This window comes from Coregonus clupeaformis, unplaced genomic scaffold (genome assembly GCF_020615455.1).
Source record: "Coregonus clupeaformis isolate EN_2021a unplaced genomic scaffold, ASM2061545v1 scaf2052, whole genome shotgun sequence".
NCBI lineage: Eukaryota > Metazoa > Chordata > Actinopteri > Salmoniformes > Salmonidae > Coregonus > Coregonus clupeaformis.
This window is the reverse complement of record NW_025535506.1, coordinates 12,197-84,285: the sequence shown is the minus strand read 5'-3', so window position 1 is coordinate 84,285 and position 72,089 is coordinate 12,197. Positions and strand designations below refer to the sequence as shown.

General features: G+C 45.8%; 2 protein-coding genes and 1 long non-coding RNA gene across 3 annotated transcripts; 2 read left to right on the top strand and 1 right to left on the bottom strand.

Annotated features, from left to right (window-relative positions):
- The first annotated feature begins 362 nt into the window (after window positions 1-362).
- On the top strand, window positions 363-17,940 carry LOC121567979 (pre-rRNA-processing protein TSR1 homolog). The gene is made up of 15 exons (XM_041878410.2): window positions 363-535; window positions 1,501-1,604; window positions 1,903-2,131; window positions 2,536-2,670; window positions 3,000-3,454; window positions 5,173-5,320; window positions 5,515-5,696; window positions 7,585-7,793; window positions 8,702-8,861; window positions 8,946-9,056; window positions 15,796-15,928; window positions 16,155-16,271; window positions 17,074-17,214; window positions 17,449-17,523; window positions 17,637-17,940. Exons 1-15 carry the CDS (start codon window positions 418-420, stop codon window positions 17,813-17,815), a joined length of 2,496 nt encoding a protein of 831 aa, XP_041734344.2. The 5' UTR covers window positions 363-417; the 3' UTR covers window positions 17,816-17,940.
- An 11,480-nt stretch (window positions 17,941-29,420) lies between these two features.
- On the top strand, window positions 29,421-38,658 carry LOC121567976 (hypermethylated in cancer 1 protein). Its single transcript, XM_041878406.2, is given in 3 exon segments — window positions 29,421-29,588; window positions 35,285-36,036; window positions 36,038-38,658. Coding segments are annotated over 3 exon segments (2,265 nt in total). The 5' UTR covers window positions 29,421-29,536; the 3' UTR covers window positions 37,499-38,658.
- Window positions 38,659-44,001: 5,343 nt separating this feature from the next.
- LOC121567978 lies at window positions 44,002-48,441 on the bottom strand. The gene is made up of 2 exons (XR_006001182.1): window positions 48,268-48,441; window positions 44,002-44,635 (listed from the first exon to the last, which is right to left on the bottom strand). It is a non-coding gene; the product is annotated as an uncharacterized LOC121567978 (long non-coding RNA).
- Window positions 48,442-72,089: the final 23,648 nt, after the last annotated feature.

The following is a 72,089-nucleotide window of genomic DNA, read 5'->3' as shown; positions in this document are numbered from 1 at the left end:
ACTTCTTTAATATTAGACATTAATATTTTGCACAGAATTCCATAGGTAACCTGATAATGATGTTGTGACATAGCTAGAGAATGTGAAATGTTTCATCATTGTAACATCCACACTGATATCTATCCAAAATGTACATCTTAGCACTATTGATAAAACAATCCTACAGTGTTAGAACAATGGTATTGTCCCTTGGAGGTTATTGGTAAAATGACCAGACAATTTATAAAGAGATAGATAGCGCAGGACCTGAATCCACATTTACTTCAGTAATGACAGCAGTCATTTTTGCGAAAAACAGTAGATGGCACAAGCACCCCTATTTGACCAAAGCACATTGACATTGCGCAAGAAGAAGTCCAAATGCGGAAGTAGACTACGTCATCAAAGTTGGCATGCCGTCGTACGCGCGTGGCGAAAATGGTGTCTGGTGCTGAACAACAACAGGGCCACAGAGCAGGGGTTTATAAACAGAAAAATAAAGGACATAAACATGGCAAACATCGGACGAAAGGAGAAATCGAACGGGAGAACAAGGGTACGTTTTTGAATGAGGAATGTGGCCCTTTCTGTCGCTGGTTGTAGCAATGGACATGCTGCTGCTGTCGAACACGTGCTTCAAGTTATGTTTCGGAAGTAGCTTTAGCTGTGTATGTGGGAACTCCATACTTTCGATGTCATATCGTGAAATGAGCGTTTAATCTCACTGTCATGTAACAGTTTAGCGTTCAAGCCTTGACACATGGTAGCTGATGAAATCAAACGACGATCGTCATTAGCTTGCGATAAGAAAGCATTACACATCACAATTCTGTAGCTAGACACATGGATGTGTCAAGGCTAGTAACTTAACAGTTCGTGGTAGTGTCTGTCAGTAATCACATCAACAGGACCATTCTCAAAACGCTCCCCTTACATTAGCGGACTAAACTCCACTCCATGGTGAAGGACATTTCTGATAACTCCACCAATGGAGTGGAACAGAAACCAGGCTTTATGGAATCTAGCTCCGACTAAATCGATTCGTCCAAGGTCAATACTTAAAAAAATGAACATTACGAAACGCCTACCTTGTACCCATGTTTGTCTTCTGTAGATACGTGCCTTTCTTTATTTGCAGAAATCCATATATTTTCAATAAACATTAATCAAATACAACCACTGACTGTTTCCTTGTTGAGATTCAATTGGCATTTGCGATGTGTTGCCATCTTAGAGCAACAGCAATGAGCAAACAGTGGTTGTATTTGATTAACGTTTATTGAAAATGTATAGATTTCATAATTAACGTTTTTTGAAGTATTGAGGTTGGGCGAATCAATGTAGTCAGAGCTAGATTCCACAAAGCCTGGTCTCTGCTCCACTCTGTTGGTGGAGTCATCAGAAACTTCCTTAACCGTGGAGTTTAGTCCGCTACCCTTACATCAACTGTAATTGTCTGTTAGTGCACATGTTGGTAGCCGATCTCTGTCATGTACCTTTGAATGATGTCATCCCCAACAGGTAGAGTGTCGGTGACTGCTCTTACCAAGAAACAGAGGAAAGAGGCGAGAAAGATGGACAAAAGACACAAAGCCAACCAGCTGCGGCAAAATAAGAAGGACCTGGTAAGATGCTCTTGCATTTGACACAATGTCACTTTGGAACCACAGTGGTATGAATCGGACAAGTTAAAGGTAGCGTTATGAAATTCCAACAAGGAGCACCGCAGATATTGAGATGAACGTGATGCAAGACTTTGCATTCACACAGAGTATCTGCTACAACGTGGTAGCTACAGGACCAAAACAGAGGAGAAGTTTAACATCGATGCGTTCTTAATTGTTGTGGAAATCGTCCCGATATTGCTATTACTTCATGCATTGCTGAGTCTACCTTTTAATGCTACGTGTTTGTCCTGTCCAGGTCCTGGCAGAGAAACGTCGTCTGGGCAGCAGGGATGGCCCACCCCACCTGGTGGCTGTGGTTGCCCTCCATGCAGGTGTGGATGCTGAGGCTGTGACCAGGCTGCTGCGGTGTGAGGAGGCTGGCGGGCTGGTGCGTGAGGAGAACAGTGTGTGCGGGGTCAGTGACAGCTTTGGCCTGGTCATGCCCCGCTTCAAACAGAGGTTCACCTTCCTCCGCCCAGACACAGGTAACTCACCGACTTGGCTACTACAATGTGATTGTGTTGTCAACACTAAAGTTATATAGATAATGACCTGATACTGATTTATAGTTTATGTAAGTATAATCCATGTCTGGCTGTACCGAACATTTATATGGGGCATTCTGAGTAATTCATTTACATTTTAATAATTTAGCAGACGCTCTTATCCATTGCGACTTACAGGAGCAATTAGGGTTAAGTGCCTTGCTCAAGGGCACATCAACATATTTTCCACCTAGTCAGCTCGGGGATTCGAACCAGTGACCTTTCGGTTACTGGCCTAATGCTCTTAACCGCTAGGCTACCTGCCATCATTCGATGCTAACACTAGTTCTGATCCGGTAACATTACCTCTGACTCTATGTCCTCCCTCTCCCTTCTCTCTCTAGCTGACATGCACTCTCTACTGGACGTGGTGAAGGTAGCAGACAGTCTGGTGTTTGTGCTGGACTCTACAGAAGGCTGGGACAGCTATGGAGACCACTGCCTCTCCTGTCTCTTTTCACAGGGGCTGCCCGCCCATGGTGAGCTTCCATACAAGCTATCCCAAATAGATGCTCACAGTACACTGGATTTTGTTCAACTTTTCCTCTCCCCTTGCTGATTAGCTAAATGTTTAGCAGATTACATACTGTAGATATTATACTGATTATTTTACTCAAAATCAACTACCCAACCCATTTTCTCTGCATACACTGTCATCTCTATTCTATATAACCTCCACTTCTCTCTCCTGTCATCTCTATCCTATATAACCTCCACTTCTCTCTCCTGTCATCTCTATCCTATATAACCTCCACTTCTCTCTCCTGTCATCTCTATCCTATATAACCTCCACTTCTCTCTCCCCCAGCTCTGGTGTGTCAGGGTGTTTCAGACCTGGCAGTGAAGAAGCGTGTGGACTCACGGCGGGCGCTGGCCAAGATATCCGAAATCCGCTTCCCTGGGGCGCGCCTCTTCCCCCTGGACTCAGACCAGGACGCCATACTGATGCTCAGACACCTGGGAGCACAGAGGCAGAGGAGGCTGGGCTTCCGCTCCCGTCGACCTCACCTCCTGGCCCAGCAGGTCTCCTACACCCCCAACAGCTCTGAGGAGGGGAGCGGGGGAGCCCCCACGGGCCTGGGGACCCTGCGTGTGTCTGGGTATGTCCGAGGCTGCCCTCTGCAGGTGGACAGGCTGGTGCACATCTCTGGATTTGGAGACTTCCAGCTCAGTCAGATCGATGCGCCCATAGACCCTCTTCCCCTCAACTCTATGACCCCTCGCCCTGCCAAGCCAGGGAAGGAAGGAGACGTAGACATGCAGGTGGGTCTCTCAAAATCAAACCAAATGTATTTATAAAGCCCTTTTACATCAGCAGATATCGCAAAGTGCTTATACAGAAACCCAGCCTAAAACCCCAAAGAGCAAGCGATGCAGATGGAGAAGCACAGTGGTTAGGAAAAACTCCCTAGGAAGAAACCTAGAGAGGAGCCAGTCTCTGAGGGGTGGCCAGTCCTCTTCTGGCTGAGATTTAGAAGAGTACATGGCCATTAAGGCCAGATCGTTCTTCAAGATGTTCAAATGTTCATAGATGACCAGCAGAGTCAAATAATAATCACAATGGTTGTAGAGGTTGCAACAGGTCAGTACATTAGGAGTAAATGTCAGTTGGCTTTTCATAGCCGAGCATTCAGAGGTTGAGGCTGCAGGTGCGGTAGAGAGAGGAAAACAGCACGTCCGGTGAGAGGTAGCACGTCCGGTGAACCGGTCAGGGTTCCATAGGCAGAACAGTTAACTGGAGCAGCAGCACCACCTGGGTTACAGGGACAGCCAGGAGTCATCAGGCCAGGTAGGCCTGAGGCATTGTCCTAGGGCTCAGGTTGTCCGGGAGGGGAGGGAGAGAGAATTAGAGGGTGCATACTTAAATTCACACGGGACACCAGATAAGACAGGATAATTTCACCAGATAGGACAGACTGACCCTAGCCCCCCCGGCACATAGACTACTGTAGCATAGATAATGGAGGCTGAGACGGTGATTCGAGGGACACTGTGGGCCTGTCTGCCGATACCCCCGGACAGGGCCAACCAGGCAGGATATAACCCCACCCACTTTGCCAAAGCACAGCCCCCACCCCACTGGAGGGATATCAACAGACCACCAATTTACTGAGTATAGCCCACGAAGATCTCCTCCACTGCACGTGCCCGAGGGGGCGCAAAACCGGACAGGAAGATCACGTCAGTGACTCAACCCCCGGTCAGAGGCAGAGAATCCTAGTGGAGAGAGGGGAGCCGGCCAGGTAGAGACGGCAAGGGTGGTTTGTCACTCCATTGCCTTGCCCTTCACCTTAGCACCCCTGGGTCAGACTACACTCAATCATAGGACCTACTGAAGAGATGTCTTCAGTAAGACTTAAGGGTCGAGACGGAGTCGGAGTCTCTCTCAAGGATCAGCAGACCATTCCGTAAAAATGTTGCTCTATAGGAGAAAGCCCTGCCTCCAGCTGTTTGCTTAGAAATTCGAGGGACAATGAGGACTGCGTCTTGTGACCGTAGCGTACGTGTAGGTATGTACGGCAGGACCAAGTCGGAGAGATGGGTAGGAGTAAGTCCAGGTAATGCTTTGTAGGTTAGTAGTAAAACCTTGAAATCAGCCCTAGCCTTAACAGGAAGCCAGTGTAGAGAGGCTAGAACAGGAGTAATATGATCAATTTATTTAGGTTCTAGTCAAGATTCTAGCAGCCGTGTTTAGCACTAACTGAAGTTTATTTAGTGCTTTATCCGGGTAGCCGGAGAGTAGAGCATTGCAGTACTCTAATCTAGAATGGCATGGATTAGCTTTTCTGCATCATTTCTGGACAAAAGGTTACTGATTTTTGCAATGTTACGAAGATGGTCACAGCTTATCACGGGCTGATATCATTACATTGAAAATTGACAGTGATTTAATTAATCATTTACAAACACTAGTAAAGACATTTATCAGCGCTGCTTCTGCTCGTTGACAGTAGGTGCTAACTGCTCTCTATGCGTTTCAGGATGGTGGTGTTGATGAGGTGGCATCAGTGCGGGTGCTGATGAAGGCAGACCCAGCTCGCAGGGAGAGTCTGCAGGCCGAGGCAGAGGTAGACCCCATGGATGGAGAGCAGACCTGGCCCACTGATACTGAACTGCTGGAGGCTGAAGGTAAAGGGAGAGAGTGGGCAGAGTTGTAGAGGGTCGCTACATTGAATTACATGATAGATCTATGGTCGCAGTGCTCTTGTTGGCATGGGTACTTTGAACCGGTTCATGTCAACACATTGAGTTTACTATTCTCTCTGGGTTGACAATGTAATGAACGTATCTCTAATAAATGTTTCTCCTCGTCCTTCCCTCAGAGGCCAGAAAGAGCAAGCGTGTTATGAAGGTGCCTAAGGGGACATCAGACTACCAGGCCACGTGGATTGTGGATGAGGAGGATGAGAATTGCGAGGAGGATGAAGAGAGCACTGACGATGAGGATGATGAGGATTTGATGATGGACGAGTCCATAGATGGAGAGGACCTTGACTCTCAGGTGGTGAGTACACTCCACAGCCTGGGAAACTGAAAAGGCTGCACAGAAGAATGCTTATGTATGTATTTCCGGCACGTATAGCATTAGTTTCAAGTTTTAATGTCACGTGCACAAGTACAGTGAAATGCCTTTCTTGCAAGCACTAAACCCAACAATGCAGTAATCCATATCAATGAAATACTAAAAAATAACAAGGTAGAACAAAAACACGTGAGAAATAGAAATTAGAACACGAGAAAGTAAGAAGCTATATACAGGGTCAGTTTCAATACCATATTTACAATGTGCAGGAATACTGGGGTGATAGAGGATGATATGTATAGGGGTAAGATGACTAGGCATCAGGATGTAAGACAGAGTAGCAGCAGCGTAAATGAAGATTGTATGTGAGTGTGTGTCGAGTCAGTATGAATGTGTGCATGTTATCTGTTAGTTTGTTGTGGTGTCAGTGTGCGTGAATGTGTAGAGTCCTATGAGTGTTCATAGAGACGGTGGAAAAAGAAATACAAGGGTTAACTCAGTCCGCGTAGCCATTTAATACAGAAGAAAGAGCGACAACCGTTGTGCTGACCACATCCTGTCCCAGGGCATTGGGTGCACTGCTAAGGTGTTTGTTTACCCTCTGCCTGTTGCCATGGTAATAGTGAAACCACTAAAGGAAAGCATAAGCAGAAGAGGTAGTGCAAGGAGAAGAGGGTGATCCGTTGGTAGTCTGAGTTGATTGTTGAGATGTCTGAACTGATGTGGGGTGATGCGGAAGACGTCAGGGGGAAGCAGCTCGGACAGGACAATGATTGGTGGAGAAAAAAAGTGGCGGACGCCGAACAGTTCAGTGTGTGGTTGGGGGTGGAAGAGTGTATACGTGACCCGTGGTTAGTGCGCAGTGCGGCACAGCACCACTGTTTGTTTTCTCAGTGTCTGCCTCTGGGCTGTAGTGCCAGGCTGCTCACCTTGGCAACAATAGTGTTTGGAGCAGGGGTCCCGAGAGAAGCCTCCTGACTTCCTGCTCCGTGGACACAACTTCCTGTCTGGACCAGGGGAGGGGCCGGCCATTTATTTATAACAGCCCTGCTTGAAAGAAGGGGGGAAAATCTTCAATGGTCGAAAAGGTTCAGCTCCAGTTATTAGCATGTGTTTGATGTCGGGGTTAGACAGGATTTAACATCTAGGAGATGTTAACAATGGATGAAATGGTGCTGATCATTATTATTATTGCAGCTGGGATTGTTCTAAAGGTTGTGAATCTACCCCATGCAGTGTGGATTCCCCCCTCATGTATCTCTCGCTTACTGTAGTGCCACTTCCGTGAGAACCACTTGTACACTTCTTCTAACTTCATTACTGGAAATTAGGTTTATAACTAGTATAAAGGCCTTGTCTTTAACCTAATTTAAGACCAGTTGTTCACATTACATATATGATGTAGTAGTATACAGCTCTGCAGTAGAAACTTGTGATGGGGGAAAAAATCGATAGTTACATGTCGGGATATAATTTGACGATATATCGTATTGTTTTGACAATATCACAATATTATTTTTGCGCTAGTTGGCTGTACCTGCACCAAAACTCAAGTATTTTCCCCTTCATAGCTTGTTCTCCATCTTCTTTTTAAAGGAGACCAGTTTTTCACCACTTTTATTTCTATGACTGTTCAACTCATTTTCTCATGGCTCTCTCTTGTCCCTCTGCAGCAGACATATGGTGAGAAATATGTTTGGAACATCGAATTGCAATAAAATCACAGTATTGATCCGCAAGACGTATAGAATCGTGAGAATCACGATACATATCGAATCGGCACCGAAGTATCGTGATAATATCGTATTGTGAGGTGCCTGGCAATTCCCAGCCCTAGTAGAAACTTCCTGTATTTTCCTGTTTGGTTTAGGATGCTGCTTCAGGTGGTGGCTCTGATGAGGAGGATGAGGAGGAAGAGCTGAATTCCACATCAGACAAGGGTGGAGCAGACCAGCGTTATGATGAGCACATGGATGAGGCGGAGGAAGGGGAGGGCTTAAAACGCTACAGGGAGGCTCGGGCCAATGAGATGTTCCCAGATGAAGTGGACACACCTCTAGACCAATCGGCTAAGAACAGGTAAGGGCATGACTATCATATTGTCTACTACCAAACACAGTGGCCCCTTACTTTTCCTTCAGTGCAGTATAGGACCCTCTGCTCTCAGTGTAGGCTACAACACAGAGGGGGCTGTCTAAGCAAAACCATTCAACCGATCCATGAAAACGACATGCAACATCGGCAGTTGACCCATGGCTCACACACAGGTAACTGCCAAAATAAAGGAAATGGCAACATAAAGTGTCTTAATAGGGCATTGGGTCGCCAAAACAGCTTCAGTGCACCTTGGCATAGATTCTACAAGTGTCTGGAACTCTATTGGAGGGATGCAACACCATTCTTACACGATAAATTCAGTCTTTTGGTGTTTTGTTGATCGTGGTGGAAAACGCTGTCTCGGGTGCCGCTCCAGAATCTCCGATAAGTGTTAAATTGGGTGACTGGTGACTAAGACACACATACCCTTTAAACCCCCTATGCTCCTTTGAGACCCCTCTTTCAAGGTCACTGAGATCTCTTCTTCCAGCCATGGTAGCCAAAATAATGGGCAACTGGACCTATTTATACATGACCCTAAGCATGTTACCTTTATTTAGGCAGTTACCTGTACATTTGAGTTGATATTTACATTTGGGAAAATGGTCACGCAGAATGTGATAACCTTGAAGAACAGCTCATTTCCAGCCAGTGACTTGATCCTGACCTCTAATCAAAGGGCCAGTGCACTCCAAGATTTAACATTTATTTGAGCAACACTCAGGGGAAAGTCTGAGGGGGGAGGAATGCACCAAACAAGTCGAACAGATGGTCATATGTAATAGACAATGCCTTCGAGCCGTTAACGCCCAAACTTTACTTTCCAGGAAGACTGGCCCAGCGTAATTACTAAGCTATATGTTGACGTTGCTAATTTCCTGTGTGCTCAGGTTCCAGCGTTATAGGGGCCTGAAGAGTTTCCGCTCCTCCCCCTGGGACCCCATGGAGAACCTGCCTGCAGACTACTCCCGCATCTTCCAGTTCCAGAGCTTTGAGCGCACACGCCGCCGCGTACTAGCGGAGGCTGCGCAGGAGGAAGAGGGGGCCATGGTAAGAGGCTGCCTTGTGTGTGACATGTTTCAACCCTGTTCCCTCTCTGTGCCCCCAATCTATTAAGTCTGCTCTGCTCTCTAGGTGGGCTGGTATGTGACCCTCCATGTAGTGGATGTACCCCCCACGGTGATGGAGAGTGTCCAGGCAGGCAGGCCTCTGGTGCTGATCTCCTTACTGCCACATGAACAGAAGGTATACTGTATTGGGATACTCCTGAATTATTGTGTCCTAAGTCTAAAAGTTAATAATTGTAACCCATTTCTGCTGTAAAATATGTTGGTAAAGGTGTAGACAAACTACAGAAAAATATAAATTATGAATATATATACACACTACCGTTCAAAAGTTTGGGGTCACTTAGAGATTTCCTTGTTTTCGAAAGAAACAATTTTATTTAACCTTTACTTAACCAGGTAAGACAGTTGAGAACAAGTTCTCATTGCAACTAGTTGAGTATCTGGAGCATCAGCCATTGTGGGTTCGATTACAGGCTCAAAATGGCCAGAAACAAATCACTTTCTTCTGAAACTCGTCAGTCTATTCTTTTTCTGAGAAATGAAGGCTATTCGATGCGAGAAATTGCCAAGAAACTGAAGATCTCGTACAATGCTGTGTACTACTCCCTCCACAGAACAGCGCAAACAGGCTCTAACCAGAATAGAAAGAGGAGTGGGAGGCCCCGGTGCACAACTGAGCAAGAGGACTAATACATTAGTGTCTAGTTTGAGAAACAGACGCCTCACAGGTCCTCAACTGGCAGCTTCATTAAATAGTACCCGCAAAACACCAGTCTCAACGTCAACAGTGAAGAGGCGACTCCGGGATGCTGACCTTCTAGGCAGAGTTGCAAAGAAAAAGCCATATCTCAGACTTTTCTTTTTATTGGCCAGTCTGAGATATGGATTTTTCTTTGCCACCCTGCCTAGAAGGTCAGCATCCCGGAGTCGCCTCTTCACTGTTGACATTGAGACTGGTGTTTTGCGGGTACTATTTAATGAAGCTGCCAGTTGAGGACCTGTGAGGGGTCTGTTTCTCAAACTAGACACTCTAACAGCTTTGCACACTCTTGGCATTCTCTCAACCAGCTTCACCTGGAATGCTTTTCCAACAGTCTTGAAGGAGTTCCTATAGTGAGGGAAAAAAGTATTTGATCCCCTGCTGATTTTGTACGTTTGCCCACTGACAAAGACATGATCAGTCTATCATTTTAATGGTAGGTTTATTTGAAGAGTGAGAGACAGAATAACAACAAAAAAATCCAGAAAAACGCATGTCAAAATGTTTTACATTTATTTGAATTTTAATGAGGGAAATAAGTATTTGACCCCTCTGCAAAACATGACTTAGTACTTGGTGGCAAAACCCTTGTTGGCAATCACAGAGGTCAGACGTTTCTTGTAGTTGGCCACCAGGTTTGCACACATCTCAGGAGGGATTTTGTCCCACTCCTCTTTGCAGATCTTCTCCCAAGTCATTAAGTTTTCGAGGCTGACGTTTGGCAACTCGAACCTTCAGCTCCCTCCACAGATTTTCTATGGGATTTAGGTCTGGAGACTGGCTAGGCCATTCCAGGACCTTAATGTGCTTCTTCTTGAGCCACTCTTTTGTTGCCTTGGCCATGTGTTTTGGGTCATTGTCATGCTGGAATACCCATCCACGACCCATTTTCAATGCCCTGGCTGAGGGAAGGAGGTTCTCACCCAAGATTTGACGGTACATGGCCCTGTCCATCGTTCCTTTGATGTGGTAAAGTTGTCCTGGCCCCTTAGCAGAAAAACACCCCCAAAGCATAATGTTTCCACCTCCATGTTTGACGGTGGGGATGGTGTTCTTGGGGTCATAGGCAGCATTCCTCCTCCTCCAAACACAGCGAGTTGAGTTGATGCCAAAGAGATCGATTTTGGTCTCATCTGACCACAACACTTTCACCCAGTTCTCAGCTGAATCATTCAGATGTTCATTGGCAAACTTCAGACGGGTCTGTATATGTGCTTTCTTGAGCAGGGGGACCTTGCGGGCGCTGCAGGATTTCAGTCCTTCACGGCATAGTGTGTTACCAATTGTTTTCTTGGGGACTATGATCCCAGTTGCCTTGAAATCATTGACAAGATTCTCCCGTGTAGTTCTGGGCTGATTCCTCACCGTTCTCATGATCATTGCAACTCCACGAGGTGAGATCCTGCATGGAGCCCCAGGCCGAGGGAGATTGACAGTTATTTTGTGTTTCTTCCATTTGCGAATAATCGCACCAACTGTTGTCACCTTCTCACCAAGCTGCTTGGCGATGGTTTTGTAGCCCATTCCAGCCTTGTGTAGGTCTACAATCTTGTCCCTGACATACTTGGAGAGCTCTTTGGTCTTGGTCATGGTGGAGAGTTTGGAATCTGATTGATTGCTTCTGTGGACAGGTGTCTTTTATACAGGTAACAAGCTAAGATTATGAGTACTCCCTTTAAGAGTGTGCTCCTAATCTCAGCTCGTTACCTGTATAAAAGACACCTGGGAGCCAGAAATCTTTCTGATTGAGAGGGGGTCATACTTATTTCCCTAATTAAAATGCAAATCAATTTATAACATTTTTGACATGTGTTTTTCTGGATTTTTTTGTTGTTATTCTATTTCTCACTGTTCAAATAAACCTACCATTAAAATTATAGACAGATAATTTATTTGTCAGTGGGCAAACGTACAAAATCAGCAGGGGATCAAATACTTTTCCCCCTCACTGTACATATGCTGAGCACTTGTTGGCTGCTTTTCCTTCACTCTGCGGTCCGACTCATCCCAAACCATCTCAATTTATTTGAGGTCGGGGGATTTTGGAGGCCAGGTCATCTGATGCAGCACTGCATCACTCTCCTTCTTGGTAAAATAGCACTTACACAGCCTGAAGGTGTGTTGGGTCATTGTCCTGTTGAAAAACAAATGATAGTCCCACTAAGCCCAAATCAGATGGGATGGTGTATCGCTGCAGAATGCTGTGGTAGCCATGCTGGTTAAGTGTGCCTTGAATTCTAAATAAATCACAGACAGTGTCACCAGCAAAGCACCCCCACAACATAACACCTCCTCCTCCATGCTTTACGGTGTGAAATACACATGCGGAGATCATCCGTTCACCCACACCGCGTCTCACAAAGAAATGGCGGCTGGAACCAAAGATCTCCAATTTGGACTCCAGACCAAAGGACACATTTCCACCGGTCTAATGTCCATTGCTCGTGTTTCTTGGCCCAAGCACGTCTCTTCTTCTTATTGGTGTCCTTTAGTAGTGGTTTCTTTGCAGCAATTTGACGATGAAGGCCTGATTCACGCAGTCTCCTCTGAAGAGTTGATGTTGATGTCTTTTACTTGAACTATAAAGCATTTATTTGGTCTGCAATTTCTGAGGCTGGTAACTCTAATGAATTTATTCTCTACAGCAGAGGTAACTCTGGGTCTTCCATTCCTTTGGCGGTCCTCATGAGAGCCAGTTTTATCATAGCGCTTGATGGTTTTTGCGACTACACTTTTAGAAACGTTCCGTATTGACTGACCTTCATGTCTTAAAGTAATGATGGACTGTTGTTTCTCTTTGCTTATTTGAGCTGTTCTTGCCATAATATGGACTTGGTCTTCTACCAAATAGGGCTATCTTCTGTATTCCCCCCTACCTTGTCACAACACAACTGATTAGCTCAAACGCATTAAGAAGGAAAGAAATTCCACAAATTACCTTTTAAGAAGGCACACCTGTTAATTGAAATGCATTCCAGGTGACTACCTAATGAAGCTGGTTGAGAGAATGCCAAGAGTGTGCAAAGCTGTCATCAAGGCAAAGTGTGGCTATTTGAAGAATCTCAAATATAAAATATATTTTGATTTGTTTAACACTTTTTTGGTTACTACATGATTCCATATGTGTTATTTCATAGTTTTGATGTCTTCACTATATATCTACAATGTAAAAATAAGAAAAACCCTTGAATGAGTAGGTGTGACTTTTGACTGGTAGTGTACATGAACAATGATTGTAAAGCTTAGAAAAACAATAAAACACTATGCACAATGACTACCTTTAACAATTTCCACAGAAAATTGAACCAAACACATTTACTTGAAGAACAGAATGACTGCACAAACAGCACAAACCGTCATTCTGTTACCAAATATAAAATATATTTTCATTTGTTTAACACTTTTTGGGTTACTACAGTGGCTTGCGAAAGTGTTCACCCCCCTTGGCATTTTTCCTATTTTGTTGCCTTACAACCTGGAATTAAAATTGATTTTTTGGGGGGTTTTATAATTTCATTTACACAACATACCTACTACTTTGAAGATGCAGAATATTTTTTATTGTGAAACAAACAAGAAATAAAACAAAAAAAACAACTTGAGTGTGCATAACTATTCACCCCCACCAAAGTAAGTCAATACTTTGTAGAGCCACCTTTTGCAGCAATTACAGCTGCAAGTCTCTTGGGGTATGTCTCTATAAGCTTGGCACAGCTAGCCACTGGGATTTTTGCCCATTCTTCAAGGCAATACTGCTCCAGATCCTTCAAGTTGGATGGGTTCTGCTGGTGTACAGCAATCTTTAAGTCATACCACAGATTCTCAGTTGGATTGAGGTCTGGGCTTTGACTAGGCCATTCCAAGACATTTAAATGTTTCCCTTTAAACCACTCGAGTGTTGCTTTAGCAGTATGCTTAGGGTCATTGTCCTGCTGGAAGGTGAACCTCTGTCCCAGTCTCTCAAATCTCTGGAAGACTGAAACAGGTTTCCCTCAAGAATTTCCCTGTATTTAGCGCCATCCATCATTCCTTAAATTCTGACCACTTTATTCTGGCCACTCTTCCGTAAAGCCCAGCTCTGTGGAGTGTACGGCTTAAAGTGGTCCTATGGACAGATACTCTAATCTCCGCTGTGGAGCTTTGCAGCTCCTTCAGGGTTATCTTTTGTCTCTTTGTTGCCTCTCTGATTAATGCCCTCCTTGCCTGGTCCCTGAGTTTTGGTGGGCAGCCATATTCTTTCCATTTTTTAATAATGGGTTTAATGGTGCTCCGTGGGATGTTCAAAGTTTCAGATATTTTTTTTATAACCCAACCCTGATCTGTACTTCTCCTCAACTTTGTCCCTGACCTGTTTGGAGAGCTCCTTGGTCTTCATGGTACCGCTTGCTTGGTGGTGCCCCTTGCTTAGTGGTGTTGCAGATACTGGGGCCTTTCAGAACAGGTGTGTGTGTGTGTGTATATATATACTGAGATCATGTGACACTTAGATTGCACACAGGTGGACTTTATTTAACTAATTATTTGACTTCTGAAGGTAATTTGTTGCACCAGATCTTATTTAGGGGCTTCATAGCAAAGGTGAATACTAATGCATGCACCACTTTTCCATTATTTATTTTGTAGAATTTTGAGACAAGTAATTTTTTTCATTTCACTTCACCAATTTGGACTATTTTGTGTATGTCCATTACATGAAATCCAAATAAAAATCCATTTATATTACAGGTGTAATGCAAAAAAATAGGAAGAACGCCAAGGGGGCTGAATACTTTTCCAAAGGCACTATTCCATATGTGTTATTTCATAGTTTTGATGTCTTCGGTTATTCTACAATGTAGAAAATAGTAAAAAATAAAGAAAAACCCTGGAATGAGTAGGTGTTCTAAAACTTTTGACCGGTAGTGTATATACACACATATGACCAGGAGTATGTGGACACTTGCTCGTCGAACATCTCATTCCAAAATCATGGGCATTAATATGGAGTTGGTCCCCCCTTTGCTGCTATAACAGCCTCCACTCTTCTGGAAAGGCTTTCCACTAGATGTTGGAACATTGCTGCGGAGACTTGCTTCCATTCAGTCCAAGATCATTAGTGAGGTCGGACACTGATGTTGGGCGATTAGGCCTGGCTTGCAGTCGGCGTTGTAATTCATCCCAAAGGTGTTCGATGGAGTTGAGGCCAGGGCTCTGTGCTGGCCAGTCAAGTTCTTCCACACCGATCTCGACAAACAGTTTCTGTATGGACATCGCTTTGTGCACGGGGGCATTGTCTTGCTGAAACAGGAAAGGGCCTTCTCCACAAAGTTGCAAGCACAGAATCGTCTAGAATGTCATTGTATGCTGTAGCGTTAAGATTTCCCTTCACTGGAACTAAGGGGCCTAGCCTGAACCATGAAAAACAGCCCCAGACCATTATTCCTCCTCCACCAAACTTTGCAGTTTGCACTATGCATTCGGGCAGGTAGCGTTCTTCTGGCATCCGCCAAACCAATATTTGTCCGTCGGACTGCCAGATGGTGAAGCGTGATTCATCACTCCAGATTCCAATGGTGGCAAGCTTTACACCACTCCAAACGAACAGTTCTTGTGCTGACGTTGCTTCCAGAGGCAGAGTGGGACTCGGTAGTGATTTTTGCAACCGAGGACAGATTATTTTTACGCGCTACAGCACTCAGCGGTCCTGTTCTGTGAGCTTGTGTGGCCTTCCACTTTGCGGCTGAGTCGTTGCTCCTAGACGTTTCCACTTAACAATAACAGCACTTTAAAAAACAAGCACTTGACTGGGGCAGTTCTGGCAGGGCAGAAATTTGACACTGACTTGTTGGAAAGGTGGCATCCTATGACGATGCCACGTTGAAATTCACTGAGCTCTTCAGTACGGGCCATTCTACTGCCAGTGTTTGTCTATGGGGATTGCATGGCTGTGTGCTCGATTTTATACACCTGTCGGCAATGGGTGTGGCTGAAATAGCCGAATCCACTAATTTGAAGGGGTGTCCACATACGTTTGGCTATGTAGTATGTTTGTTTATTTATATATATCTAAAAATTATAATTCTAACAACCCTAGCTAATGGTCTTAACTCTATAGTTCGTTAAACTATTCTTCCAGCTCCTTACCCTTTGATTGCTTTCCATCCTGTGTGATCAGATGTCAGTGATGCACATGCTGGTGAGGAGACACCCCAGCAACACAGACCCTATCAAATCTAAAGAGGAGCTGGTGTTCCACTGTGGATTCAGGAGGTTCAGGGCCTGCCCCATCTTCTCCCAGCACACATCAGGTAGGGAGACCTGGCTAAACAGCACCATTTATGTCTTGAACAAAATTGAATAAAAAGTATGGCAAATATGCTGACACTGTGTGGACTGGAGTATTGTGTTTTGGCCAGCTTTCAGCACTTTAGCATTAACAAAGCAAGTGATACAACCATTCATTTTATCTGTTTATGTCTACAGTCAGTGTTAGGCTCGGTGTTGTATCTAACCTGTGATTGTCTCTCTCTCCAGCCGACAAGCACAAGCTGGAGCGTTTCCTTCGTGCCGATGCTCCAACGGTGGTTTCTGTGTATGCCCCCATCACATTCCCCACCGCTGGGGTACTGCTCTTCAAACAGAGGGAGGATGGTAAGGGCCTGGATAGTGATGTTTGACTGACTTAGTATTTCTCTACCTGTTTGAGGATGGGGAAGGACAGAGGAACACACAGCCATTCTTTGCTTCTGTGTCCATATAAATGTCTGTGTATCTGTGTGGCTGAATTTGTGTGTTTACCTGTATTTGAACCTGTATCTCTTCTGTTCTCTACTTGTATTTGAACATGTATCTCTCCTGTTTACCTGTATTTGAACCTGTATCTCTCCTGTTCTCTACCTGTATTTGAACCTGTATCTCTCCTGTTCTCTACCTGTATCTCTCCTGTTCTCTACCTGGATCTCTCCTGTTCTCTACCTGTATTTGAGCCTGTATCTCTCCTGTTCTCTACCTGTATTTGAACCTGTATCTCTCCTGTTCTCTACTTGTATTTAAACATGTATCTCTCCTGTATCTCTCCTGTTTACCTGTATTTGAGCCTGTATCTCTCCTGTTCTCTACCTGTATTTGAACCTGTATCTCTCCTGTATTTGAACCTGTATCTCTCCTGTTCTCTACCTGTATCTCTCCTGTTCTCTACCTGTATTTGAGCCTGTATCTCTCCTGATCTCTACCTGTATTTGAGCCTGTATCTCTCCTGATCTCTACCTGTATTTGAGCCTGTTTCTCTCCTGATCTCTACCTGCATTTGAGTCTGTATCTCTCCTGTTCTCTACCTGTATTTGAGCCTGTATCTCTCCTGATCTCTACCAGTATTTGAGCATGTATCTCTCCTGTTCTCTACCTGTATCTCTCCTGTATCTCTCCCGTATTTAAGCCTGTATCTCTCCCCCAGGCATACAGGACCTGGTGGGAACAGGCAGTCTGCTGAGCTGTGACCCCCAGCGTGTGGTGCTGAAGAGGATTGTGTTGAGTGGACACCCCTTCAAGATCAACCGCCGGTCCGCTGTCTGCAGATACATGTTCTTCAACAGGGGTGAGGGGGCACTGAGCTGAGCACTACATGTTTCCCAGTAATACCCACATAACTTCTCAGTCTGTCCCAAATGGTACCCCATTCCCTTTATAGTGCACTACTTTTGACCAGGTCCATTTGGCCCACAACTTCTGTCGTACTACCAACGTGGAAAGGAAATGGCTCTGACTCACCTGTGGTTTTCATGATGCATTTTCATTTTAATTGACCTCTGTACTCTTTTCTCTCTGATAGACGACATCCTGTGGTTTAAGCCTGTTGAGCTGAGAACCAAGTGGGGCCGGAGAGGACACATCAAGGAGGCCCTAGGTACAGAGGAAACCTAATCCTTGTCAATACTGTTCAGTGACATGAAAAAATGTTGCCTTCATTGGGCAATTGTGAAAACCTTACCTAAACCTGTATGTGGGTATGTTTTTCAGGTACTCATGGACACATGAAGTGTGTATTTGACAGCCAGATGCGGTCTCAGGATACTGTCATGATGAACCTGTATAAGAGGGTCTACCCTCGCTGGACGTATGACCCCTATGTGCCTCTGCCCCTGCCCTGGGTCAAGGGAGAAGGGACTCAGGTGCCGGATGATTTTGACATGGAGTAGGTGGAGGTCTGTTGCAAGAGGTGTGTTATGAGTGTTGGAGACTGACTTGCATGGACTGTGGCGATTACATTTTCACTCCAAGCGATGGATTGTAATTTGTATTAAATAAAACCAATTAGACCAAATCACTTGTTTCTTTATTTCATTTGAAAACATCCTTGTGGTCCAGTTAGTTCATTTACTGGCCATTAGATGGCAACAGTATATAAGAGGAAACTGGCTTTTTATTTCAGTGACTGATAGCTGGGTGGAACTGAAATCACTGATTATCTAAGCGCCATGCACTGTCATGTCCCTGTACTCAAACACAAATAACTTGATCAAACATGAAGATAATGTTGAGGCATAATCAGAGCGAGCATGTTCAGATCAATAATACTGTTGTACAGATTCCATTCTCAACTTCAACATGTTTGGCACATGAATTGCACAGAAATTTAAAATCTTAACAACCATGATCACAACTTTGGATGAACTAGCTTGCCTTTCCTATTTAGGTTCATTGCTCACTGTTGTGGGAAGTCTTCTCCAGCTCTTTCAACTACCATTCCTTTAGGTCTTTGCATTTTATTCCCATAATTGTCTTTTTTTTAAAATGCAGATAGTGTACATTTGACAAAACTACAAAGAAAAATATCCACAATTTGTCTCTTAAATGTATTTATTTGATTTGACTGCTTATATCCTCCACACTAGCTACGGTGTCAGACCTCTACATAGTGCCCCCTTTCCACTCCCTGGTGGTCTCTCCCTGAGCTGAAGACCCCTTTTCACCACCAGCCAGACTCGAGCAGAGAACGTGAGACCCCATGTATTCTCTCTGGATCTCCAACGCTCAAAAGTTTTACATTCCATCCCATGCTTTGTGCTCCACGGAGAAACTGTGATTTATGAATTGTAATATTTATCATAAAACTGCGCTCTTGCATGCTCGCAGCTCCATTATTCATCCGGGGTCTCTGTTGGGACTGCACCAAAGAGGCATGCCAATATGTCTGGGAAACTAGAAGGTGAAGACTTGGGGTTGGAGGAGTGGAACATGATCCAAGAATTGGAGGGGATCAAAAGTTCGTGAATATGATTACAGTGTGGAAAAAGTTGAAAAATAAAGATAAAACAATCGCACAAGAGTAATGCCTCTATTGCCTTGGGGGGCATGCCGGGAGCCCTGGATAGTTTTGCTGAAACACTCCATTTATCTGCTTCATTTGTTTACTCGTATGGATGAAGGCAAGGGCACTGAACGGTGATGTGTTGAACACATCTTGTTTAAAGCTGAAGGCAGGGGTGTGGTGTGCCTGTTATAGCTTGCTGTTCATGATCGGGGGGACCCAATATCCCCATGCGCCATGGATAATGTTTTTACAGTATGTAAAAGAATGGGACTGTCTATAGACGGCGTACACAATTTCCCTCTGACACTATCAATTTGACACCGATAAAAATGTTGTTTAGGGACCAACGGCGACGCGGTAATACGGTGGAATCCAGACTAAAAAATAAGTGGTGTGTGTGCTTGGCAGTGCTGGGTACTGGCCATTGTCAGAAGGAGTTAACTAATGCTGCTGCCTGGTGGCAGACTGACTGAGGCCTGCTCTGCTTGTTGCAGCAATGTCCTGTGGTTCCCAGTTCACTGCCACCACACTAAGCTGGCTCCCACTGAAGATATAATGGGTGAGAGAATTTCCCATTGGATGCAAATAGAGAGAAGGGAATAACCCATCTAGGGGTGTTCAAGCTGAATAAAACCAGTGATGGAGATAGAGAATGCAAAAGGGATCTATTGAGTTGGGAAATGAGAGTAAGAGCTGTAGAGGAAGAAAGAGAGAGGTTGAGCTAGGCGGTGTGGGCGAGGGAGAAGGAAAGCGAGAGTGGCTGGCGTTTATGGATAGCAGATGTGGTGCCGTGGGGTTTTGGCAGGGGCCGAGCGCGCCTGAATCCTGCACGGGCTGGGTGGCACCGGGGTGAGAGGGAGGTCACTGCACCGCAGCACACAGCCCATAAAACACAGAGAGGGTGGGAAGGAAGACTGCCTGGGCCTCACACACCAGCCTGGGACTCCAAGGCTGTGATGGTGAGCAAATCACACTCAAACACTATGCATTCTTAGGTTGAGAAAAGACAATCTCTTAGACCAGGGGTTTTAAAACTGGCCTGAGGTACTGCAGGGGGTCCGCAATTGTTTGTTTTGGTGAAAAATATTTGGGGGGATTTTTTAAAATGTGAAAAATAATTATTTTATGAATATCGGTAGCAGCAACAGAATACATACCATTGTGGATACCATTTTTAGGTCTCTGCGTCCAGTATGAAGGAAGTTACAGGTAGTTTCACGAGCCAATGCTAACTAGCGTTAACGCAATGACTGGAAGTCTACAGTAAAAGTTAGCATGCTAGCTGTTCCTGTTCATCCAACTCTGGGGTAGTATATAAAGGGCTTCCTTGCCAAAATCTCAAACTATCCCTTTAATATGGAGGAAATTACAGCCATTGGAGCTAATTACAGGGGTTTTTCTGTATAGACAATTCTTAGGCGGGCTGTCGAAGTTGTAATTTAGTTGACACTGAAAACAGTTTGTGTCAACTTAAAGGACCCAAACCAGATAAAAAGCATACAGAAAGATATTGAACTATATCTTTTTTTTTTACTAATACTATCTTAGAGAACTAACAATCAAAATAAAAGCTAGACAGTCAGGGAGAATACAAAAAGAAAAGGCATTCAGGGCACATGCCCATTGATTTGGTTATAATGTTTGAGCATAGGAACACAGCCTTAGCCATGGCAAAATGCATAGAATTGCAGGAAATTAGCTTTAAAACTGCAAAATTGTCTCTCAGCTCCATGCCAAACTGGAGAATTGGCGAAAATTAGCTTCACAACAGCTAAATGTTCTCTATGCCGCTAAGATACCTTTCCCTTACTAGCTAATAGACTGTTAGAGTGAACTCTGGGGAGGTCTATTTTTAAATGTTGATTACTTCTACACTGAACAAAAATATAAAACGCAACATTGCAAAGTGTTGGTCCCATGTTTCATAAGCTGTGCTGGGGTCAATAAAAGGCCACTCTAAAAATATGCAGTTTTGTCATACAACACAATGCCACAGATGTCTCAAGTTGAGGGAGCATGCAATTGGCATGCTGTCTGCAGGAATGTCCACCAGAGCTGTTGCCAGAGAATTTAATGTTCATTTCTCTACCATAAGCCATCGTTTTAAAGAATTTGGCAGTAAGTCCAACCGGCCTCACAACCGCAGACCATGTGTAACTACCCCAGCCCAGGACCTCCACATCCGGCTTCTTCACCTGCGGGATCGTCTGAGACCAGCCACCCGGAGAGCTGATTAAACTGTGGGTTTGCACAACCAAATTATTTCTGCACAAACTGTCAGAAACCGTCTCAGGGAAGCTCATCTGTATGCTTGTCATCCTTACCAGGGTCTTGTCCGGACTGCAGTTCGGCGTCGTAATCGACTTCAGTGGGCAAATGCTCACCTTCGATGGCCACTGGCACGCTGGAGAAGTGTGCTCTATTAATACCGGTTTCAACTGTACCGGGCAGATGGCAGACCACGTGTATGGGACTGTTCAGCCGCACCATAGCTCTGTATTGAACTCATGGCAGGATTGTTACAGCGATGCTAGAAAGTAGGCCAACCACATGTGGTCTGACCCATTCTTACACTGTCTATTTTTTTAAAATTATCAATCCATCCACAACACTTTAACACTGTGAACATACCAGACTAGGGGCTGATATAGTATCAAACCTCTTACCTCACACTACCACTCTCTTATCACAAACCCTGTATTTCCCCCTGATTGAATATACTCACCCAAACTTTTCTATCACCCCACACTTTTCTTTCCTTTATGATATCCCTCCCTCTCTTTCTTGTTCCCCTTTTCTCTCCCCCTTAGCCTGGTCCTGACTCCATGGTTCCTGGGGCCTGGCCAAGGCGTGTGTCCCTGGAGGAGCCAGCAAGGAGATGGAGAGAGGGGGCAGTGAGGGGGCGCAGAGACAGGCTCCAAAACCACAGCAGTCTTTCCTTCCCTTCCTCTCTCTCTCTCTCCACTCCTGTCCTCTTTCCCTTCACTTTGTAAGGAACTGGCCTGGCACACTCCCCAGCTCTGCCATTAATCAGGGAGTGAGGGGTAGTTCAGTGTGTGTGTGTGTGTGTGTATGTGCACACGTGGCTGAGTGTGTGTGTTTATGTGTATGTTTGTGTGTGCTGATAGAGAGCTGGATGGAATGGGGGTGATGGTATGGAGACCAGGACCTCCCAACAAAGCTGAAGAGTTCACCCAGCGAGCGAAAGGGGGAGGGAGGGAGGCTGACAGACAAAAAGCCTGGTGCACAGATTGTGACTGCCAGTGAGAGGGACTGAGGACGAGATAGATGATCTAGAGACGTTTTAGGCACAGAGAGAGGTAGAGATGGTCCAGGCCTTTCCCTATGTACATGACTGAAATTCTTCAGGCGGAGAAGTGATGGGACTGTCTGTTATCCCCAGAATGACTCTTCTGCCCAAGACCAACATAAAATTTGAAATACCTTTCGCTAAGACTTTGAGAATGTTCATATGCGTGCAGGAGAGTGCAAATCAGGGACAAGACGCAAGTGTGTGCGACAGGTAAGAAAGTACAGACATCATTATACAGGGACAGTTCCCTGAAGGAAAGCAGTTCATACAAAGTCCATGAGACCCCCCCTGCCCTCCCTCCTCAACTCCCCCATCCAGTCCATGCCCCTCCACCCTCTTTTCCCTGATTATCCAGGTGGGAGTGAAATGTGAAAAAAACAAACCACTTCCAACCTGCTCCCCCTCACCCCCCAATGGGCCTCCCAGAATGCCTGTCTGCTGACATCACTGAGCAGAGACCTGGCAAGCCAATCTCTCCCCTGCTCTGCTCTGCTCTCCCCTTCCCTCTCGCTCTGCCTGCTTCCTGCCTTCATGATGTCACGCACCATATGGTTTTCAGCGAGTATCAAGCCGGAAAAGAGATTTAGTCGGTCAAAAGGAGAGAAAAGGAGGAGGAGCAGAGTGGGTGTGTTGTGTGTGTAGGATACAGAAAACAAAAGGTTGCTCTTCCCCAATGTGTGCTCTGTGAGTGGAAGGTAAAAGGAGAGGGGGTGAGAGGGAGAGGGGGTGAGAAGGAGAGTGGGTGAGAAGGAGAGGGGGAGAGGGTTGAGAGGGAGAGGGGTGAGAAGGAGAGGGGGGTGAGAAGGAGAGAGGGGGTAAGAAGGGAGAGGGGGGTGAGAGGGAGAGGGGGTGAGAAGGAGAGGGGGTGAGGAGGGGGAGAGGGGGGTGAGAGGGAGAGAAGGTGAGAAGGAGAGGGGGTGAGAGGGAGAGGGGTGAGAAGGGAGAGGGGGTGAGAGGGAGAGGGGGTGAGAAGGGAGAGGGGGGTGAGAAGGAGAGGGAGACAGGGAGAGGGGGTGAGAAGGGAGAGGGGGTGAGAGGGAGAGGGGGTGAGAAGGGAGAGGGGATGAGAGTGAGAGGTAGTGAGAAGGGAGAGAGGGTGACGGGGTGAGAAGGGGTGAGAGGGAGACTGGGTGGGGGGGTGAGGGGGTGAGAGGGAGACGGGGTGAGAAGGGGGTGAGGGAGAGGGGGTGAGAGGGGGTGAGAATGGAGAGGGGATGAGGGGTGAGTGGGAGACGGGGTGAGAGGGAGAGAAGGGAGAGGGGGTGAGAAGGGAAGGGCTGTGCTGTGTGAGGCTAATGAGGAGAGACCAGGGAGCAGAGAGCACTCAGCGGACAGCCATGTGCACCACAGACGCCCAGCAGGCTGGCCTGCTCACTCACACTCATTGGGTTTACCAATATACTTCCCCTGCATGATGGTCCACAGGAACCAACAAACTGTAGATGCTGGGGCAGCCCTGAGCTGCACACCTCTGGAGCTACCCCAACCAACATCTCCAACTTGAGTGATCAACGTATACATTATTATAAACATACTGCAGATGTGTGAAAATGCCACCAATTTACTCTTACCATAGCCATTTCTCTTGAGACGTGAATCCCATACTATCCCTGTATCATCATAACTCATCCATGAGTATTTCTAATCTGGATTTTATATGACAAGATAATTGCTCATCACAGACAGAGGGTGAACTAGAATAGCGACCAAACAACACACAACAGCTCAGGGCATTCAAATGACATGCCTTGCATGCCTATCCTCTAAAACTGTCCCAAAGCTGCTCATTACATTGAATTTAGAGATGGGTGTGATTCAATGTTGAGCCTACCACTCAATCTCTGGTGTAGGGTTGGCTCTGAGGTGGGAGTGCATCTGGTAAGGACCGTGGCCATGTCCACAGGGAGGGCAGGAGAGAGAGAGAGAGATGAGCCTGAGAGAGAGAGATGATGAGCCTGAGAGAGATGATGATCCTGAGAGAGAGAGAGAGAGAGGCGCAGACTGACCTGAGAGAGAGAAAGTGGGAGAGAGAGACACTTGGAAGGTTGGAATGGGAGCAGAGTGACGATAGGCTCATTTGGTCTTGGTGTCTGGGGTAGGGTGGCGGGGCGCTAACTGCTAAGACGGCTGCAGGCGAACCATTCTATCCCATGGTCCCTCCCGCTCTGCTCTGCACTGTCTTGACTGCAGCAGGCCACCTGCCAGACAATAATTGAGCAATAATAACTTGATTGGAATGTTATTAGTCACTCTGAGTGCAAATTGAAACGAGGCCCTCTGAGTTATGGAGGGCTGGGGCCCTCATATCTCCTCCTCACAACTGTCTGGGGAAAAAAACACTTACACTTTCTGTATATTTCCTAACTCATGTTGGGCCTACATCCATCCATATTGATTCAACCCTGCTCTAAAAACACACACACACGCACAAACATGCAGCCCTGACAGTCGTAAATACACTGAGCCTACAAAACATTAGGAACACCTGCTCTTTCCATGACATAGACTGACCAGGTGAATCCAGGTGAAAGCTATGATCCCTTATTGATGTCACAAATCCACTTCAATCAGTGTAGATGATGGGGAAGAGACAGGTTAAACAATGATTTTTAAGCCTTAAGGCAAGGATTGTGTATGTGTGCCATTCAGAGGGTGAATTGGCACGAAGAAATATTTAAGTGCCTTTGAACGGGGTATGGTAGTATGTGCCAGGCGCACCGGCTTGAGTCTGTCAAGAACTGCAACGCTGCTGGGTTTTTCACGTTCAACAGTTTCCCGTGTATATGAAGAATGGTTCACCACCCAAAGGACATCCAGCCAACTTGACACAACTGTGGGAAGCATTGGGGTCAACATGGGCCAGCACCCCTGTGGAACGCTTTCGACACCTTGTAGAGTCCAAGTCCTGACGAACTGGAGGCTGTTCTGAGGTTTAAAGGGGAGCAACTTGATATTAGGAGGGTGTTCATAATGTTTTGTACACTCAGTATATGTTTGGAGGTGTGTGATTTAGGTGGTGACAGCAGACCTTTTAGTGCCCGTAGCTGTTTAGCTGCTGCAGCCCACCTTATCTCCAGGTCTGGTTCCTAAGTGTGGTTCTGGAGGAAGTGGCTCTCCAACAAAATATGAATGAATTAAATTGTGTATTCCCAAGTTAAATTATTGTACTATACTATGAAAATTAATCGAAACTCACTCATAGATCCTTAGATGGCCCATATCCTTGTCTGGTTCCATTCTGCCCACCTCTGTGACCAAGGTTATCAACAGTTCATCATGGGAACCTGGAAGTGAGAGACAATACCTCCTCTCTCCTCTCCACCAGGCCAGGCCCGAGGCCTCGGGTGACTGACCACTCTAATGAAACAGCAGCCAGCAGCATCTTGAACTTGGATAATACCAAGAGGAAGACCCTGGATCAGAAGATTGTCAGCTGCTATTGTGATTGAAATACCACAACACACGTAGGCTGAGACACGAATAGGCTTCTGCCCGGTAAGTGCCCTACTAAATCAACATCTTTTGTCTAAAGAGCAGCAACAAAATAATGATGGTGAAATAATCAGGGAGCCGTCCAGTGGTGTTCATAATAACCTGTAGCAACTCTTATCATACTAACACATTGGTGTTGGTCAGACAATGGGAGGATTGGGTGTTGGAGGGAGCAGTCACAATCCACAGAAAGGCCTATAGAATATTCTATAGGGAACGGTTGAGTCGTTATGATCATTAAAGATAAGACTGATTGAAACTCACTTTCAGTGACTCACTGATTGACCAAAATAACTAAATTGACTTAGTCAAATGTCTTATGGAAACCTTGTTGATTTCTGTCATGCACTGCAAATATGTATTTTAAAGACACCTGCTAAATATTTGCTAGTTAGGACTATGCCAGCAGACACCTGTGTAAAACATTGTAAGCAGGTACATTTTAATTTCCATATCAAATGAGAAGTTCAGACTCATTTACAAATTGGCATGTAATTTCCTGTTCAAAATAGACTGTCTAAAATAGATGGGAAATGTTAATATGAACACAATATTAAACTCAATGTATCTGATTTTAATAATTAATCCAATTTTGCAAAAAAATGTAATGTTTTTGGTACAGTTTTAGATATTTTCCAAATTATGGATTATATAAAGTGTTAAAAGTATTGTGCCCGTCTTTACCCACGTTTGTGCCATTGAGGGAAAAATATCACATTAGAAAGTTTTGGAACAAATAGTGACTGGTATCCATATGGTTTTGTGTGCTTTACTGATGGGGTTGCCCCATTACACTGGCATGTCTGGTAATATAGTGAATCTGACAGAAAATGTTCACATAAAGCTTGGAGCATGGAGAAAGTATATACACTGAAACGACAAAGCAATAGTGTTATATGGATTTTTCATAATTCCAAATAGAATATAAGCACAAGGTGCTGATTAACGGGTTTAGCAGTGAATGGCGGTCCCTTTATGCACAGAAGGCTGCTGCGCACATTTCATCCTAGAATGCCAACCATTGGGTGTCGCTGTGGGCGCATCCACCCGGCCATCAGCCCTGGTCTGATCGGACCCCGATCAAATCTGAAGAGGTGTCTGATATAGTACTATTGCGCGTGAGAAATAAAAGAGTGTGCGGGGCAGAGAGAAAGGGCGAACGGTGAGAGAGGATAGGAGAAAGCACGGAAGAGGTTGGTAATAGCACGGAATTTTAGGCGAGTGAGCGTGGAAGTCTGGATGGGGGAATCCCGAGGAGAAGATTTCACAAACGGCCACGACACCAGACATGAGTCCGAGGTGGGTAAACTACAGCTGGGATAGCGCGCGCGATGCCCTCCGCTAGCCTCATGAATATTTACATCGCGTCTGAATACTTATCGCGACTTCAGGTGCATTCAGTCAGTGAAGCCAATACGAGCTCTCCTAAATTATGTATATATTTATTTACTTTTTTAACAGTTGTGTCTGACAGCTGGCAAGTATATACTTAATTTACGCGTCAGGTGCTGGCATGTTATATCGCATTTTTAAAGCTTGAAATTATCGTGAGGTTGCTTAGGGGTAAATGTCAAACATCTCTCGAATGTCTATGCCTATCTCAATCTAAAATTACTTTTTTCTTCGAACGATTCGAGAGATGAAACATGCCTTACTAATTCAAAACAATGTTGTTAACTTAAGATGTTTGTGATAAGGGCAAAGGCCCATTTGGTTTTACAATTAGTAGCCAAAAATTGGTATACCTACAGTCAATTGGTAGAAAAAATATCCTTTGACATATGCTCAGCTTCTAAAAGTTTTAGAACTGATGTAAATTAGAAAAGTTGATTGAGAGAGATGATTTTCAGACTGTCAGCCAACATAAATGCAACTAGGCCCATTACTGTGTATTTAAAATGGCAAAGGCTACACTTTTATTGTACATGATCAATTTCAGAACTGTGTCCTGTGTGTGGAACCTGCCTGAAAACAAACAAACCTGCATAAAAGCCTAAACAACCCTAACAGCTGTCATGAGTATATACTTAACAAAATAATAAAAACGCAAAGTGTTGGTCCCCTGTTTAATGAGCTAAAATAAAAGATCTCAGAAATTGTCCATAAGCACAAAAAGCTTATTTCTCTCAAATGTTGTGCACAAATTTGTTTAGATCCCTGTTAGTGAGCGTTTCTCCTTTGCCAAGATAATCCATCGACCTGACAGGTGTGGCATATCAAGAAGCTGATTAAACAGCATGAGGAGTATTTCTGTTTGTAATAAAGCCCTTTTTGGGGGCAAAAACTCATTCTGATTGGCTGGGCCTGGCTCCCAAGTGGGTGGGCCTATACCCTCCCATGGCTGCACCCCTGCCCAGTCATGTGAAATCCATAGATTAGGGCCTAATGAATTTATTTCAATTGACTGATTTCCTTATATGAACTGTAACTCAGTAAAATCTTTGAAATTGTTGCATTTATATTTTTGTTCAGTATATATTGTAATTATTTTGGGCTAATTTACAGTATAATTTGTGTACACTTAATCACCTGTTATTGCATGTATATGTAGCCTACTCCAAACGTAGAGGTAGGCACCTTTCTCGTTCCAAAATAGGCCCACGTTTTACGCACGAAAACAAAGGCCAATGACTGCACCACTAGGTTACTATATAGTGTATGGTTGCAGGATTACCTTATTTTTATCAATCAAATATAACTATATCAGGGGACAGAGTTCTGCTTCTCCCCGCCCACCTCTGTAAACTCTTGTCTACTTGTCTTTACCAAAGCAGGTGAGACTAATTTGGCTACAATCAGTAGACACCTAACTCTAATGATGAAGTGGCTTTTAGTTAGCCAATGGGGGTTGGACTGTACAATGTCACATCCGTATAGGCTATCAACGGTTCACCCACTAGGACTAGTACACAATATCTATAGCACATTTTAAACTATCCAGTGGAGGCTGCTGTGGGGAGGACGGCTCATAATAATGGCTGGAATGGAGTCAATGGAATGGCATCAAACACATCAAAGACATGGTTTCCATATGGTTGATACAACTCCATTGACTTCATTCCAGCCGTCATTATGAGCCATACTCCTCTCAGCAGCCTCCCCTGAAACTATTTTAAGATTAACCTTATAAATAGGTTTAATAGAAATATCCATTAACTAAAAGGGTGTAGTGTAATAGATCCGTTTCAGTCAAATGGCATATGAATAAACCAGCCATAATCTATCAGTGTGTAGGCTATTTCCCCATAGTCTAATTGTTGACAATATGCATTTTTGTTTCGGGTCTCACATGTCTCCCAACTTCAGTTCAGTGCGAGACTGCAGTGGGATATACAATAAAGGCCTGTCTCTTTAAGACGAAGTCGCGAAGTTCAAGTTGGGGTCACTTGAATGAAGTTCCTGCCTTCGATTTTAACTTTTAGTTTTATTATAGACTGACATCACACGGGGCGCTAAAACACTTACGGCACATAGAGGCTCCATTATTGCGCGTTATTGCCTCGAGACAAAAAAATAGCAGAGGAACTAAAATAAAACAGGAGGAAACTGATGCTGGACTAAGCACGTATTTTTTTAAAGGAGGGGGTGAGAAAGAGAGGGGAGGGGCAGAGAGAGCGAGAGGGAGGGGCAGTGAGAAGGAGAGCGGGAGAGAGAGAGAGAGAGAGAGGGAGGGAGTAACAAGAAATTCATAGCAATTAATAATAAAACGTTTTGGCAGTCGTGCTTGGAAAACTGGCATGGTTTTTGGAGGCTGGCAGTTCAAAGTTGAAACGTCAGAAATTACTCCAAAAGACTGTTGAGATGATCATTAAGGGAGACTTAGATCGGATGGCAGAAGAGATCGGGCATCCAGGTAAAGTTTAAATAGCAGATTTTTAAAGACCACTACAGCTACAGAACAGGCAACATTATTGAGACCAAATATTGACAATATTTCACTTTTTAGCGATTTTAATGTGAACATAGGGCTTTTATCGCGCGTTTAGTGTTTGGTTAGTGTTTGTGTATTTTGAAAGCAAATGAGGAACTTTGAAAATCATAATCGTGTTTTCCTAATTTTGCGATGGAACCGATTAGTTTTATAGATTTTTGTTTGTAACAAGACATGGTTGCTTATGTGAGCAGTCTTTTGTTTGATTCAAACATTCTTAGCTCAACTTTACCAAACTACAAATAGCCTACACAATTGTATCATGTTAAATGGATCACTGGACTAAGTTCTGTATAAACTATAACAAGGTAAGATTTATATTGGATTATTTGATGTGAACTAGGCCTAACCTATATGTCACCCATTGTCATCAGATGGTTTTGTAGTTATCTAGTTTTATACAGACAACAGTATAGATCAGTTTCTGGGTGTTCAGCATGATGCCTCATCCTCAGTCAGTCATTGGTAAGGATGCAGTGGGTCTCGGTGCAGCGTCCCCCCCCACCACCACCACCACCACCACCACCACCACGCAGCTATAGGTCACAGCTCGCCTAGCATCGGACTAATTAAGGGTTCATGGTGCTTCATATGGAGTTGATTCGATTTTAGCGAGAGCGATGACGGCCATATCTTCTGTTCCTGTTCTGTTCCTCTCCCAACCCCTCTGTACTTTTCTATGTCAACATTTAAGTGATGTCGTTTATCAAAACATCAATCATCAATCAAAAAAATATTGACAACACATTATGCACGTATAGGCCTACGTCATAGGCTATCACTAATTTACAGTTATTTCGATTAAATGTAGTTCTGCTTGAATTTCCCTTTGTACAATATTTGCGGAGATTATTTAGTGTAGACTCATATGGTTATCTGACTGAGAACGACGGGTGATGCACTATAGAAGTCAGGGATGGTTTTATGCGCGTTGAAGTCTCGTGATTTGTCTAGTGCGAGGACAAGATTACAGGAGTAGGGATTGAGAACGCGAGATTTAGGATATCATGTTAAAATAGTTTTGTTGTTGAATCCCATCTTTAAAGAAAATAGGCCTATAAGCCTGAATAACAAAGGACTTCTCAAATTGTCAATTTCTTGATAAACGATGTATTTATTAAGAAATGTTGTAAAGATCTATAGCCTAATGGACGCATTGAGTGTAAATATAATTACATTTTCTGAAGAAGTTAACAGGACTCAGGAGTAGGCGAGTCTATTTTGTTAAAAGGACAACTTTGAGTTTGTAGGCCTATTGGCCTACTTCCCCTCTCGGGTGTGTATTCAATAAAATCTAATGATTTAATTAAGACATGGTTGCACAAAACTAGACTTATCTTTTACAACTTTACTGCAGGCAAAATACCTTTTAAAAATGGAGGCACATTTTTAAAAAAACAAGTTTTCTTGGCCTATCTCATACAAGTTAGTGGTGACAAGGAAACTAACAGCTAGAACATATTTTAAAACAAATAAAAAATGTATAGTCTGAGTGATTTTTTGAGGAGGCCACTTTTAATAACGGAGCTCGTGTGCGCTTGTCTCCCGTCGGGATTATGAATGGAAATCTGGGGGTCTGTATTCTAGAGAGATGGGGCGCGCAGCTCGCGAGTTTAAACTGAGGAGTGTCGCATTTGAAATGCCCCTCAGAAGTCAACGACAGAGCGAATCAAAATCATAACCAAGGTGATGTTGCGTTGCGTTGATAAGGTGACAGCCTCGTTTTGACGGCTGTGTCTAAAACTACTCACTTCGCTAGCCTTCAGACTGTAGAGGAAGTCTAAAATGCAAATGTCTCTGGCCTTGTCTAAAATCAAACGATGTCGATATAATTTCTCTGCACTGCTTAGGCTAAGCGCAGGACACCCACTCCTTAGGCTACTTTCAAAGCCTCCGTTGTAGTTTTCATTAAAAAGGTTTCATGCTCTACTGCGTTTATACATCCCATTCACAAAAATAGCCTGCTACGTAAGGCTATAGAGCTCAGCGGCTCAGTTTTTTTCCTTGTGGTTTGACAGGGTGCATGTTATGCCCCCTAAATAAAATGACAACAGCAATGATAGGTAGTATTTCACAGCATGAAAACAAACAGTTTAGCTATTTCTCAAAATGTTCGTTGTTACTCGAAACGAGTAGACTAATTTAGAATAGACTAAATAAAGCATAAATTAAACACAATGAACATTTAATTTGCTATCATTAAGTAGTTATGTTTTCTTTGCAAAGTTAATATATTATTAAGTGCCTTAAATAGATCATTCTCAAACGAAAAAATACTACACTGATAAACATGGTAAACCTATACAAGGTCGTTCTCTGAAAATCAGACAAGCAGAATGCGTGGATAGGAAATGTGGAGGGTGTTCTTAACCCAGAGCAGACCCCCTCAGCCTAAACCCAGCCTCAACCCCAAACCAGAGCAGTGACAACACAGACACAACACAGGTATCATGGATACCAAACTGTCCCAAAGATGATTCAAGCGCGGTTTTCAAAGTCAAACTTATACCAAATATAGCATTCACCTATAACTAACCACTCTGAAACAAATCATGGTACAGGAAAACATTCAGAATGTGCATGACAGACACAAGAACCTTCAGGGCCCATAGAGGTTATTGAGAAATTATTATCAACAGCCACTTACTGAAGGTGAATCATATTCTAAAATATCACTCATTGTGATAATAAATGTTTCACATTATTTAAAAACATGTTTGCTAATTGAGAATATACAATATATAGGTTAGAGAGAGCGAGAGAGATGAAAAATAAAGTAGCCTCGTCCTATTTTGTGCACGTGAATTATATTTTGAATTATGAATATAACCTTGCACTGAGATGCTTCTCTAACAGTTTTAAGACGTTTGATTGGTTTAGTGGATTAGAGAGCTGTCTTTGATAGGCCGACAAAAGGATACAGTAACTGTTAATGCATGATGCTCAGACAAAGGTTTTTAATAGGCCTACATGATTTAGTTTGGTCACCACTTCGTTCTCTTTCACTCGACGTTTTGAGAGAAAAAGCACAATGTGCATATTCTACAAATTCTACAGATATTCGTTTATTCTAACTGGATGATCATGCTAATCATTTTTTCATTTTAAAACGTTTTTTTTTCTTCTTCCACTGAATGCGTTTAAATGTGTTAATATTATTTTTGCAATTCATACATCCAAACGATGCTAAAAATGAAAAACCCGCCTTTACGCATAGGCTACAAGCGCGCGTGTGTGTGTGCACGTGCGTGTGCCTGTGTGTACGTGTGTGACATGATAATGATTTCATAAACATCCGAGTAAGAAAGCAATCAAACAAACGGAAACGAACCTAAGCAAAGTATAGCATCATTGTTCCATACATGCAAGCCAACTCTTACTGCGTGTTAGACAGGTGTGCATGTAAATTTGACAGTTTTTCCAGAATATAAATAACTTATAAAGATATGCCTGCTATATTTTCTCCTCTACCCTTGAAACATTTTAAGTAAAACCCTTTTTATAATTGAAGGATGGCATCCCATAAGGTGGTGGCATTTTTGTCGACGCGAGTAAGGGGACAGTGTAGCCTAGATCTCTGTTTCATGACACCTTTTTATTCTCTCAGGCCATGTATAGCGTGCTGTAATAAAAGTGTATGGTGCACTCCCATTCACCCTGGGGAAACATCCGCGCCTGTCCCAACCTCATGCGTAAAACCCTGCGGGCTGCGCTTTGCGCACAACGCACCAATCGAGTAGCGCAGTGCTCAGATATATACTTGAAATCCTTCCTGCTGTTAATGTATAACTTACCCATCACTCTGAATATCAATTCTCATATGAGGCATATTGAATTACCTGTTCCTTTTCTTTGATTTACTCCTCATATCGTGGAATTTCTAGTAAAATAAGACCTGGGAGAAATGAAAGACAGCAGTGTTTAAGAGTGGAAACCCGTAAATGGTTAGGTTATGGGTTTTATTACACCAAAACGAGACCATGTTTTAAATGGCTAAGTTCCTTTTGGGTAATTCTAAACATATATCAACTCAACTACACCGCAAACTACTTAAGATTGAGGTGTGTCTTTAAATGAAAGGAATGGAAGGCTATGAGACAGCCAGGGTATAAAACTCTGTATAAGAACCACATAAACAGCTTTTCTTTAGATGGATCCCTTGATATGTTTGTATGTGGTGTGCAGTGGGCTTGCAGGGCCTCCATGTGGGCAGAATAGTGTCTTAAGGAGGGCTCAGTAGGTAATTAAATGTTCGCTTGAAATCTCATGCTTCCCTGTCCCTCTGACTGGGGTCTTATAGTCAATGAAATAAACAATTAGAGGATTAACTTATGTCAGGAAGACCACAGTCTGACATATTTATTTAGTTGCTTGTTTCCCATCAGTGAGACCAAGCCCTTAGGGACAGTTACAAACTGTTTCATCTCATCAGTAAAGTATCCTCGGACACCAATGTTGAACAATACATCCTGCTAAATTTGTACAGTTAATAATGTTTACTTAAGCCTTAGTACAACAATACACAACTTGTTTGGGTGTGTGTGTGTTGGTATGCGAGAAGCATGTGTGTGCACATTAGAATCCCAGAGTTCATCTCAAGTTAAAGCATTGGAGCTTCTCATTTTGTTGTGATTTACATCCTGTATGATCAGAGTTCCTTATATGACTGGGCCGAATGGGAGCTCAAAGACACATCTTTTTTTGGACTCGTCTTCTCCCTCTACAGGTTTACAGTATACCTGCTGTTCATCATACTTGCAAAATCTTCACTCTCCGCTTTGTTTAAAACACTGCACACACCACCTCTGGAATATTTTTTTTATGGAAGCCGGCAACAAGAAAACATATCCATATCTGTATCTTTATTTCTCTCTCTCTCTCTCTCTCTCTCCTCTCTTCTCTCTCTCTCAGCATTTCAGTTTAGGAAGTGAATGTGTACACTTCAGTTTCTGATAATGACAAAACCATGTCAACTGCTGCTCACCCATAGCAATAGCTCACTTTTATAGAGTAACTCCTACTGTGCTGCCTTTACTGTAAATCTGAAGCCTATTTGTTCACTTTTCCTTACATGGAATCAATATGATTAATAGAAACCAAGTTAAGTAATGGGATACAGTGGCATAATTCAGTTAATAGCAGGGTTGGGATCAATTCAAATTGAAGGCAGTCAATTCCGGAAGTTATTTTAATTTAAAATTCAAAAATGTATTGAAAAAATAATAAAAATAGCTTCTACTCCTCAGTTTATAAGTCATTGAAAATGGATGCTGTTTTTTCTAATTTTGAATTGTTATTTAAGTTTATTCCTGATTTGAATGCCTTAAATTCGAATTGAAGATTGAGATGTCTGGCGGTAGTACATTTTAGTTCACTTTATTTATTTTTTATATACGGATGCCAAATCAGACCCTTGTCAGCACTGAGCTTACATTTTATGTATGAAAAATACATTCATTTTAAATGTCTCACCTAAACAGATAAAAAGAAGACAAAACTAATTGGAGAATGTGCCACAATATCATGCAAGCATATTAGAAAATATACAAAAATGAGGAACTATGTACAGTAGATATTGACTGGCACTGCATGACGTTTACAGATATCTGCTGTTTTAGGTGGCGGTCTGACGACGATGCTCCATGCCATGGAAGTCCCAAGTCATGCTAGGCACCTCCTCCTGCAACTCAACACCCAGCGCACCAAGGGCTTCCTGTGTGATGTCATCATCGTGGTGCAGAACGCGTTGTTCCGAGCCCACAAGAACATTCTGGCCGCCAGCAGCCTCTACCTGAAGTCCCTGGTTGTCCATGACAACCTCATCAACCTAGACCATGAGATGGTGAGTCCCGGGGTGTTCCGGGTCATTCTAGACTATATCTACACGGGCCGCCTGACCGAGGGAGACCCCAGCTCCCCAACAGAGCCCAACCTGGGGGCCGTGCTGGCTGCAGCTAGCTATCTACAGCTGCTGGACTTAGTGGCACTGTGTAAGAAGAAGATGAGGAGAAATGGGAAGTACCCTCTCCGCCCCACTCCTGCCTTTCTGCCCTATGGGAAGATGGGCCCCAATAGTTTGGGTTTAGGGGGAGGGGGCAGGTATCGGGTGTCCACCCCTGTTATTCAGTCCTGCTACCCAGGGGGAGTTGTGAACACCCACACGCCCCGCGCCCCACCACTAGAGGAGCTGCCGCCCCACCCCCATGCCACCTCCTCTCAGGGCCCTCAGGTGTTCCCCTCCACACCCTCTGCCCTGCCGGCCCAGCCCAGCCTGCGCCCAGCCCACTCTGACAGGAACTGCTCCCCCATCTACGGCCTGGACCTCTCCAAGAAGAGCCCCAACTCCCAGTCCCAGAACACGCCCTCCCACCCCCCACCTGGCCCACGCCCTGCCCCACAATGATGAGGAGCGGGAGGGGGGGCTGAGCGGCCGCACCAGCCCCATGCTGGGGGCCAACGGCGGGGCCTACCCCACAGAGAAGATGGAGACGGCTGATCAGGCTGGGTCTCTCCTGCCTCACTCCTACCCCCACCTTAACAAGCCCCTGGGCCCCCACCTGCCCCACCTCCACCGCTCCAGCTCCCAAGGTCCAGACCACTACCCCTGCCCCCCCAGCCCTGACACCCCCACAGAAGCTGGAGAGCCCAGCAGGGAGGCGGGCAACATCTACCGCTGGGTGAAGCATGAGCCACTGTCATACACAGCTGAGGATGAAGAGGATGAGGAGGAAGGGGGTGGAAACGGAGACCAAGACCACCAGCATCACAACCACCATCACAACCACCATCACAAGGCAGGGGAGGAGAGTGATGATCACTACCATAGGGTGGGCTGTGACAGGGAGGATGAGAAAAGTGGGTCAGGCAGTGAGGAGACAGGCAGTAGTGAGGGTCGACCATCACCCACAGGGGCCATGGGGAGGTTCCACCTGCCCTACGAGCCTGAGAGCTTTGGGGACAACCTGTATGTGTGCATCCCCTGTGACAAGGGCTTCCCCAGCTCTGAGCAGCTCAACGCCCATGTGGAGACCCACACAGAGGAGGAGCTGTACTCTGGAGGGGAGATGGGCAACAGCAACCCCAAAAACAACAGCAGCAACAGCAACGGTAACAGCAGCCTGAACAGCAACAGCAGCCTGTCCTACCTGGAGGGGAAGTCCAGCCAGAGCCTGACGTCTGGGGTCCTGGGGGAGATCATCAGACCCTATCGCTGCAACTCCTGTGAGAAGTCCTACAAGGACCCGGCCACGCTGCGCCAGCACGAGAAGACCCACTGGCTGACAAGGCCCTACCCCTGCAGCATCTGTGGCAAGAAGTTCACCCAGCGCGGCACCATGACCCGCCACATGCGCAGCCACCTGGGACTCAAGCCCTTTGCATGCGACCACTGCGGCATGCGCTTCACCCGCCAGTACCGCCTCACCGAGCACATGCGCATCCACTCCGGGGAGAAGCCCTACGAGTGTCAGGTGTGCGGGGGCAAGTTCGCCCAGCAGCGCAACCTCATCAGCCACATGAAGATGCACAGCAGTGGTGGGGCCGGAGGGGCTCTGACGGCCGACGGCAAGTTGAAGCTGGACTTTACGGAGGGGATCTACCCCCTGAGTAAATACGCAGCAGAGCACCTGGGGCTGAAGCAGGAGAAGGCCTCTGAGCTGCTGGCAGAGCATGCCATGGAGAGCCTGTTCCCGCTGTCCAAACTGGCAGCAGAACACCTGCGCCTCAGCCACCATGACAAGATGGATGTCCTGGGGGTCCAGGCCCTGCCCCCTCCCCCAGGGTCCCTCTCTGACTCCCACTCCCGTACCATTGACCGCTACTCCCCCAGCTAAGACCCTCTGACTAGGCACCCCCAGCATGGCCTTGGCTACCACACAGTCCTGTGGGCACACAACTTAACTTAACTTACAGTATTCTAACATCATTCACCTAAAATCCATCAGTATCTGCACCTCAGACTAAGGCCAATAGCTGGCCTAAAGAATGCACACAAACTGGGTAGACTCCTATAAGTGCCTTCCTTTCCAAAGTTTGCATTATATGCATTTCAAAAACCTTCCTAGGAGAACTGTGTTATTTCTATTCTATTTTGACCAAGGAATACCCACTCAAAACAGTGTAGTGTTTATGTATACGCAAACAATGTTTTTTTTATTAAACCACCGAGCCAAAAACAAATTGAGAACCAAAAAGCAATTGTTTTTATTTATTTTTTTGTACGTAATGAAAAACCAAAGAAACTGTTGCAAGAAAGTGTTGTAATCTGACCCTAAACCTGTGTACTAAATGTACTATTGTACTATTGTAATTGTATATAAAATGGGGAAAAAAGCACACATGGACAAGATTCAGGGCTCCTGTCCAGAACTGAAAGGAACGTTGGACAAAAGAAAAAGCCAAAGCTTTGGGATTTGCAAGTGATTGGAACACTTTTCTTAATTTAGTTTTTTGGGGTACTGGATTTTCTCTGTATCTCCCTATCCAGTTTTACCCCATGCTCCAGCTGTTCTAGTCACGGGGGAGGGACTAACTGAAGACAGCATTCGCTCCGCCATTTAGGTCAAGTGATCTGTGCTTTGTTTTTCTACCGTTGTTACGTACTCTCTGATCATGATGTTGTGTACAGAGAGGCTTATATTAAGTGACCGTAATAGTAGCTTAATGACTTGTACACCCAGTGCCATAACCCTTTGAACCCATAACCTCTATTTATTTTTTATTTTTCAATTCATTTTTTGACTTGCATCCCAGTGCCTTCAAATTGTTATTGCGAAGTAGCGAGCAGCACAACCCTGTGATCTCACAACTGGGACGCATCATGGTGCATACCCAACTGATGACATGCTAATCCTCCTCCATGGCTTTAACATCCAGTGGTCTGGAGTGTAGACTAAGCATGGGTGTTGCCTGTGACATTGTATAATATACTGAACAAAAATATAAACGCAACATGCAACAATTTTCAAAGATTTTACTGAGTTACAGTTCATATAAGGAAATAAGTCAATTTAAATAAATTCAATAGGCCCTAATCTATGGATTTCACATGACTGGGCAGGGGTGCAGCCATAGGTATCCAGGCCTTGGAGGGCATAGGCCCACCCACTTGGCATCTAGGCCCACCCACTGGGGAGCCAGGCCCAGCCAATCAGAATGAGTTTTTCCCTACAAAAGGGCTTTATTACAGACAGAAATACTCCTCAGCAACCCCCCCCCCCCATCCCCCCTCAGACGATCCCGCAGGTGAAGAAGCCGGATGTGGAGGTCCTGGGCTAGCATGGTTATATGTGGTCTGCGGTTGTGAGGCCGGTTGGACGTACTGCCAAATTCTCTAAAACGAGGCAGTTTGGTAGAGAAATGAACATTCAATTCTCTGGCAGCTCTGGTGGACATTCCTGCAGTCAGCATGCCAATTGCACACTCCCTCAAAACTTGAGACATCTGTGGCATTGTGTTGTGTGACAAAACTGCACATTTTAAAGTGGCCTTTTATTGTCCCCAGCACAAGGTGCACCTGTGTAATGATCATGCTGTTTAATCAGCTTCTTGATATGCCACACCTGTCAGGTGGATGAATTATCTTGGCAAAGGAGAAATGCTCACTAATAGGGATGTAAACACATTTGTGCACAGAATTTGAGAGAAATACGCTTTTTGTGCGTATGGAAAATATCAGGGATTTTTATTTCAGCTCATGAAACATGGGACCAACACTTTACATTTTACATTAATATTTTAGTTCAGTGTATTTACAATGGTGGGTACAGCTATACAACTCACCAGAGGAGAGCACAGAGAGGCCATCCAAGTCAGTACCAAGAGGCTAGAGTCAATTTCCACCAATCAGTCACTATCAATAGCAGCAATTCCCTCTAACACAAATTATTAATCAGGACTGACAATTGTCCCATTCTGCGCATAAATAGTACTAACCACTTTGCTAATGTGACAGCGTTATGAACATGAGAGCTGGGCGCTAGCTGCCTCTGACAACACAACCCAGCTGCTGGCCTCCCACTCTTCCAGTAATCCCTGTGAAATGTCACATTCTCCCTGACAATTCACACTGTCTGTCGGCCTGACGCCCCATTTCATGCCTGCCATCCAGCCCCTCTGATCCACACTATAACAAGACACCAGAGCACTGCAGAGCCGAGTCCTACATCTGCCCTTCCCTGCCTCCCTGCTAGGAGGCTATCAGACACAGTACAGGACAGTACAGTGGCACGCCTCAATATCAACTGACCAGTTCCTTTAGAAAACAATGAGCACTTATGGGTTTGGGGTTGAAGGCACTTATTGTTTTGTTAAATGTTTAAGAATGTTTATTCCAAAGAGCATGCTGGCTTTTTCTTTGTCTATGTTGTCGGACCTTATGTCAGATTTGAGTTTGTTGACCACTATAGTGCCAATGCCAACCTCAGTAGGTGAATGTGAAGACTAAAGCCATGAATGCACTGTGATAGACTTAGTGAATCTTAAAACCTTAGGTTGGAGACTGAGACAATAAGCCCTAGTGTTATGGGATTGTATTAATGTACAACATTAATTGAAGGGCTTTATTCTGAAGCATAATGAGCATATCAAGGTGTTGTTTTTCTGTCACATATTTTCTTTCTTTTGATTTTTAACCAAAGCAAAGTGAAACTGGTGCTTACCTCAGGACTGAACCCAGCATGGGGACGCAACGCTTTATCTACACACCAACCAACCAACCAACACACACGTACATGCAGATACAGGCACAGACATTTACACACATTTTTATTATTTTATTTTGAGGGGACAATTGTCCTGTGTTAAACCTGTTGGTTATTTCATGGTTATGAGATGTTTTACTTGTCTTACAATTTTGTTGATAACGTGATATTAACATTTTCCTCTTTTATCTTAATATGCTGTGTACATGTTCCTTTTTTACTGTCCTCAAAGAGGCTTTCTATGTGTCTGACCAATGACATCATCTTAATAAGGAAAAGTCAAGCTGGTGATTTTCTCTTACCTTAGTGTTAACTTTAATTCAACAGAATATACAAATGTAAATGTTCAAGGCTTAAGGTAATACCCCTGGTTCCAAACATATATATATATATATATATATAATGTGTGAACTAGGTATTTTATTTTTTCACCCGAAGCCTTAATGTTTAGTGACGTGTTTGGTTGCACACGAGGAGTGATGTATTTATCAATATTTCCCTAAACAGATAAACAGTGGCTGGGCTGTGAGTGGATGAAAGCTATAGCCTCAAGTTGTTTGACCCATTTCTCTGGAGGGGGCTTTGTGAGCTGATGATGACTAAGGCTGTGTGTGTATTTATACACAAACACACTTTAAGCCAGCTTGTTTTGGACTGCAGGACATGCAACGGTTCCCAGCAGCCTACGTGGAACACAGAAATCCACACTTGGCTCCAAAGCTAATTTAGAAAAATAGTCTACATGGAAACTGTTTGGGCACAGCTGTTTTGTTATAACAAAATAAACTAGTTTACATTACATGTGAATTGACAGGGGCAGTGGACAATATCAATCTTCTATTTATCATGGCAGTATGAGGTTGGACCACAGAAATGTGAAGTCACATAGACAAGAGGTAACAGCCCATTTGAAGTTGATGTCAATGGTGGGAATATAAATCTCCAGCTCATTCACTCTCTCATTCATTAGTTCACTCTCACTGAAAGTCTATCTCCCGTTTCCTTTTCTCGACCGTTAAAACAAGAAAAAAATAGTTTCCACTGCCACTCCAAATCTGTACAGGACGTGAGAGCGAGATAATGTCCAGCGTTACTGTTCTGAAATTACCCTTAATATAGGGCGGCCGAGCGTGTGTGTGTCTGTGTGTGTGTGTGCCTGTGAGTTTAAAGGGGGAAGTGTTGGTTTGTCTGTTTGTTTCCACATGCTATTTGAGTATATGAATGGCTGTTAATGTATGCTCTGGGAATAGTTATGGTGTGAAGGAGAGGGGAGGTGTGGAGGAGCAGGAAGTGAACTCTTGGCTGGGCCTTAGCATTGAGCAGGATGTGCAGTGTGTTTCTGCTCACAGACCGATAGAGACACAGATGGAGATTGTGAGGGAGCAGGGAGGGAGAGGAGCATGGAGAGCTCAGCAGGGTGGACATGAGCCCATTGTTTTAAATATGAAAGACTGATCTTACTTCCAAACCTCGCCATTCAGAAAACGTTAAGAGTTTGCTTAACTTCTTTTTCCTCTCTTCTTCCTTCTTTTTTTTTAAAAAAGGGGAGTAAACCCCTGTCCACTCTTATATTGTGCTGTGCTTAGTGTGCTCTACTTTCAGAAAGCCCTTAACAAATTAAAGGTCCAAAGAAGCTGTTTTTATTTAAATATTACATCATTTCTGGGTATCAATTAAATACCTTACTGTGATTGTTTCAATCAAAATGGCCGCCAAAAAATAACTTCTTAGCAAAGAGCAATTTCACAAGCAAGTCTGTCTGGGAGTGGTCTGAGTTGGGAGGGGGAAACTGAAAACTAGCTGTTATTGGCAGGGAGGTTTGGAACTCTCTTTCTTATTGGTCTATTTTATTTTTTATTTTTTTATGAGCATGGCCTTATTTCTATTACAGCATATTGGATGACTGTCATTCATAATCCATTCACCCAGTTCAATGTAACAGCGATAGGTTTAGGCTACTACATGATACTCAAAATGTCCTTATACCCATCATGAGGTTGCTACAACCTAGCCTATGAATGAAAGTTTACAACGTAGGGGCACATAGGTTGAGAGAAACATTTGAGGTGACAGGCAGTGACACATTCAATACCACCTTGCACACTGTTGCCTGCATCTAGCTGATCTAGGGTGTAATCATTAGTCCAACAGTTGCAAACGAAAGTTTCAATTGCACAAATTCAGGTATGTTTATCCCCGTTTCGTTCCGTTTGCTTTAATTTTAGAAACCTTTTTCAACAGAATCGGCGGAATGAATACACCCCTGATCACACGTAAACACAGTTCACTTTCATAGCAGCCACGTTGTATTCCGCTCTCCTCCTCTCACCTTTTCCCTTCGCTTGTGGACTTCAATGCACAACCCATCAGCTGTATGTGACCAGGCAAAAAAACCTTCACAAGCCAAACCATATCATAACCGCTACATACAGCCTACATTGTTGTCACGATATTAGCTAAAGTAACGTCATAGTCAACATAGCTAATAGAAATAACGCATTAGTAAACCCGCTACAATCATGCAGTAACTTTACAATGTACAGTCAGTAAGCAGTTTAGCACTTACACTGGCGGGCCCCGGTGTCAATAAATTAGTAAAACCAAAAGCTTACCTTGAATTGGAAGAGTTCCAGTGTTCTGTTGGATAGTCATAGCCAGCTAGCTAACATAGCATCTCTCTGTTTGAGCAGGGTGTTTGAGTAGGCTAAACTAGCTAGCTGTATTTGCTAACTAAGTAAGTGAAACTGAAAGAAAATGACAAACTCTCTCACCACATTTTATGCACTGCAGCGCTAGCTAGCTGTAGCTTATGCTTTCAGTACTAGATTCATTCTCTAATGCTTTGATTGGGTGGACAACTTGTCAGTTCATGCTGCAAGAGCTCTGATAGGTTGGAGGACATCCTCTGGATGTTGTCAAAATTACTGTCTAAGTCTATGGAAGGGGGTGAGAACCATGAGCCTTCTAGGTTTTGTATTGAAGCCAATGTACCCAGAGGAGGACAGAAGCTAGCTGTCCTCAGGCTACACCATGGTACTACCCTAAAGAGTGCTGTTGAGGCTACTGTAGACCTTCATTTCAAAAAAGTGTTTTAATCAATTATTTGGTGATGTGAATATATTTTGTATAGTTTTATCTAAAAATGATAACTTTTTAAACGTTTTACCATTTTTATTTTTAGGAAATTCACTGAGGAGGATGGTCCTCCCCTTCCTTCTCTGAGGAGCCTCCACTGGTTTGCACAGTGGACCGGGTTGAATTAGAAGGGAGGGAGAGACTTGACACTTTCAACGGTCTTTATCACAAGCAGCTGCTTTCCTCCATTTATTCCCCCAAACTGCACTTTTCTGGAAAAATCATTGAATTATGATTTTTATTACCCTCGTGACTCCCTAAAACCCCCTTCAATCGCCTTTCCTCTCGCATGTTGCTTCCTCCTTGTCCTCCTTTCCCTCCCGATCACTGGCCTCCCCTCACCTCTCCGTCTGTCTCCCCCTCTCTTCTTGACACTCAGCACGAACCACTAGCCCACGCTAACAATCCTCCTCCTCTACTCCTCCTTCCCTACTCCTCCTCTCTCCCATGATCAAGTCGCTTCCAGTTGTTTTTCCCGCTGAAGAAAACAGTTGTCTTAATGTTTATGCGAACAACTACTTTATTTTTCTTAACGCCCTGATCAAGTTCCAAAATTAAATGTGTTACAATACTGTGGATGATGGGCCAAATACAACATTTGACGACGTTAAAATGTACTTGCTTTTCAAGTCAAGAAGGGTATTACAAAGGAAGATCAGAGTGAGAGAGCATCATTATTGAGGAAATGCAGGATAATATGAGAAATAGATGTTCAGGGGGAAATATGCTAAGAAAGATGCCAGTAAAGTAAACATGAGTGGATGAAATTGCACAATTGAGCCAGACCACAGCTCTACCAGCCAAGTCATGTGCTGAGAGGGATAGGAAGAACGAGAGAGAAAGAATGAGAGAGTTGAAGTCATAGCTTAAGTAAACAACATAGAAAAAACTGAGTGGCGGTGAGCTGCTGCATCGTCAGGTTTTCATGTTGGCGTCTCAGTCTGAGTGCCCTCAGCATTGGTGTCTTCTTACCAGGCCTTCAGATTATCACCCAGTCTCCACATGACAGAGACAGACAATCTTTGTTCAAGCAGAGGAGAGTGTTGTGGCTGGTGGCTGCCCCATGTCTTCTTCAGTATGTTTTGCTTGGAGCGTTCTGTCTCCACCAGGCAGTAAAATAGTCCGACCGCAGACCTGATCAACAGACAAGACCGACTAAATGGACACAGTTTAATCTAGAATATCATATTGCCGTTTTCTCAAGGCTTGACTCTATTGATATAATTCATGTACAGTACTTCTCCTAAAGTGAATTGACTGAAACATATAGGGGGAGCCTATTGAGAAATTGTCTGTAATGTCGAGCGTTTAAAATGTAAGAATTAAAACAATACGGGAACACAACATTATTTAGGTGAAAATAGCAGTTCACAGTTTTGGATCTAATCTGGGGTCTAATAGTCATGTATGAGTACACAGACACAAACAAAACAAAACACCGACACACACACACACAAGCCGACACACACAGACACAAATAAAACACAGACACACACACACACACACACAGCTGGATGGCAGACTGCTCTGTCACTGTTCAGGACTGGCTGTTCCAGATTAGGTCAGATTAAATTAGGCTTCCCTGCTCATTTTGGAGTGTCGGTTCTTGTAGAAAAAGTCATTACTAAAGCATAGGCAATGTTACTGACGGCCTGAACTGAACACGTAGTGAGACGCCTGCCAGAATGTCACAGAGCCCGAGGGTCCACACACTCTCCTACACACACTCCCCATTTACATGAAACACACACAACCAATTTGATCCCATATAGAAATTGTGGATTTGGTGCATCATCTGATAAAGATTACTGGGGTGATTGAGGTGGAAGTAGAATTAGAATTTGTGGTTACAGAGTAGGAAAGTTCAACAGGCATGTAGACTGAATGGGGATAGACAGAGAAAGGGGAAGACAGAAGCACTAAACTTACAGTAAAACATCAGGTATTATTCTGTTTCCAGAAAGATAATGGAACTTTATTTACCAAACAAGCACACCAGTATTTTTTTAATTTATTAATTTCAAATATTACTTTTTTTTCAAGCGCTTTCTTGAAAATAAAAAGAAAGGGTTTGAATACAAAACAATACACAAAAACAAACAGTATTTTTCAATGTTACATTGTCAATATTGTTCTTATTTTGCTTTAGTGAAATGAATGTATTTATTGCATGTCAAAATATTTTATAGGTAATGTTTTTGTGTACATTTCAATTGTGGGTTATAATTATTTTCTCTAATTCCAATGTCTTAATAAATCATGTTTGATAAGGCTTTTATTTGTTTTAAGCCATTGTGAAAATGTTATGTTTTTGTTTGTTTCTATACTCAAAATCAACTTGGCAATAAAAATGAATTGCATAATGGTTTCACAAAGCGGCTGTCTTGTTACTTTATTTTTCTTGTCACTTTTAAGGAATGAATCCATCCACATCAATAAGATTCTTTCAGCACCAGGTCTCAAGTCAATCCGTAGCGCAGAATATCTGCATTGTAGCGCGGTTCACATTTAAAGGTAATTTCCGATTGAGCTGATTGGCATTTTTCTTATTTTGTTGCCTTACAACCTGGAATTAAAATTGATTTTTGGGGGGTTTGTATCATTTGATTTACACAACATGCCTACCACTTTGAAGATGCAAAATATGTTTTATTGTGAAACAAACAAGAAATAAAACAAAAAAAAGAACTTGAGCGTGCATAACTATTCACCCCCCCAAAGTCAATACTTTGTAGAGCCACCTTTTGCAGCAATTACAGCTGCAAGTCTCTTGGGGTATGTCTCTATAAGCTTGGCACATCTAGCCACTGGGATTTTTGCCCATTCTTCAAGGCAATACTGCTCCAGCTCCTTCAAATTGGATGGGTTCCGCTGGTGTACAGCAATCTTTAAGTCATACCACAGATTCTCAATTGGATTGAGGTCTGGGCTTTGACTAGGCCATTCCAATACATTTAAATGTTTCCCCTTAAACCACTCGAGTGTTGCTTTAGCAGTATACTTAGGGTCATTGACCTGCTGGAAGGTGAACCTCCGTCCCAGTCTCAAATCTCTGGAAGACTGAAACAGGTTTCCCTCAAGAAATACATGTATTTAGTGCCATCCATCATTCCTTCAATTCTGACCAGTTTCCCAGTCCCTACCGATGAAAAACATCCCCACAGCATGATGCTGCCACCACCATGCTTCACTGTGGGGATTATGTTCTCAGGGTGATGAGAGGTGTTGGGCTTGCGCCAGACATAGCGTTTTCTTTGATGGCCAAAAAGCTCAATTTTAGTCTCATCTGACCAGAGTACCTTCTTCCATATGTTTGGGGAGTCTCCCACATGCCTTTTGGCGAACACCAAATGTGTTTGCTTATTTCTTTCTTTAAGCAATGGCTTTATTCTGGCCACTTCCGTAAAGCCCAGCTCTGTGGAGTGTACGGCTTAAAGTGGTCCTATGGACAGATACTCCAATCTCCGCTGTGGCGCTTTGCAGCTCCTTCAGGGTTATCTTTGGTCTCTTTGTTGCCTCTCTTATTAATGCCCTCCTTGCCTGGTCTGTGAGTTTTGGTGGGCGGCCCTCTCTTGGCAGGTTTGTTGTGGTGCCATATTCTTTCAATTTTTTTATATTGGATTTAATGGTGCTCCGTAGGATGTTCAAAGTTTCGGATGTTTTTTTATAACCCAACCCTGATCTGTACTTCTCCACAACTTTGCCCCTGACCTGTTTGGAGAGCTCCTTGGTCTTCATGGTGCCGCTCGCTTGGTGGTGCCCCTTGCTTAGTGGTGTTGCAGACTCTGGGGCCTTTCAGAACAGGTGTATATATACTGAGATCATGTGACAGATCATGTGACACTTAGATTGCACACAGGTGGACTTTATTTCACTAATTATGTGACTTCTGAAGGTAATTGGTTGCACCATATCTTATTTAGGGGCTTAATAGCAAAGGGGGTGAATATATATGCATGCACCACTTTTCAGTTTATTTATTTCTTTGAATTTCTTGAAACAAGTAATTTTTTCATTTCACTTCACCAATTTGGACTATTGTATGTATGTCCATTAAATGAAATCCATTTAAATTACAGGTTGTAATGCAACAAAATAGGAAAAACGGCAAGGGGGATGAATACTTTTGCAAGGCACTGTATGCAGTCTCCGCGACCATGGGAACATTGCCTTTAATTGTCATTCGTGCTATAAAGCGGATTTTGAGCGCTACTGATTGAATAGAGCCCCTAGTGTTTTGTTGAAGCGCTTCACCACATTGTGCCGAACAGTGGCAGCTCACACAATGCAGTCTGTGATTCGGCTTCCATCAAATACCTGAGATGAGTGAGAGCTATTTTACCTTCCGAGAGACAAATAAAAAAGTGCAGCTTTTATCACCTGTGCTGGAACTATTTCACTGAATGTCAATGAGGATTACCTTATCTTTTTTTATGCATTCTGAAATAAAGACCAATTGAACAGAGACAAGAACCTCATGTGAAAGTAAGAATTTCAGCGTAATCTCATGCATCACATTAGGTCCACATGCAACACTGAACAGATAAATTACCCTGTCAGCAGGAGCAGCCAGACACGCACACGTACACACACGCACGCACACATGTACACACACACCATGTGTGCACGTTTCCTGATAATCTATTCAACAGCACATGTGAAATCATTGTATAATTTACATTCATATCTGATATGGATCCATAGCCAGCACCTTGCTACGACTTCCTTCTTGACATGAAACAAATGAAGAAGAGAGAGCACTGTACCTGAAACATAGAGCTCTACTTGCGCCATCACCTTCACCGAATAGGAACATTATGACACAGAACATTGACACGGTCAGTGCCACAAGATAACCTCTCTTCAAATATATAAATTCACTATATACTGTAATGCAAACTTCTCTTTGGTAATGAGCCAGCTCTGTTCTGTGATTTCATTGGGAAGCTCATATACCAACATGATATACAGTGTTCCCATAGCGAATGTCCCAGAGTGCCCCAGCTAGCTTTATTCCTGTCCTGAGCCTTGGCGTGGCAGGGGTGGTGGGGCTGGGGCAGAGATTCCTGTGCCCAGGGCACATTCTGATGGGGTGGTCTGAAAAGGCAGGACCTCACTGGCAGTGTGCCAACCCTCACTCTGCCCCGCTGCAACGCCCCAAATCAAATGGCAAAGGTCTGAGGTGTCTGGTATCGGGCACTGGTGACCTGACCCAGCATGGTAATGTCAGGGGGCACAGACGGTGGGTGCTCTAACTATGCAACAACCCCCACCCCCACCACCATCCCCCCAGCCTGTCACACAAGCACTCTTATGGGCATTCCTTGCAAGGCACAGACTCATGGGCATATACTTAATCACTGACATGCATACAGTAGGTATATGAGATCATGATCAACACGGATATGAGCGTAAAAAACATATGGAGCCACATGCCAAGGATCACATTCAATCTACATCATTTAAACTCACTTTGGTTACATTGAGAACATGTTTATGCTTTTAGGGCATTGCCAAGGTGTGCCCTGCTGGCCATACAGGGGAGCTGGCTAATGGCAGATAGAGGCTGCTGAAGCAAAGTAAATAGCCAAAATCAGAATCGCTTTTATACGCCAAGTACATGTATATGTACCAGGAATTTGACCAGGTGGAACTAAATATAATAATCAAATATCCATTAAAAAATGATCTGTGTCAATTGACAACAGCCAGCAGTTCCTGGATCGTTAGCCATGAACAGTATGTTTTGCCGGCGTATCAGCCTCAGTACTAGAGTTAGTTTTTTGTTGTTTTGTTGCACCCTGTTGACCTGCCTGGTACTTACCTCCGTTTTGTTCTCCCCACAGTCACTCGTCCGGAACTCTACCCAACCTCTGCCTGATGGTCGGCGGCTGCCGAGCCATCATCGGATCAACCACTGGACCCTCTACAACTCCTCCACGCCGCCGCTCTGTTCCCTGGATTATTTCCCTTCACCCTTGGTTCAGTAAATAAACACTCACCTTTTGACACCACTTACCTTGTCCTGGTCTGCTTCTGGGTTCTGGCTTAGTAAACCGTGACAGAACGATCCGGCCAGTAATGAACCCAGCGGACCCTGGACTCTGTCCGCCATGCTATTACCCAGCAGGAGAAGATGTTGGGCCATCATAGCACGGTACTACAGGAGATCGCGTTGTCAGTTCGGGAACCTTTCTACCGGTCTGACGGAGGTCCAGAACCAACGCAAGTGGCCGGTGGAGGATCCACTACTGGTTTCATCCATCTCGCCTGCCGCTTCTGAAGCTGTGGCCATCCGTGAGCCCAAGGTTCCGACGCCGGATAAATATGAGGGGAGCTGGGAAGATGCCGTTCCTTCCTTATGCAGTGTGGACTAGTGTTCGATCTACAGCCCTACTCTTATGCCACAGACAAGGCTAGGATAGCCTTTGTGATTGAGTTGCTGCGTGGTCGTGCGCTGGAGTGGGCTTCAGCCGTTTGGGAACGACAGGATCCCTGCATGGCTTCATACCAGGGGTTCACGGCCGAGATGAGGAAGCTCTTCGACCATTCCGTCCGAGGGAGGGACGCAGCTAGGCGCCTGTTTTCGCTTCGCCAAGGAACTCGCAGCGTGGCCGACTTCGTGATTGAGTTCAAGACGTTGGCTGTGGAGAGTGGGTGGAACGAGGAGTCTCTGCAAGCGGCCTTTTACCAGGGTCTGTCGGAGCAGCTCAAGGATGAGTTGATCTCCTATCCGGAGCCTAGTGACCTGGACAGCTTGGTAGCCTTGTCCATTCGGGTGGATAATCGAGTCCGAGAGCGAAGGAGGGAGAAGCAATGGGGTCCGTCCAATCGATCAGTTTCTCAGTTCCCAGTCGGGTCGGGTGGTGGACCAGAACACATCGATCATTCTCCACCACAGTGGATTAGTGGAGAGGTCCTCTCTCCCGATTCGGAACCCATGCAAGTGGGGCGGCACGGGTTAACCAAGGAGGAGCGTCAACATAGACGTAAGACCAACTGCTGCCTCTACTGTGGTAGCTCGGGACATTACATCTCCACTTGTTCCCGGCGGTCGTCAACTGCCCGGCTCGCTAAAGTTGGGAGGACTTTTAGCGAGCCAGTTTCAACCTCTCAGTACCTCTGTCAGACCCTGCTTCCCGGCTACCCTTGTGAACAGGAATCAGAGCTTAGCGCTTAACGCTTTTATCGATTCAGGTGCCGATGGAAGCTTTCTTGATGCCGAGTTGGTGGAACAGCTGGGGCTTTCCAAGGAGCAATTGCCGGAAGCCATTGAAGCGACCACTCTGAACGGCAGTAGTCTGGCACGTATCACGATGAGGACTGAACCGGTTAAGATGCGGTTGTCAGGGAATCATTCTGAGATGATTTCATTTTTTTCATTCTGCCGTCTTCCCATGTTCCTCTGGTCCTTGGATACCCCTGGTTGAAGGAACACAATCCCACGTTCGATTGGGTGACGGGCAAGGTAACGAGTTGGAGCCTGGATTGTCATGCTAACTGTCTCAAGACTGCCTGCCCCCATTCGGTTCCCAGTCAGGTGATTGAGGCTAAACCTCCAGATTTGTCCCTGGTTCCCGAGACATATCACGATTTGGGGGAGGTTTTCAGTAAGCAGAAGGCTCTGTCACTCCCTCCCCACCGACCATATGATTGTGCCATCAACCTGGTCCCTGGAGCTGTCTACCCCAAGGGAAGGTTATACAGTATCTCCCGACCTGAACGTGGAGGCGTTGGAGACCTACATCAAGGAGTCCCTAGCTGCTGGTCTCGTTCGTCCCTCGTCATCACCCCTGGGGGCAGGATTCTTCTTTGTGGGTAAGAAGGATGGCTCTCTTCGACCATGTATTGACTATCGGGGGTTGAATGACATCACGGTCAAGAACAAGTATCCCCTGCCCTTGATGAGTTCTGCCTTCGACTCCTTACAGGGTGCTACGGTGTTCACCAAGTTAGACCCTACGCAATGCGTATCACCTGGTCCGGATCAGAGAGGGGGACGAGTGGTTGACGGGTTTCAATACACCGATGGGGCACTTCGAGTATCAGGTGATGCCGTTTGACTGACCAATGCTCCAGCGGTATTCCAGAGTATGGTGAACGACGTCCTGAGAGATATGATCGGTCTCTTCGTGTTTGTTTACCTGGATGACATTCTGATCTTCTCGAAGGAACCTTCCGACCACGTCCAGCATGTCCGGCAGGTTCTGCAGCGATTGTTGGAGAATCGCCTGTTCGTGAAGGCCGAGAAGTGCGAGTTTCACGCCCACACAACATCCTTTCTCGGGTACATCATCTCCAGGGGAGAGATTAGGATGGACCAGGAGAAGGTTAGAGCGGTTCTGGAATGGGCCCAGCCCGGTACGAGATTGCAGCTCCAGAGATTTTTGGGGTTTGCGAATTTCTACCGCAGATTCATCCGGGATTACAGCCGTGTGGCGCTCCATTAACTGCCTTGACTTCCAGCATCAGGACTTTCAAGTGGAATCCGGAGGCGGATCGAGCGCTTTCTGGAGTTGAAGAGGCGATTCACCAACGCACCGATTCTCTCTCAACCGGACACGGCCCGTCAGTTCGTTGTTGAAGTGGACGCGTCTGATGTGGGAGTTGGCGCCATCCTGTCGCAGCGATGCTCCACGGACAGTAAACTCCATCCCTGCGCCTACTACTCGTCGCCTTTCACCTGCGGAGAGGAATTACGATGTGGGTAACCGGGAGCTTCTCGCGGTGAAACTTGCCTTGGAGGAGTGGCGCCACTGGTTGGAGGGGGCGGAGCAACCGTTTATTGTCTGGACTGACCACAAGAATCTTGCTTACGTGCAATCGGGCGAAACGTCTCAACTCCCGTCAGGCCAGGTGGGCGTTGTTTTTCGGACGATTCAAGTTTGTCCTGACGTTCCGACCTGGGTCCAAGAACGGCAAGGCGGACGCCTTGTCCCGGATGTTCTCCAAGACGGAGGAGAGTGGGTCCAAGACCGAGACTATTCTCCCCCGGAACTGCGTCGTGGGAGCAGTCATGTGGAAGATTGAGGAGGAGGTGCTGGCGGCCCTTCGGACTCAGCCCGGTCCCGTAACGGTCCACCCGGTCGGTTGTTTGTGCCTGAGTCGGTTCGTCCTGCTGTTCTCAAGTGGTCCCACGCCAGTAAGATGGCTTGTCACCCTGGCGTGGCTCGGACTATGGCGTTTCTTCGCAGACGTTTTGGTGGCCTGCCATGGCCGAGGATACTCGGGGTTTTTGTTGCTGCCTGTCCAGTGTGTGCGCAGAATAAGAGTACCAATCGGCCCAGCTCTGGACTACTTCACCCCCTTCCTATTCCCGGCGTCCATGGTCGCATCTGGCCCCTGGACTTCGTCACGGGTTGCCCGCTTCTGAGGGGAACACGGTCGTTCTGACTATCGTGGACAGATTCAGCAAGTTCGCCCACTTTGTGCCGATTGCCAAGCTTCCCTCTGCCTCGGAGACGTCCGAGATCCTGGTTAGGGAGGTTTTCAGGGTCCACGGTTTGCCCAGTGATATCGTTTCCGACCGTGGCCCTCAGTTTACCTCTGCTGTCTGGAAGTCCTTCTGTTCGGCCATTGGAGCTACAGTCAGTCTCACATCTGGTTTTCACCCCCAATCCAATGGTCAGGCGGAGAGAGCCAACCAGAAGATGGAATCCACGCTACGCTGTCTGGTCTCTTCCAACCCCACCTCCTGGGCCTCTCAGTTGCCTTGGGTTGAGTATGCCCACAATACTCTCCCTACATCTGCCACTGGGATGTCTCCCTTCCAGTGCCTGTATGGCTACCAACCTCCCCTGTTCCCTTCTCAGGAGAAGGAGCTCTCAGTGCCTTCTGTTCAGGCCCACATTCGTCGTTGCCACCGGACCTGGCATCGGGCCAGAAAGGCACTCCTTAGAGGTTCGGACCGGTATCAGCTCCAGGCGAACGTCGCCGGATTCCCCGCTCCCACCTATACCATCGGAGATAGGGTTTGGTTGGCTACACGGGATCTTCCGTTACGGACTGAGTCTAGGAAGTTATTACCGAAGTTCATTGGTCCGTTTGTGGTGAGAAGGTGATCAATCCAGTGGCAGTTCGACTCAAACTACCGAGGACGCTCAGAGTCCATCCCACCTTTCATGTCTCCTGCCTCAAGCCTGTCCTCCTCAGTCCTCTGTTGCCTCCTCCGCCTCCTCCTCCTCCTCCTCGGATGATCGGAGGTGGTCCTGCCACACGGTGCGGCGCATCATGGATTCCCGACGGCGGGGCCGGGGTTTCCAGTATCTCGTGGACTGGGAGGGGTATGGTCCTGAGGAGAGGAGTTGGATTCCGCGGCGACAGGTCCTAGATCCGGATCTCATCAGGGACTTCTACCGCCTCCATCCTGGCGCTCCGGGAGTCCGCCGGTGGCGTCTGGCCGGAGGGGGGTACTGTAACGATCCCGGCGGTCTGAGTCGGTGTCCTGTCAAGGTAACTCCCCATTTCAGATGGTCATACCAACATGGCCCTAGGTACTGAGTGTACCACCATTCTGCATAGACATCCCAGTAGTCTTCCAGGAAACAACATCTAGGGATGGGAGTGGCTGTGTGTGTGTGTGTGTGTGCGTGTGCGGTTGCATGTGGACAGTATGCAGGCCTGGCTGTATGTGGCGTCTTGAATGGGGTTATGAACCCTGGAGATGTAGGGGAGGAAGGTGGGGGACCGAGGTGAGGGGAGGAGGGCGGGGGACCGAGGTGAGGGGAGGAGGGCGGGGGGACCTAGGTGAGGGGAGGAAGGCGGGGGACCGAGGTGAGGGAGAAGGCGGGGGACCAAGGTGAGGGGAGGAAGGCGGGGGGCCGTGGTGAGGGGAGGAAGGCGGGGGACCGAGGTGAGGGGAGAAGGCGGGGAACCTAGGTGAGGGGAGGAAGGCGGGGGACCTAGGTGAGGGGAGGAAGGCGGGGGACCGAGGTGAGGGGAGAAGGCGGGGGACCGAGGTGAGGGGAGGAAGGTGGGGGTGAGGGGGGACTGGATGAGAAGGGCAAGGGTGCTGACTGCTGTCTCATCCTCATGGGCAGGGGCCTTGCCAGAGTCAGGACATACAGTGAGGGAAAAAGGTATTTGATCCCCTGCTGATTTTGTACGTTTGCCAACTGACAAAGAAATGATCAGTCTATAATTTTAATGGTAGGTTTATTTGAACAGTGAGAGACAGAATAACAAAAACATCCAGAAAAAAGCATGTCAAAAATGTTATAAATTGATTTGCATTTTAATGAGGGAAATAAGTATTTGACCCACTCTCAATCAGAAAGAATTCTGGCTCCCAGGTGTCTTTTATACAGGTAACGAGCTGAGATTAGGAGCACACTCTTAAAGGGAGTGCTCCTAATCTCAGCTTGTTACCTGTATAAAAGACACCTGTCCACAGAAGCAATCAATCAATCAGATTCCAAACTCTCCACCATGGCCAAGACCAAAGAGCTCTCCAAGGATGTCAGGGACAAGATTGTAGACCTACACAAGGCTGGAATGGGCTAGAAGACCATCGCCAAGCAGCTTGGTGAGAAGGTGACAACAGTTGGTGCGATTATTCGCAAATGGAAGAAACACAAAAGAACTGTCAATCTCCCTCGGCCTGGGGCTCCATGCAAGATCTCACCTCGTGGAGTTGCAATGATCATGAGAACGGTGAGGAATTTGCCCAGAACTACACGGGAGGATCTTGTCAATGATCTCAAGGCAGCTGGGACCATAGTCACCAAGAAAACAATTGGTAACACACTACGCCGTGAAGGACTGAAATCCTGCAGCGCCCGCAAGGTCCCCCTGCTGAAGAAAGCACATATACAGGGCCGTCTGAAGTTTGCCAATGAACATCTGAATGATTCAGAGGAGAACTGGGTGAAAGTGTTGTGGTCAGATGAGACCAAAATCGAGCTCTTTGGCATCAACTCAACTCGCCGTGTTTGGAGGAGAAGGAATGCTGCCTATGACCCCAAGAACACCATCCCCACCGTCAAACATGGAGGTGGAAACATTATGCTTTGGGGGTGTTTTTCTGCTAAGGGGACAGGAGAACTTCACCGCATCAAAGGGACGATGGACGGGGTCATGTACCGTCAAATCTTGGGTGAGAACCTCCTTCCCTCAGCCAGGGCATTGAAAATGGGTCGTGGATGGGTATTCCAGCATGACAATGACCCAAAACACACGGCCAAGGCAACAAAGGAGTGGCTCAAGAAGAAGCACATTAAGGTCCTGGAGTGGCCTAGCCAGTCTCCAGACCTTAATCCCATAGAAAATCTGTGGAGGGGAGCTGAAGGTTCGAGTTGCCAAACGTCAGCCTCGAAACCTTAATGACTTGGAGAAGATCTGCAAAGAGGAGTGGAACAAAATCCCTCCTGAGATGTGTGCAAACCTGGTGGCCAACTACAAGAAACGTCTGACCTCTGTGATTGCCAACAAGGGTTTTGCCACCAAGTACTAAGTCAGGTTTTGCAGAGGGGTCAAATACTTATTTCCCTCATTAAAATGCAAATCAATTTATAACATTTTTGACATGCGTTTTTCTGGATTTTTTTTTTGTTATTCTGTCTCACTGTTCAAATAAACCTACCATTACAATTATAGACTGATCATGTCTTTGTCAGTGGGCAAACGTACAAAATCAGCAGGGGATCAAATACTTTTTCCACTCACTGTACACACGCTGTCTGTCTGCTCAGCATTTAGCCCCCACTCTCCAAACCAACACACAATCACACACCACTTTGGCCTATAGAGGGAGCTAGCATGTGTATGTGAGTGTCTGTTGAGGGGCAGCGCTGTTAAGACATACTGATCTTCTGATCTCTCCTCTCTACCCAGACCTCTACCTCTGTCATACCCAACCCTCATGTTCTTCACCACATGAGTCTCTCCCTGTCCCCCTCTCTTCCTCTCCCTGTCCACCCACCCCCTCTCTCCCTCTATCCCTCTCTCCCGCTCCCTCTCTCACTCTTTGGACTCCCACAGAATGGAAAACAGCTGGGTCTGGGACTGCCCAGAGCACATTATGCCCAGCTATTCAATGATCCCCCACCTCTCCTCCTCCCCTCCTCTCCTCCACCCTGTCCAGTGCTTCCCCTTGCTCCCTCTCCTCATTTAAGGTGTGGTTGTGCAGCTGAACAAAAGGAAAACAGCTTGTGTGAGAACATGGTTCTCACCACATATGGTAATCTCCCTCTGTCCCTCTCCATTTCTGTGAATTAATTTCCCAACCCAACTCCCTGCTGAACCTCTGCTGTTATGACTGCTCCTGCTTTTGACAAGTAGAAAAAAGGTTAAGATATAGTGCAGCCGAGCTCTCCAGCGAAGTATGTGTACCCCTAATTTGGGTAACGTGTTAAAGAAATTAATATGCCCCACCCTCACCCAGTTCACCTGCTGTGGAAGTTAGAGGGGTTGCAGACTGCAGGTGCCAAGTAACAGAGAGAACAATCGAACATTGGTTGGACATGAGAGACTTTTCTATTGAATGATGATTGATTAAACATAAAGCAGCATGTTGCTAAAATGGCTACTCCACTGGTCAGCCATGTAGGGGAGAGTGGGGTAAGTTGAGCCAGGAAACCATACACAAAATGAATCATGTGACCAAATATTTAGGAAGAGATGATCATTTTATGGAGTCTGTGAAGGAAGTGGGAAAAGTGGTAAGTTACGTGCAAAAAATGGATTTTCAAAAAGTAATATTGTGTTATAGGTTTTATGATGCTTGTAGATCAAAGTAGATCATTTTAAGATTGTTTTGTACATCAGTTGCAGTCTATGTAAGCTACAATATGAGGTCCTAAACCTAGCATGAAAGTAGCTGTGTGGGTAAATTGAGCCAATGGCCATGGGGTAAGTTAATCCAATGGCCACCATACCCCATACAAATGATGATTACATTTTGTCCGTTTTATGCATAATATGCATAGTATTTTTGCAATGTGTCATGCATATGAACTCAAGATGTGCATTTTCTCTTGTTACAGAGCAGACATCATCATGCCCCGTGTATACACTCTTAGAAAAAAGGGTTCCAAAAGGGTTATTCGGCTGTCCCCATAGGAGAACCCATTTTGGTTCCAGGTAGAACCCTTTTTGGAAAGGGTTGTACCTGGAACCAAAAAGGGTTCTTCAAAGGTGTCACGACTTCCGCCGAGGCGCCTCCCCTTCTTGTTCGGGCCGGCTTACTAGCCACTGCCGCTGCATTATTCATCATTCCATTTGTCTTGTCTTGTCAATTAGACACACCTGGTTCTTATCCCCTCATTAGTCTGTGTATAAGTGTTCCCTCTGCCCCCCTTGTCCTTGTGGGTGATTGTTTATTTGTGAGAGTAGTGTAGCTCGGTGGAGCTACTCGTACCTTGTATTGCCAGGGTAGATTTTCCCCTGTGCCTGTTTCGTTTGTCGCTATCCAGCGCTATTTGTGTATGACGGAATAAACTCTGATTTCGGTGATTACCCTCCTGTGCCTGACTCCTTCTATCACACAAATCACAGAATCACCCACCCGCTATGGAGTCAGCGGGAGAAGAGCACATGCCTGGAGTCGTGGCACGGGTCCAGGAGCATTCCACGATGCTCGCCAGCTTGGGGGAAGCGATGGATCGGGTTCTTCAGGTTGTCCAACGCCTGGAGAGGAGAGGACCCGATCTGTCGAGACCAGCTGGCCAACCGGATCCAGCCACCTACACCCCAGCACCCGGAGGGATCCATATATCCCGAACACGGGCGTTCCTCCTCCAACTGGAGCTTTACTTCTCCAGCATCAGGCTGGTGCCATCGGAGTGGGAGAAGGTGTCCGTCCTCATTTCCTGCCTCTCGGGGAAAGCCCTGGAGTGGGCCAATGCGGTTTGGAACGAAGGAGGAGCCGCATTGGAGGACTACGGGGAGTTCGCTCGCCTCTTTCGGGCGGTCTTCGATCACCCGCCAGAGGGTCAAGAGGCGGGAGAGCGGCTGGTCCAACTGAGGCAGGGGACGAGGACCGTGCAGGACTTCGCGTTGGAGTTTCGGACTCTGGCAGCGGGGTCCGGGTGGAACGAGCGGGCCCTGCTCAACCATTTCCGGTGCCATCTGTGGGAGGAAGACCGACGGGAGCTAGCCTGCCGGGACACCATGTTGTCATTCACGAAACTGGTGGACATGGCCACTGGAGGACGACAGCGACAGTGCCACTCTGGTGGCACAAAGGGACAGTACACCACACGTCGTAGTCAACGCTCTTTTGGGCCTGGAGGTGGCAGGCAGGGCACTATCGCATCACCCCAGGTATCGAACACCCACACTTGTTCAGAGCCCTCTGCTGCGCACTGTACCCTACCTATCCACTTTCCCGATCACATGGTAGTTCCCCAGTGTAAGGCGCTAGTCGATTCAGACGCAGCTGGGAACTTTACGGACAGGGCATTCTCACGCCGTCAAGGCACTTGATAGTCGACCATTAGGGTCCGGGTTTGTAAATGAAGTCACTGTACCAGTCACCATGATCACCCAGGAGACTCATTGTGAGCAGGTTACTTTTTCGATTATTGAGTCTCCTGCTTTCCCTGTGGTATTAGGTATCCCTTGGCTAGCATTCCACAACCCCACCTTCTCATGACCGCAGAGGGTTCTCACGGGGTGGTCGTGAGAGTGTCAGGGTAGGTGTCTAGGTGTTTCCGTTGGTGCAACCACGGTGAAAAGTCCAGACGTTACCTCCACCGTGCGCATTCCCCCCGAATACCTCGATTTGATAGACGCTGTACCTCCCAGGAGTCATGTATACCCCCTGTCGCAGGCTGAAACAGAGGCTATGGAAACATACGTCACCGAGTCCCTGGGCCAGGGGTATATACGTCCCTCCACTTCACCCGCCTCCTCGAGTTTCTTCTTTGTGAAGAAGAAAGACGGCGGTCTGCGCCCGTGCATTGATTATCGATCACTGAACAAGGAAATGATAAGATTTAGTTATCCTCTCCCCCTCATTCCTTCAGTGATTGAGTCAATGCATGGGGCGCGCTTCTTCACTAAACTAGATCTCAGGAGTGCATACAACCTGGTGCGTGTTCGGGAGGGGGATGAGTGGAAGACAGCATTCAGCACAACCACAGGGCATTATGAATACCTGGTGATGCCCTACTGTTTGATGAATGCTCCATCCGTCTTCCAGTCCTTTGTGAACGAGGTGTTTCGGGACATGCTTGGTCACGGTGTGGTGGTCTACATCGATGACATCCTGGTGTATTGTGCTACGCGCGCCGAGCATGTGTCCCTGGTTCGCAAAGTGCTGGCCCGACTGTTGGAAAATGACCTTTATGCCAAGGTAGAGAAGTGTATGTTTTTCCAGCAGTCCGTCTCCTTCCTCGGATACCGCATTACCACCTCAGGTGTGGAGATGGAGGGAGATCACATTTCTTTTTTTTTATATACTTTGTTTATTGAATTTTCAGTACCAGCATTTAGTAAATAATTGCACTTGAAAGTTATTTGGTATGAATATGGAACAACAATTTGAAGACAACGATACAGCAAAACATAGAGAAACAGACATGAAAGAAAAAATAGACATTAAATACATAAATAAGATAAAACACAAAAAAAAATAAAAAAAAAAAAAAAAAGGGAAAGTATCTGTTTTGATCCAGTTGTTATAGGTCAGCTAGCACAGTTATTACCATCCTTAACATCCGAGATGTCGTATATGCACATACCAGGCTTCTTACATCATCAATATATAAATATACATCACTCTGGAACTGCAGGGAAATGTATTCTTTTAACATAAGAAAAGAAGGGAGCCCACTTTGCATAGAATTTGTCTACAGACCCATTGAGTGTCTGTTTTATTTTCTCCAACTTTATGCAATTCAAAATAGATTTAATCCAAAGAGCATGAGAAGGGGCTGCAGAGGATTTCCATCTAAGTAAAATTAATCGTCTCGCTAACAACGTGACAAAGGCAATTACATCCTTATTCATTTTGGTCAATTGTATTGTGGGTAAGGAAACTCCAAATAATGCAATGAGAGGGTCTGGCTCGATCTGTGTGCCGCTTAATTCTGAGAGTGTGTTAAAGATGTCTTTCCAGAAACCAACAAGAGATGGGCAGCACCAAAACATGTGCACATGATTAGCAGGGGACTGGTTACATCGAACACAATTAGGGTTCACATCCTTGTAAATTTTTGATAGTCTTGCTTTGGTCCAGTGGGCCCTATGAATGAGTTTGCATTGGATGAGGCCGTGTCGAGCGCAAATAGAAGAGCTATGTACCCTTTTGAGTGCCCCTTCCCATAGTTCATCAGATATTTCCTCACCCAGTTCCTCCTCCCAAGAGGATTTGATATTGTTTAATGAGATGGCTTGTAGTGAGCAAATTTGACTATAGATTATTGACAATGTGCCTTTCTGGTTAGGAAGTGGGGTGAGAAATGTGTCGAACTGTGTTCCACCAGAAAGGTTGGGGAATCCTGGATCTATGCTGCGGACGTAACTCCGGACTTGTAGGAACCTAAAAAAATGATGTCTGGGGAGACCAAATTTAGCTGATAATTGTTGAAACGTACTAAATGTATTGTTAGTGTACAGATCTCTGAATCTTTTAATACCGAGATTAGACCATGTTGAGAAAGCACCATCAATCATAGATGGGGAAAAGCTGGGTTTGAGGCTACCGGAGCCAAGGAAGAGGTTGTTTGAAACCCAAAGTGGCGCCTAAATTGATTCCAGATCTTCAATGTTGTTTTGACACATGTATTATTGGTGAAGGAGGAGTAAGGGCCTGTAATAGAGGAGTGAGCGAGGGAAGACAGTGATGCCGGTGTTGACGAGGCAGCCTCCATCTCCAGCCAAGTTGGGGGTGGGAATATCACTCTGCTCTGCAACCAGTACTGAATGATCCTAAGGTTAGCGGCCCAATAATAGAATCTGAAATCTGGTAGAGCTAGACCGCCGTCTGGTTTGGGCCTCTGCAAGAGCTGTTTTCGCATCCTAGGAGGCTTTTTGTCCCATATAAAGGGTAGAATTAGGCCGTCGATCTTTTTGAAAAATGTATTGGGTAGAAATATTGGAAGGCACTGATAGAGGTATAAGAATTTAGGGAGAGTATTCATTTTAATAGAGTTAATTCTAGCAACTAAGGAGAGGTGTAGCAAAGACCACCGTTCCAAATCGTCCTTAGTACGGGTTAAGAGAGGAGCAAAGTTGGCTTGAAAAAGGTCTTCAAACCTAATTGTGACATGTACCCCGAGATAAATAAAACTACTGTGAGCTATTTTAAATGGCAAGTTATGTAAAGGGGATTTTTTTGCAGCCATGTTAAGTGGCATCAATTCACTTTTACTGAGATTTAGTTTATACCCTGATAAGTGACCGAAGGATGCGAAAGTGGCAAGGGCAGCAGGGACAGAGACAGAAAGATTGGATGTGTATATTAATAAATCATCTGCATATAAAGACAGTTTGTGTTCGTGCCCGTATCTGACTATGCCTTTGATGAGGGGGTTGGAGCGAAGTGCTATTGCAAGTGGCTCTATGGCGAGGGCAAACAGTAAGGGACTTAAAGGGCAACCCTGACGTGTCGATCTTTGCAAAGGGAAGCGATCTGATTGAGTGTTATTAGTCCTGACAGAGGCTTGGGGGGATGAGTACAGAAGTTTTATCCAGGTCATGAATTTGGAGCCAAAGCCACATTTATTTAGAGTGTAAAAAGGTATTTCCATTCCACCCGATCAAACGCTTTCTCCGCGTCCAGGGATATAATGGCTTCAGAGGTATTGTCGACAGAAGGATTGTATATAATATTAAATAATCTTCGGAGATTGAAGAATGAGTGTCTATTTTTTATAAATCCTGTTTGATCCGGAGAGATAATTGATGGGAGGACTGTTTCTAGCCGCGTTGCCAGAATTTTGGCTAGAATTTTATAGTCCACATTTAGCAGGCTAATTGGACGGTATGATGCACAGTCAAGAGGGTCTTTGTTTTTTTTAAGAATAACACAAATGGTTGCTTGAGTGAGAGTATGTGGGAGAGCACCATTTACAAATGCATCATTGTACATTTCAATTAGAATAGGGGCTATTTTGGTGATAAACTTTTTATAAAACTCTGTCGGGTAGCCATCAGGCCCTGGGCTTCTCCCAGATTGAAGGGATTTGACAGCGTTAGACAGTTCTTCAACAGTGATCGGCTGCTCTAATTTTTTAACCAAATCCCGGCCGACCGAAGGCACAGATAGTGAGTGGAAGAAATGATCCAATTCCAGTGTATCCGCTTTACTTTCAGAGGTATATAGAGACTGGTAAAATCTCTTGAACTCCTCATTGATCCCCCCAGGATCTAATGATATCCCAGATGATGTACGAATTTTTGTAATCTGAGCTGATGATGATTGTTGACGTAACTTGTGAGCTAATAATTTACTGGCTTTATCTCCTTGTTCATAGTAAGTGCTCCTAGACTTGACAAGCATTTCAGTAACCTGGTCTGTTAATAGTGTGTCAAATTCTGCTTGCAGAGTTAAACGTTCCTTATAAATATCCGGGGATGGTGAAACGGCATAAATGTCATCTAATTGGGCAATACAGCGTGTTAGCATAGATAACCTATTCCTTTTCAATTTGTTCTCATGTGCGGTGTAGGAGATAATTTCACCTCTGATATAAGCTTTCAAAGTTTCCCAGAGAGTAGACGCAGAGATGTTTGGGGTTCTATTTGTAATCATGAAAAAGTCGATTTGACTCAAAACAAAATTGACAAAGTGTTCATTACTGAGCAGTTGAGTTTTTAGTCGCCAAGGCGGTCGCTGATTGTCAACATTTTGAAAAGCTACTTCCATAGTAACAGGGGCGTGGTCAGATACAACAATTGGGTTATATGAACATGAAGATATGGAGTGGAGGAGCCGGTCATCAACAAGGAAGTAGTCTATGCGCGTAAAAGTGTGGTGAACCGATGAGAAAAAAGAGTATGCTTTCCCAGCTGGATTAACCATTCTCCAAGGATCTGAGACTGCGAATTCAGACATAAAGGTTCGAACAACTCTAGCTGAGGTTGATAAGGTGGTAGGTTTAGTGGAGGATCGATCCAATTGTGGGTCTAACCAACAGTTAAAGTCACCTCCTAAAATCAACATATGGGTGGACATATCTGGGAGTGTAGAGAAAACCGATTTGAAAAAATCACCATTGTCCCAATTAGGAGCATAGATATTAACAAGAAGAACCTTTGTATTGAGCAGCCTACCACTGACAATTATATATCTGCCATGGGGATCTGCGATCACCTTAGAACATGTAAAAGGTACCGATCTGTGAAGTAAAATAGCCACCCCCTCTCGCCTTACTCTGAAATGAGGAATGGAACACCTGACCCACCCATCTGCACCTAAGACTTGAGTGTTGTGATACCTTCAGATGAGTTTCTTGGAGAAAGATGATGTGAGCTTTCAAATGATGAAGATGGTGTAGCACTTTACTACGTTTAACTGGGTTATTTATGCCCCTGCAGTTCCAAGTAAGAAAATTAAAGCCATTCCCTCCAGCAGTATGGGCTACACTAGGCTGAGTCATATCTTAAGAGAGAGAGAGGATGTGTAAAGGACAAGGTACAATGTAAACTGAAGATCTTAGTTGAACCTGAAAGCGCAAATGTAAAAAACAAAGACAAACGAAAAGGCACAAAAAACATATACAAACTATATACAAATAGAGAGTGAACAAACCCTTCCCTCACACCCGCCCTTGCCGAAGCATCTCCCCAAATGAGATGCAAGCAAAACCCTAAATACGAAGAAAGTTTAGAGCTAAACATGATAACTCTTACTCTGTGCTACCTAAGATTAGTGACCATTTAACTAGAGTAAGCCAAACATGGATAGAATGGTCCCCAATAGAGTCTAAGGAAAACTATCGTCGATTAAGAGAGGTTTAACCTCGACGCAGATGGTAAATGATCAAACTGAAACAGCCATGCAGACCCCCAGATATTGGCATTAGAGGCGGCAAACCTGGGCTGGAAATAAAGAGATAAAAAGAGAATGACATTCATATGTCGATGAACCCAGCAAAGATGGCTTCGTTAGTCACCCATTCGGCCTGCTAACTAGCCTGCTAGGAAGACCAGCCAGCCAACCATTTGTTACACACCATGCGGTACAACAGCCGCTTTCACGTTCTTGTTGATGAAATCTGCCGCTATAGTCGGGTCCTCGAATCTGTGCATGGAGCCGTCCGGTAAAGTCAGTCTCAAAACCGCAGGGTAGATGAGGCCGAACTTCATGCCCGGGCAGGCGTGTAGTTGGCGTTTCACAGCTCCAAAGCTAGCCCGCCTCTTAGCCACAGCTGTTGTGTAGTCCGCAAATATCGAGATTCTTTTACCTTTATGTAGAAGAGGGGATGCTTCTCCCGATCTTCTCAGTATGTCGTTGCGGACGTGAAAGAAATGCACCCTGATGACAAATGGTCGTGGTGGTTCTCCATCCCTGGGTCGGCTACGCAGAGTGCGGTGAGCCCGGTCTAGCAATGGCTTCTCCTCTAGCCCGAGCAGCTCCTGAAGTAGCTGGGCCATGTACTCCGTGGGCCTTGGGCCCTCCACTCCCCTCCGGTATTCCCAGTAGACGAATGTTGTTCCTCCGCATTCTACTTTCCATATCTTCGCATCTATTATCGAGGAATGCCACCCTAGTTGTCAATGAGCCGACGTTAGCCTCTAGCTCGCTAATGCGAGTGCTGTGGTCTGTAGCACCTCGCTCCAAATCTGATAAAGTCACCCCATGTGCGTCGAGCTTATTCTGTATACTCTCGATAGATTTTTTAAGCTCGTCTTTGATCGTTGATATCTCTGACCTGAGATTGGTAGAGAGACAGTCAATTTTTCCCGAAAATGTCGGCTTTGAGGGTACCTATCACGGATTGCAGCATCTCCACAGTCAGTGTTTCCGTGGGGCCGGCATTGGCAGCGTTCGGTGGCGGGGGTGAGTCGGGAGAAGTTGCAGGCTTGTTGCGGCCTGCTCTTGCAGACTCTGTTTTTGGTCGGGTTGATGTCATTACGAATTTAAATTTATTAAACTTGAACTGAGTTGTTTATGGGTCTCTTCAGACGCCTGGGCAAACAGAAATGTATGCAGTTTTGCAAAGTTAAATATATAAATTTGGTCACTAACTCAGGAGCGATAGGGAGACGCGTGCTACATCCTTGGCTTCCAACAGCGCCCCCCTGGGAGATCACATTTCAGCCGTGCGTAATTGGCCAACTCCAACCCCGGTTAAGGAGGTGCAGCGCTTCCTTGGCTTTGCCAACTACTATCGGAGGTTTATCTGGGGCTTTGGCAAGGTCGCAGCTCCCATTACATCCCTGTTGAAGGGTGGGCTGTCCCGGCTCTGCTGGTCTGCTGAGGCTGACCTGGCCTTCAGGAGACTGCGGGGTCTGTTCACCTCAGCCCCGGTACTGGCCCACCCCGATCCATCACTACCGTTCGTAGTGGAGGTGGATGCGTCCGAGGTAGGGATAGGCGCTGTCCTATCCCAATGCTCGGGCACTCCACCCAAGCTCCGCCCCTGTGCCTTCTTCTCTAAGAAGCTCAGCCCGGCGGAGCAGAACTACGACGTTGGTGATCGGGAGCTGTGGCTGTTGTCCGAGCATTGACCGAATGGAGGCATTGGCACGAAGGGGCGAAACACCCTTTGCTCGTCTGGACAGACCACCGTAACCTGGAGTACATCCGGGCAGCGAGGAGGCTGAATCCTCGCCAGGCCAGGTGGGCCCTATTCTTTACCCGGTTTGATTTTACACTGTCATGCATTCCGGGTACGAAGAACGTGAAGGCAGACGCACTGTCCCGGCTGTATGACACAGAGGAGAGGCCCAGAGACAACATCCCCATACTCCCGGCCTCCTGCATTGTGGCGCCGGTAGTATGGGCGATGGACGCGGATATAGAGCAGGCATTACGCACAAATACATCTCCACCTCAGTGTCCAGCTGGGCTGCTGTACGTGCCTGCTCTTATCCGTGATCGTCTGATCTTCTGGGCACACACGTCATCCTCCTCTGGTCACCCAGGTGTCGGTCGTACAGTGCGCTGCCTGATCGGAAAGTACTGGTGGCCTACCTTGGCTAAGGACGTGAGGGTGTACGTCTCCTCCTGCTCGGTGTGCGCACAGAGTAAGGCACCTAGGCACCTTCCAGCGGGTAAGTTACAACCTTTACCAGTTCCACAACGACCATGGTCTCACCTTAGTGTTGATTTCTTGACTGATCTTCCCAAGGTAACACCACCATCCTGGTCGTCGTGGACCGCTTTTCCAAGTCCTGCCGCCTCCTTCCTCTGCCCGGTCTCCCCACGGCCCTGCAGATTGCGGAGGCCCTGTTTACTCACGTCTTCCGGCACTACGGGGTGCCAGAGGATATAGTGTCCGACCGAGGTCCCCAGTTCACGTCCAAGGTTTGGAAGGCATTCATGGAACGTCTGGGGGTCTCGGTCAGCCTGACCTCTGGGTTCCACCCCGAGTGAAATGGTCAGATGGAACGGGTAAATCAGGATGTGGGTAGGTTCCTGCGGTCCTACTGCCAGGACCGGCCGGGGGAGTGGTCGGTGTTCTTGCCATGGGCAGAATATGCCCAGAACTCTCTCTGCCACTCCTCTACTAACCTAACGCCATTCCAATGTGTTTTAGGTTACCAACCGGTTCTGGCACCGTGGCACCAGAGCCAGACCGAGGCTCTTGTGGTGGATGACTGGTTTCGGTGCGCGGAGGAGACGTGGGACGCTGCCCACGTTCACCTCCAGCGTGCCGTGCGTCGTCAGAAGGCCAACGCTGCCCCTCCGCCTGCACTGCCGGAAGCTGAGCCCGCGGTTTGTGGGGCCGTTCAATGTCCTGAGGAGAATCAACGAGGTCACTTCTAGGTTATTACTTCCCCCTGATAACCGTATTAACCCCTCGTTTCATGTGCCTCTCTTCAGGCAGGTGGTGGTTGGTCCGCTCCAGGAGTCTGCGGTGCGGGAGGTTCCTCCACCTCCTCTAGACATCGAGGGGGCCCCGGCGTACTCTGTCCATTCCATCCTGGATTCAAGGTGTCGGGTGGGGGGCCTTCAGTACCTTGTGGAGTGGGAGGGGTACGGTCCGGAGGAACGGTGCTGGGTCCCGGTGAGGGATATCCTCGACCCCTCCCTGTTGCGGGATTTCCACCGTCGCCATCCGGCTCGCCCTGCTCCGTGTCCTCCTGGCCGTCCCCGAGGCCGGGGTCGGCGCGGTGCTGGAGCTGCGCGTCAAGGGGGGGTACTGTCACGACTTCCGCCGAGGCTGCCTCCCCTCCTTGTTCGGGCAGTCTTCGGCGTTCGTTGTCACCGGCTTACTAGCCACTGCCGCTCCATTATTCATCATTCCATCTGTCTTGTCTTGTCAGTTACACACACCTGGTTCTTATCCCCTCATTAGTCCGTGTATAAGTGTTCCCTCTGCCCCCCTCGTCTTTCTGGGTGATTGTTTATTTGTGAGAGTACTGTAGCTCGGTGGAGCTACTCGTACCTTGTTATTGCCAGGGTAGATATTTCCCCTGTGCCTGTTTCGTTTGTCGCTATCCAGTGCTATTTGTGTACGACGGAATAAACTCTGATTTCGGTGATTACCCTCCTGTGCCTGACTCGTTCTATCACACTCATCACAAAAGGGTTCTCCTATGGGGACAGCCGAAGAACCCTTTTAGGTTCTAGAAAGCACTTTTTCTTTAGAGTGTACAAATGTAAAATAAGCAGGGGTCCAGCCCACCTTAAGGTTCTTGAGAGAGCAGCCAAGGAAGTGAGAGAAGGGAAGAAGTCCATTCGAGCAGCAGCAAGGGATGAAAAATAGACTGAATGACACTGAAGAGGTACATTGACAAATAAGAAAACAAACATGTACCTGTGTGAAAGAAAGGCATGACAGAGTAGCAGAGACACACAAGGTCTTATCTGATGACATGGAGTCTGAGCTTGCTAAACATATCAAGAATCTCGCTGACCAGTTTCATGGGCTTAGTAGCCTCAAATGCAGAGAACTTGCCTACAAATTGGCACATCGAAACAACATCCCTTTCCCAGACAACTGGTCAAGAAATTGAAGGGTAAGTGATATTGAACAGAGAGATCTATATCAGAATGTAGCCATACATTTAAGATATACATTAATTAATATTTGATCTACCAGCATGAATTAAACTTTGACCTAGCAGCACCATCACCCACTGACCAAAATAGGGGAGGGTTGTCCATTCCTTTTTTTGCTTAGGTGAGGGTTGTTTTTTTAAATATTGGGAACAGGGGATGGCAGTGGATTTTCTCAGTGGTTTACATTCACCCTTTACAGGTTTTACTATATCATTTCATCCATCCTAGACAAATTTCCTCATCTGCTTGCATGCGCCTCCCCTATTAAGGTGTTTTGGTACTTCCCTTATGCACTACGCTTTTCTGTACGCTTACTATACCCCAGGCCAATATAGTCTACCAGTCTAACTGTCTATCCTGCCATGCACTGTGTACAACACAGTAAGAACATCTGCTCTTTCCATGACATAGACTGACCAAGTTAATCCAGGTGAAAGTTATGATCCCTTATTGATGTCACCTGTTAAATTAACTTCAATCAGTGTAGATGTAGGGGAAGAGACAGGTTAAAGAACGATTTTTAAGCCCTGAGACATGGATTGTGTATGTGTGCCATTCAGAGGGTGAATGGGCAAGACAATATATTTAAGTGCCTTTGAACGGGGTATGGTAGTAGATGCCAGGCACACTGGTTTGAGTGTGTCAAGAACGGCAACGCTGCTGTTTTTTTTGCACTCAACAGTTTCCTGCGTGTATCAAGAATGGTCCACCACCCAAAAGACATCCAGCCGACTTGACACAACTGTGGGAAGCATTGGAGTCAACATGGGCCAGCATCCCTGTGGAACACTTTCGACACCTTGTAGAGTCCGTGCCCCGACGAATTGAGGCTGTTCTGAGGTTTAAAGGGAGCAACTCAATATTAGGAAGGTGTTCCTAATGTTTTGTACACTCAGTGTAAATCCACCATTCACAGTGACAATAGTGTTAGGTGGAGCGTTTGTCCAGATCTGCAATAGGCTAACTAGAAATCATACCACACAAATCATTCAAAGCTGTACCAATTTTCTATATAAATCCACAAGAACATAGAGGAATAGCTGGAGGCAGCGGTGAGGCCAGGTGCGTCATTGCGCATGAAAGAACAGAAAAGACATGAGACATGCAGCTCAAAAAACTCCCCTATTGATCTTGTTTAGGGACAATACAATTATCTAGACTAGCCTACAACACCACAATGCAATGAATAATTGCATTATTGTTTTCAAGTGAGTACAAAATTCTACTCGAGGCTGTAAACTGCAGTGAAAATGTCATTTGAATAACGGCACAAAAGCCCTGTGATTTGAATGTTTCATTCTATTCATTCCATTTGGATCAGTTGTGGGTCTACTCTGGACAGTTTATAAGGTCTAGAAAGGCACAGTAGCAGGCCAGTCTGGCTGTATTTTTACTTCTGATATTGATGCGCTGTTGTCACGCCCTGGCTCTAGGGACTCTTTTAAGTTGAGCCAGGGTGTGTAGAGTTTATGTTTTGTGCTCGTTGTGTCTAGTCTAGTTTTTGTATATCTATGTTGGCCAGAGTGGTTCTCAATCAGAGGCAACAAGTATCAGCTGTTGCTGGTTGTCTCTGATTGGGAACCATATTTAGTTAGGTGGTTTTCCCACAGTGTTTGTGGGATTTTGTTCCGTGTTGGTTTGTGTTTTGCACCTGTGGACGTCACGTATCGATTTGTTGTTTTGTTCGTGTATCATTTAATAAATAAGTATGTTCACCTTCCACGCTGCGCCTTGGTCCTCTATATCCGACGATCGTGACAGCTGTCTGTTGCAGATCATCATTCTCTCAAGTCGTCCTATAATAATGTGGTCACATATGCTCCCAGCAGGCCCAGTTATTCAGGAAAGCTTAACATGAGTTCTTCCTTCTCTCCGATCCAAGTGGCTATTCCTCGCGCACCTAGAACCTAACGCTGCAATATGTGTGGCATAAACACAACCAGTCACAATGTTTTAATCTGATTAGGCTACTTAAAAAGTCTCCTGTAGGCCATCTGCGCACATTCGTGGGATCTGTGGCATACATCCTTAGAAAAAAACTATCTAGAACCTTTAAGGGTTCTTCGGCTGTCCCCATAGGAGAACCCTTTGAAGAACCCTTTTGTGTTCCATGTAGAACCCTTTCTACAGAGGGTTCTACATGGAACCCAAAAGGGTTATACCTGGAACCATTAAGGGTTCTCCTATGGGGACAGCTGAAAAACCCTTTTTTCTAAGAGTGTAGTAGTGTCATAGTGGTGATCTCTAGCGAGGAACAGAGATATGGGATCAGGTATAGAAAGTACATAGAGACAGACAAGTTCAGAGGGACAAAGAGGAAACATGACACTTCTGCTAAAGGGGCCAGGGTAAGATCATGGGTGTGTTGTTGTTGGCAGTGTGTGTTTGTGTGTGTGTCTGTGTATGTGTATGTGTCTGTCTGTGTGTGTGTGTATGCCATTGCAATTTCCTGCCCTATGATTGACTCAAATGGTGGCACCTGCCTTGACAGAACCACCCATCCTGTTCCTCTCAGTTTGCTGTAAGCACACACATTCACACATACAATACAAACATGCCCAAAACACATACAGACAAATAAATGAAGAAGCACACCAATACGACCACAAGGCCTCTTGTCCCTCACACCTACCCACCCTTACCCACACAGAACTACACCCTCACAACCCACAACCCTCTACAACTTCATCAAAGACAAAAATATGTTCTGTAATAACAAAGCATGTATACACGTGTTCCACCCTCCATGGAGCTGCTAGTTGTAGTACACTCTGAGCAGCTCAGGATAATGAATAAGTAATGCATGGATGCTGGAAGCTGTGGGGAAGCACTTGGTAAACAGGGACTTTTACAATCAGAATGTGCACATCCAGCACAGCTGAGGCCTGACAAGTCCAGACGGAGCCCCCGTGGCCTGGGGGGGAGTGGGGCCGGGGGAAGACTGCCTGGCTGACTGGCTGGGTGGGTGGCTGGCTGGCTGGCTGGCTGGGTGGCTGACTGGCTGGCTAGGCTGGGTGGCTGGCTGGCTGGCTGGCTGGCTGACTGGCTGGCTGGCTGGGTGGGTGGCTGGCTGGCTGGGTGGGTGGGTGGCTGGCTGGCTGACTGGGTGGGTGGCTGGCTGGCTGGCTGGCTGACTGGCTGACTGGCTGGGTGAGCCTGAGCCAGCTCTGGAGCTCAGAACAGAACAGAGGCATGTCAGCCAGAGTGGCAGGGCCAGAACTAACACATTAATAAGGATATCTCTATCTATCAGCGGAGGTGGAGAGGAAGAGCGAGAGGATGAGAGACAGGAAGAGATAGATAGAGAGAGATAATGAGAAAGAGGTAGAATAAAGGAGAGAGAGACTTTACATGCCTACAGCGGGACAGGAGAATCTGCAAGCTAATGAGCTGTCTTGCAAACACAATTACCGTGCAGACATAGGAGGGGTGTGTGTTCCAGTGAATATGTGTGTGTGTGTGTGTGTTCCA

What these genes read in the sequence shown, in the direction of transcription:
- LOC121567979 (XM_041878410.2), top strand. Translation starts at nt 418, where the DNA reads ATGGTGTCTGGTGCTGAACAACAACAGGGCCACAGAGCAGGGGTTTAT. An exon ending in AGGACCTTGACTCTCAGGTG is followed by an intron (nt 5,697 to 7,584) that starts GTGAGTACACTC and finishes TGTTTGGTTTAG; the next exon opens with GATGCTGCTTCAGGTGGTGG. An exon ending in GACCAATCGGCTAAGAACAG is followed by an intron (nt 7,794 to 8,701) that starts GTAAGGGCATGA and finishes CTGTGTGCTCAG; the next exon opens with GTTCCAGCGTTATAGGGGCC.